Source organism: Henckelia pumila, chromosome 3, assembly GCF_033568475.1.
Source record: "Henckelia pumila isolate YLH828 chromosome 3, ASM3356847v2, whole genome shotgun sequence".
Classification (NCBI taxonomy): Eukaryota; Viridiplantae; Streptophyta; class Magnoliopsida; order Lamiales; family Gesneriaceae; genus Henckelia; species Henckelia pumila.
Genome location: NC_133122.1, coordinates 42319434 through 42390823, shown reverse-complemented (window position 1 = coordinate 42390823; position 71390 = coordinate 42319434). Strand labels below are relative to the sequence as shown.

At 35.1% G+C, this 71390-nt stretch overlaps 7 protein-coding genes and 1 long non-coding RNA gene across 19 annotated transcripts; 5 read left to right on the top strand and 3 right to left on the bottom strand.

Annotated features, from left to right (window-relative positions):
* Positions 1-14536: 14536 nt before the first annotated feature.
* LOC140893334 (pre-mRNA-splicing factor ATP-dependent RNA helicase DEAH1-like) lies at positions 14537-21934 on the top strand. 8 transcript variants are annotated; one of them, XR_012153113.1, is made up of 4 exons: positions 14538-17774; positions 18073-18638; positions 19271-19366; positions 21680-21934. XR_012153113.1 is itself a non-coding variant. In XM_073302390.1 (3 exons), exons 1-2 carry the CDS (start codon positions 14678-14680, stop codon positions 17771-17773), a joined length of 3021 nt encoding a protein of 1006 aa, XP_073158491.1. In that variant the 5' UTR covers positions 14537-14677; the 3' UTR covers position 17774; positions 18073-19089. The 8 variants fall into 8 exon arrangements, 2 of the variants coding, with proteins under 2 accessions (XP_073158491.1, XP_073158490.1); XR_012153109.1 differs by having other exon boundaries at positions 18073-19085; XR_012153110.1 differs by having other exon boundaries at positions 18073-19085; positions 21462-21934.
* Positions 21935-23314: 1380 nt separating this feature from the next.
* On the top strand, positions 23315-24299 carry LOC140888568 (agamous-like MADS-box protein AGL14). The gene has a single exon (XM_073296258.1). The coding sequence runs from the start codon at positions 23315-23317 to the stop codon at positions 24269-24271; it is 957 nt and encodes a 318-aa protein (XP_073152359.1). The 3' UTR covers positions 24272-24299.
* A 325-nt stretch (positions 24300-24624) lies between these two features.
* Positions 24625-32026, bottom strand: LOC140886406 (inositol-tetrakisphosphate 1-kinase 4-like). Of its 4 annotated transcripts, none has more exons than XM_073292974.1 (10): positions 31379-32026; positions 29728-29809; positions 28643-28675; positions 27304-27424; positions 27008-27100; positions 26465-26581; positions 26200-26376; positions 25757-25812; positions 25545-25629; positions 24625-25045 (listed from the first exon to the last, which is right to left on the bottom strand). In XM_073292974.1, exons 1-10 carry the CDS (start codon positions 31591-31593, stop codon positions 24951-24953), a joined length of 1074 nt encoding a protein of 357 aa, XP_073149075.1. In that variant the 5' UTR covers positions 31594-32026; the 3' UTR covers positions 24625-24950. The 4 variants fall into 4 exon arrangements, with proteins under 4 accessions (XP_073149075.1, XP_073149073.1, XP_073149077.1 ...); XM_073292972.1 differs by having other exon boundaries at positions 26465-26584; positions 31379-32024; XM_073292976.1 differs by lacking the exon at positions 31379-32026 and adding an exon at positions 30686-31352 and having other exon boundaries at positions 26465-26584.
* An 8842-nt stretch (positions 32027-40868) lies between these two features.
* LOC140893231 (uncharacterized) lies at positions 40869-42096 on the bottom strand. Its single transcript, XR_012153065.1, has 3 exons — positions 41648-42096; positions 41491-41514; positions 40869-41199 (listed from the first exon to the last, which is right to left on the bottom strand). It is a non-coding gene; the product is annotated as an uncharacterized lncRNA (long non-coding RNA).
* Positions 42097-51414: 9318 nt separating this feature from the next.
* On the top strand, positions 51415-56470 carry LOC140888151 (proline iminopeptidase). 2 transcript variants are annotated; one of them, XM_073295840.1, is made up of 12 exons: positions 51415-51702; positions 52276-52490; positions 52646-52744; positions 52855-52965; positions 53038-53100; positions 53214-53307; positions 53550-53647; positions 54175-54276; positions 54626-54739; positions 54959-55033; positions 55943-56070; positions 56200-56470. In XM_073295840.1, the coding sequence occupies exons 1-11, from the start codon at positions 51594-51596 to the stop codon at positions 56045-56047; spliced, it is 1185 nt and encodes a 394-aa protein (XP_073151941.1). In that variant the 5' UTR covers positions 51415-51593; the 3' UTR covers positions 56048-56070; positions 56200-56470. The 2 variants fall into 2 exon arrangements, with proteins under 2 accessions (XP_073151941.1, XP_073151940.1); XM_073295839.1 differs by having other exon boundaries at positions 55943-56470.
* A 2015-nt stretch (positions 56471-58485) lies between these two features.
* Positions 58486-59984, bottom strand: LOC140886138 (LIM domain-containing protein WLIM1-like). The gene is made up of 5 exons (XM_073292645.1): positions 59739-59984; positions 59331-59427; positions 59187-59230; positions 58999-59082; positions 58486-58906 (listed from the first exon to the last, which is right to left on the bottom strand). The coding sequence occupies exons 1-5, from the start codon at positions 59871-59873 to the stop codon at positions 58676-58678; spliced, it is 591 nt and encodes a 196-aa protein (XP_073148746.1). The 5' UTR covers positions 59874-59984; the 3' UTR covers positions 58486-58675.
* Positions 59985-60934: 950 nt separating this feature from the next.
* Positions 60935-63361, top strand: LOC140886137 (uncharacterized). Its single transcript, XM_073292644.1, has 7 exons — positions 60935-61227; positions 61416-61526; positions 61640-61774; positions 62135-62239; positions 62459-62628; positions 62722-62821; positions 62916-63361. The coding sequence occupies exons 1-7, from the start codon at positions 60973-60975 to the stop codon at positions 63156-63158; spliced, it is 1119 nt and encodes a 372-aa protein (XP_073148745.1). The 5' UTR covers positions 60935-60972; the 3' UTR covers positions 63159-63361.
* A 1647-nt stretch (positions 63362-65008) lies between these two features.
* LOC140886135 (serine carboxypeptidase-like 7) lies at positions 65009-70409 on the top strand. The gene is made up of 14 exons (XM_073292641.1): positions 65009-65141; positions 65234-65379; positions 66572-66648; positions 66828-66950; positions 67369-67471; positions 67602-67639; positions 67713-67814; positions 68381-68467; positions 68857-68991; positions 69388-69459; positions 69565-69686; positions 69832-69945; positions 70021-70075; positions 70186-70409. The coding sequence occupies exons 1-14, from the start codon at positions 65014-65016 to the stop codon at positions 70267-70269; spliced, it is 1386 nt and encodes a 461-aa protein (XP_073148742.1). The 5' UTR covers positions 65009-65013; the 3' UTR covers positions 70270-70409.
* The last annotated feature ends 981 nt before the right edge of the window (positions 70410-71390 follow it).

Below are 71390 nucleotides of genomic sequence, written 5' to 3'. Positions count from 1 at the left end.
GAACACCAAATCATCATCCACACCGATGAGCACAGCAATCAGACTCGACAAGGATGAAAATGGTAAAACTGTAGACCAATCTTCCTTTCGTAGTATGATTGGATCCTTACTTTATGCTACTGCTAGTAGACCGGACATTATGTTTAGTGTTTGCTTGTGTGCACGATTTCAATCATGTCCAAAGGAATCACATTTGTTCGCCTTAAAACGCATTTTTAAATATCTTTCAAATACTCCAAATCTCGGCTTGTGGTATTTGAAAAATTCTTTCTTTGATTTAAAAGCTTATTGCGATGCCGACTTTGGTGGATATAAGGTGGACCGAAAAAGCACTAGTGGAACTTATTTCTTTTTAGAAAACTGTTTAGTTTCTTGGTTTTCAAAGAAACAAAATTGTGTTGCGTTGTCAACGGCCGAAGCCGAATATATGGCTGCTGGTAGTTGTTGTGCGCAAATTCTTTGGATGAAGCATCAATTGCTCTACTATGGCGTCTCTTTTTCAAAAATTCCTATTTTCTGTGACAACACTAGCGTCATTTGTCTTACAAAGAATCCGATTCAACATTCGCGCACCAAACATATTGACATTCGTCATCATTTTATTCGTGACCACATCGAACGAAATGAAGTTGAACTTCAATATGTTGACACAACTAATCAAATTGCTGATATTTTTACAAAACCACTAGATGAAAATACTTTTATTCGTTTGCGTGGTGAACTTGGCATGATTGAGTTGTAATCACTTGTAGGCATAAATTAAATTTAATGTCATATTAAGGGGGAGCTTAATATTAAATTCGAGCAAATTAATTTTGGATAAAACAAATCAATTGTATTTATTCAAAATTAAGAAGCTCACATTTTTATGTGAATTATTTGCTTAAATGTTAAATAAAATAAATTTTAAAGATTCGAAATCATACATTCTTCCTAAGGCAGATCGGAACCACCGATCCAGACCGGAACCACCGATCCGGTTTGGAACTTCCGATCTGTATCCCGCCACTTTTCATCTTGCGCGGTAAATTTTCCCTCCAAGATGCGGATCGGAACCACCGATCACGATCGGAACGTCCGATCCCCATCTGATCCGACTTTTCAAATTACTTTTCACCGCCTTATCTTTAATTACCGCCTCAGGATCGGAACGTCCGAAGCCTGTTCGGAGCTTCCGATCGACACGTGGCCTTACCTCAGTGGACCGCACGATCGGAACGACCGATCTAGATCGGAGCTTCCGATCGTTCCAACCCCTATAAATATCAGATCGCTCAGTCCGATTTCTTGTACCTAAATTTCTTCTCTTTTCTCTATTTCATCCGATTCCAACCTATAAAAATGCCTGTCAAACGCCGTCGCGATCAGGCGAGTTCTAGTCGCCCTATTATTATCCGTGATCCTACCCAACCAGCTGTTTCTAGGCCCATTCCTGATGATTATTTGCATCGTCAGATTCATCCGGGTCGTATCTTAGATACTACCTACTTGGCCCAATCTCATCTCCTATTGTTGAACTTAATCAATGCTCAACATTGGGAATCCTTTTTTCAGCCATCTGTCCCCGACCGAATCTTTCCTCCACTGATTCACGAGTTCTATGCAAACCTTGAACTCGAATTAGGGCATGGTGATATCACCATTGCCACCATCGTTCAAGGTAGGCATATCATTTTTTCTTCTGCTGATCTGTCCTCCTGGTTTGATCTTCCCAGGAATGGACCCGGTGAATACTTTTCCCAAACTTGGCCACAAAATGATCCAAACTTTGATCGTGATCTCTTTCTTACTACTATTCTCGGTCGTCAAGCCACTGCTGCTGACGATCGAATCCATCTTAAGAGGCTTTGTCCCGATTTCCAAATCATTCAAAAACTCATCACCACATCCATAGTTCCCCGCAGTGGAGACCTCTCCACTTGCAAATATCTGGATTTGTATATTCTTTTTCATATCATTTCCTCTCGACCTTTTAACCTACCGCGCCTTGTTATGCAGACTATGCATCACACGGCAACGACGGCTAAAAAGGTTTCCTTTCCTTTTGCCCGGTTTATTAACCGGATTTTGAGTCGCTTTGATATTGATTTTGAGGGGATCCCTTCTCTTGAAATCCAGTCGAGTCATATCATCAACCATCAGTCTATTATCAGGATGGATTTATCTTGGAATCCTGTGTATTCTCGATGGGTTGATGATCCTAGTCGAGCTTTTTCTAGATTTTCTCCTATTTTTTATTTTCATCGAGACTTTTCCTCTCTTCCTCACTCTATCCAAACCAAAGGTTTTTCGACTGGTCCGCCCAACACTGATATTCCATCCTCTTCCAGTTTTGAGGCATTTGCGTTTACCATTGGTGATCTTCCTTTCCAGGCTCCTGAGGTTCCTCCTACACCAATAAACCAATTTCCTAGCGACCGACTCTTCGAGACTCTTCATCGCATTGAGACGAGTATGCACACTCATTTTACCGAGTTGACTGCTAGAGTTGCCTCTCTGGAGACTCGATTTGATGACTTTGCCGCTCGCTACCCTCCTCCGCAGCATGATGATGACTCTTAGATTTTTATTTTATTTTTTATTTGTATTTTTTTTTCTTGCGTTGTATTAAAAAAATTATTATTGTAAATGAAATTGTTGCTTATTTTTAATTCTATGTTTCATTACTTTTTGCTTATCACAAAGGGGGAGAATTAATGGTTAAAATATCAATTGGGATAAAATTTGTTTATCTGATAAAAATTTGTTTATCCGTTAAACTCTGTTTCTTATAAAAATTGTTTATGATTATCGTATATTTTATCTCCTGTTTTTAACCAAGTTTTGTGATCATCAAAAAGGGGGAGATTGTTACGCCTTAAACGCATATAAATCTCGAATTATGAGATTAATGTTTTTAATGCATTAACAAGTCTTATTTCTCTATCTTTTGATGATTAACAAAACTAAGTTAAAATGTTACTAATATTTACATTGAGCTTATTACAGAGTTAAAATTTTCAAGATGAATTAAGACTAAATTCATACTCAAGATCAGAAACAAAATTCGAAGAAGTTTACTGCTACGGGATCGGAAGCTCCGATTGGAGATCGGAACCTCCGATCATGATCAGAAGCATCTTCGGAAGATAAGGGTAGATCGGAAGCTCCGATCATGGTTCGGAAGCTCCGATCTATTTCAGGGAGTTTTTATATTGTTCGGAATGAAGAACGGAAGCTACGAAGAACAGGTTCGGAAGTTCCGATCTATGATCGGAAGGTCCGATCATTTTCTAAGGAATATTATATTGTTCGGAAGCAGATCGGAGGCAACGAAGTGAAGCAGATCGGAGGCACCGAACGTGATCGGACGTTTCGATCTTAAACGGCCGCCTGATAATCTTGTCCGGAAGACTTTTGCCCGACACCACATTTATTGCGCCGATCGGAAGCTCCGAAGTGGATCGGACGTTCCGATCAAGTACACCCGCGTGTCTCAGAATTCAAATTTTGGAAGCTCCGATGCAGGGATCGGAAGTTCCGATCGATGCCAAAATTTCAGCTATAAAAGGAGGCATTCCGAGGCCATTCAATCCATCCCAACATCTTCAAGTCTTTCAATCATCTCAAGCATTATTCAAGCCATTTGTTGAGCAATTTGTAGCCCCTTTTGAGTGTTCAAAATATATTCACATATCGAGTTGTATACGGGGTTGTAAAATCGAGGGTTGTTTGTTTGTGAGTTGGTTGCTCGGTTTTGTAAACACTTGTGTGTGAAGCCAAGTGTATTTTACAAGTGTTGAGGCTATCCTTGGAGCCCTTAAGGCCAAGAGTGTTGAGTTGTATCGTCGCGGTGATCGTGTCAAGTTGTAAGGCTATCCTTGGATCCATCAAGGCCAAGACGTTCGAAGTGCTAGTGGATCCTTGGTTAATCGACTTAACCAAGAAGGGGAGACGTAGACGATTTATCGTCGAACTTCCATAAATATCTCTTATCCCTTTTACTGCTTTATTTACATTACGCATTTATTTACCGCACTTATTATTTGATTGCTTAAGTCTTCCGCTTGCGTACTTGCATAATCGTTTTAAATTGCTAAAGTTGCCAATAGAACCTAAATCCCCCCCCCCCCCCCCCCCCCCCATTAGGTTCTAACAAGATGAATGCAACATATATCAACAAAATAGCATTCATTAAAATCAAGACTCATTCAACCATTCAAATACAACATATAAAAGCAAATAAGCAAATAAGTATGTGATTTAGGGAACTCGATACAAACCATCTCGAGTTATAATCCCAGTCGAATCCTAGTTCACTTTTACCTTTCAAATGTGAAGTTTAAGATGATTCCAAGGTGAGTTCAAGCTCTCCAAATCTGAACAACACAATCACAAGACTTGTATCAAAATCTGCACTTAGAACCATTCAAACTCCATTGGAGACTAACTTCAAACCTTACTTCAACACTCTATCGGTTCGAAGATGACGTTCTCGAGCTCAATGGTCTTTAACACAATCTGAAACAAACTTGAGAAAGCTTACAACCATCAGCTAGGACTCACTATCCTCACAACTCAATACAAGATAGCAAAACAGTCTTGAATCATAACGTCGGTGGCATAACGGTTAAAGTCAGCAACCGAAACTCAACTACAACAATGCCAACATTCATATCAGTTGTATATGATTCAAAACCAGCATAATTTCTCAACATAACAACAAGTATACTATCGAATAATCAGCTGGAAATTCATAAGAACATAATCGATAGCCATCCTTCAAACCGAACTCGATAGAACAAAGAATACAAGTTCAACAACAACAATTTATAACCACATCTGATCTCTGCCAATTTTGACTTTTCAAATCATGATGAACTAAAAGCAAACTTACATCAAATCGAAGGTCTCATCTCGAGGATTCCAAAACACTTTTCGGAATCGAAATCGGATAACCGAAACTCAAGATATTGCAATTACAAGTTGAAGAGAAAACTTAAAATTTCTTTGTTCTTTCCTCACGGTTCTTGCCTCTGAACAATCTGATGGAAAAGGTGGTATACACGTGAATAATCATAGGAATAACAAGTGTCCAACATATTTACCCATATTTGCACTTTGGCCCCTCAAGTTGTCAATAATTGCAATTTGATCCTCAACTTTTAATTTTATTCAATTTCAATCCTAAATAATTTAAGAATATTAGAATTTAAATCAAAACTCCAAATATTCCCAAATTAAATATTCTCGAATTAAAATTAAATAATTTCGGGCGTTACAATTCTCCCCCACTAAGACACGATTTCGTCCTTGAAATCTCAAGTACTATCAACACATAAGATATATCAGATAACAGAAAACTAAAGGAGAACTCACATCATTGAAACATCTCTGGAAATCGCTGTCGCATATCTGATTCCGTCTCCCAAGTAGCTTCTTCAATACCATGACGACTCCACTGGACTTTCACAAGCGGAATAGTCTTCGTTCGAAGTTGCTTGTCCTTACGATCAAGAACCTGAATTGGCTTCTCAAAATAACTCAAAGTTTCGTCGAGTTCAGCCTCATCAGGTTGAAGCACATGAGATTCATCAGCAAGGTATTTTCGAAGCATCGATACATGAAAGACATCATGTATTCCAGATAAGGATGGAGGCAAAGCTAATCGATAGGCAAGATTGTCTATTCTCTCCAGAATCTCATACGGACCGATATATCTTGGAGAAAACTTCCCTCGCTTGCCAAATCGTACAGTGCCTCTGAATGGAGAAATCTTCAGAAACACCCTATCCCCTTGTTCAAAAGACAAAGGTCGACGTCGGATATTGGCATACTTCGTTTGTCTATCCTGTGCTGTCTTCATTCTCTTCTAAATAAGCTTTACTTGTTCAGTCATATCTCGAATCATATCAGGTCCAATGTCAGGTACCTCTGAAATATCATCCCAGAAAAGAGGTGATCGACACTTTTTACCATACAGAGCTTCAAACGGAGTCATTTCAATACTCGATTGATAGCTGTTGTTGTACGAGAATTCACAAAGAGGTAATGAATCTTGCCAACTCGTGCCAAAATCAAGCACCACAGCTCTCAACATGTCCTCCAATGTCTGAATGGTACGCTCAGACTGTCCGTCTGTCTGTGGATGATAGGTTGTACTCAAGTGTAACTGAGTACCCAAAGCACTCTGTAAACTGTGCCAGAAGTATGACGTAAATCGAGGATCACGATCTGATACAATAGACTTCGGCACTCCATGCAATCTGACAAATTCTCGGACATAAAGCTCTGCCATCTGATCGTGTCTATATGTCATACGATAAGGTATAAAACACGCTGATTTCGTCAATCTGTCGATAATCACCCAGATAGCATCGCAACCTCTAGAAGATCGAGATAACTTCGTCACGAAGTCCATGGAAATATGATCCCATTTCCATTCTGGCACTGATAAACTCTGTAACAAACCAGGCGATTTCTTCCTTTCAGCCTTCACCTGTTGGCAATTAAGACATCGAAACACAAAATCAGTGATATCAGACTTCATTGGTTTCCACCAATATTGAGTCTTCAAATCGTTCTACATCTTTCTCCCATCAGGATGAATACTATAACGGCTACAATGCGCCTCCTTCAGTAGTTGTTGTCTCACATCAGAAATATCAGGCACTACAAGGCGATTGTTTACATACAAAAGATCATCTCAAACCTGGTATTCAGATATATGCCCTGATCGGACTTTCTCAATCGAATTCTGCACATTCTGATCAAGTTTCAGCGCCTTTTTAATTCACAACAATAGCGCTGGTTCAACTTGAATTTGATAAAGTCGAAGAGGCGGACAATTCGTGTCAAATACTAATCCAGAAAGACAACATTCTTCAATCAAATGGGATATACCAATCGTCGATAGCGATAAGGAACATATCTTTCAACTCAGTGCATCAGCAGCTGCATTCGATTTCCCGAATAGTATTTAATTTCACAATCAAAATCTTTAAGCAAGTCAAGCCATCTCCGCTGTCTCGTAATCAGTTCTGACTGTGAAAACAAATATTTCAGACTCTTGTGATCAAAATAAATCTCAAATTGTTCCCCGTATAAATAATGTCGCCAAATCTTCAAAGCAAATACGATGGCGACCAATTCAAGATCATGAATCAGATATCTGGTTTCGTGAGGCTTCAACTGTCTCGAGGCATAAGCAATCACATGCCCTCGCTGCATCAATACACATCCCAAACCTCGATGAGATGCATCACAATAAACAGTGAAACCACCAGTACCTGAAGGAATCGTCAAGACTGGTGCACTGGTCAATCACTTCTTCAACTCAATAAAACTGGATTCACAAGCTTCAGACCAGATAAAAGGAGCATTCTTCCGAGTCAACTGAGTAATTGGCTTCGCAATACTGGAAAAATATTTAATAAAATGACGATAATACCCAGCCAAACCCATAAAACTACGAATTTCAGGAACAGATGTAGGTCTAGACCAATTGATCACTGCCTCGACTTTACTTGGATCAACAGATATACCATCTCCGGATATGATATGTCCAAGAAAAACAACCTGTTTCAGCCAAAACTCACATTTCGACAGTTTAGCATACAGTTTCTCAGATCTCAGAGTCTTCAACACGGTTCTCAAATGCTCAGAATGATCAATCAAATTCTTCGAATATATCAGAATATCATCAATAAAAATTATTACAAAATCATCGAGATATTTCTGAAACACACGGTTCATCAAAGCCATAAACACAGCTTGAGCATTTGTCAGATCAAATGGCATAACTATAAACTCATAATGGCCATACCTGGTTCTGAAAGCAATTTTCGGAATATCAGAATCCCTAACTCTCAGCTGATGGTATCCAGATCTCAGATCGATCTTGGAATACACAGAAGAACCCTGCAATTGGTCAAATAAATCATCAATACGAGGCAAAGGGTATTTGTTCTTTACCGTTGCCTTGTTCAGTTGCCGGTATTCGATGCACAATCTCATTGAACCGTCTTTCTTCCTGACAAACAATACTGGAGCACCCCAAGGAGAAACAATGGGTCGAATGTATCCCTTGGTCAGTAAATCTTCCAACTGATCTTTCAACTCTTTCAATTCTACTAGTGTCATTCGATAAGGTGCTTTAAAAATTGGTGCAGTACCTGGCATCAGTTCTATGTTGGAATCAATTTCACGATACGGAGGTAATCCTGGAATTTCATCGAGGAAAATATCCGCAAATTCACTAACCACTGGCAAGTCAGCCAGGTTCGGGCTAGTTTTCAGAACATCAACTGTATAAACAATAAATCCCTCCACTCCTTTCTGCAAAAGTCGGGTCATTGATAATACAGCAATCAGAGGAATCTTAGCACGAGAACCCTTACCATAGAATTTCCATTCTCCAGCCATCTCAGGTCTGAATCTCACTATCTTCTGGAAACAATCTACGGTAGCTCTGTACTTGTTTAACATATCAATCCCGATAATGCAGTCAAAATCAGACAAACCAAGCACAAAACAATCTATCTCGATCTCATTACCATCATACCGTAGCACACAATTCTTAACTGTCTGAATAGATATAAGACCTCTCCCCAAAGGAGAAGAAACAGATACTACAACAGGTAATGTTTCAACAGGCAAAAAATGTAATGAAGCAAATCGTGCAGAGATAAACGTATGGGATGCACCTGTATCTATCAAAACATATGCAGGATAACCATAAAGAGAACAGTTACCTGCAATCACGTCATCTGGTGCTCCCTGTGCCTGTTCCTCCGTTAGTGCAAAGACATGAGTCTGTTGTCTCGATGACTGACTACCTGTCTGATTCCCTCCTGGCCTTGGCTGTTGCTGTGGATGTGATGGTTGGAAGGAATGAACAGAAGAGGCTTGCCTCGCAGGTTGAGCCACTGATCGTGATGACTCTGCACCTCGTGACTGTCCAGAACCTCTCTGAGGACACACCCTTGCAAAATGGCCAGTCTGATTGGCATATATGGCACCTCCCAGATACACCTCGGCACTGATCGGTTGGATGACCTCCACCGCAATTGTTACAAAACACTCTTGGCTTCTGTTTTGTGCCACTGGAACTCGAAGAACTGCTCCCTGACTTTTTGAACTGTTTTTCTCGAGCTTGCAAATATCCTTTCTTGCCACTGCTATTACCACCACTTTCAAATCGAGGAGGTTGTTGCGAGATTGGGGCTGAGGTTTGTGACTGTCTTGGAGGCTGAGCGGTATACAAAGTTCCTCGCTGTTGAATCAAACCAGCTTCCGCTCCTTTGGTACTGTTCAAATCATCAGCAAAATTATTCGGTCGCCTTGTGTTTACCAAAGTAAAGACCTCCGGAGTCAGTCCATTAATAAACTGATCAGCCATAGCCTCGTCACTATCAGCAACATGTGGAGCAAAACGTAGCAATGTAGTGAATTTTGCAACATAATCTTCAATATTTAAGTTGCCCTGCTTCAGGTTCGCAAATTCTGCACCTTTATCTTTGTGATAAGACACTGGAAAGAAGCGTTGGTAAAACTCAATTTTGAAGACATTCCATGTCAGTACAGTTCCTCTACGCTCCAAAGCTTTCTTGGTCGTGGACCACCAGCTCTTCGCAACCTCATGCAACTGATGTCAAATTAATCTGACTCTCCGCTCATCACCATAATCAAGTGAATCAAACAACATCTCCATGTCATCGAGCCATCCTTCACATTCAACTGCATTCTCAGTACCTTTCAGTGTAGGCGGATGGTATGATTGAAAACGTTTAAGCAAAGTTTCCATCGGAGTGGCAGTCATATCTGTCATATCTCGAGAGGTACTTCCCTGTTCATTGCTTGGGACTGCAGCTTGAGGTACTATCGGTGTTACCACTGTTTGTTTCGGCAGAGGAGTAGGAACCTGAGGTCTAAGAGGAGGTCGTCCTGGTCTTCGAGACATATTTGATTATCAAAAGGGTTAGGATACCACAATCATCAAATCTATCTCAGTCCTCCTCCGATCATCTTACCTCTGATCAAGACTCGGTTCTGATTCAATCTTTAAAAAAAAATCGAAGTATTTAACAAGACATGCTTCCAATCCATTCAGATAATCAGGTAGCATATCATAATTCATCAGAACACATGCCTCTAATCATTTCAGATATTCCAGTAAGCATGCGTCTTCATACTTTCAAATAAAATAAATACAACATCATGTAATAAAATACTTGAAAGTAAATCATGCTAGCATTTACCACATGTAATTCAATCATGTAATTAAATCATAGCATAATAAAATAAATAAGCAAGGAAGATGACTCGATCTACCCCACTCGCTATCTAATTCAGTCCAGAATTTTCTCGCTCTGATACCACCTATTGTGACGACCCGAATTCTAATATCTCATTACTCAAATCATCTTAAATAATAGTCAAAGAATCAAAGACTAAATAAAATAAATAATTTTTTTTTTTTAGAATTAGAGCACCTCGCTCGATCGGGGAAAAACACCCGATCGAGCGAGCCATAAAGCCCAACTCTCGGGTGAGTTCAAATTGTGGCCTCGCTCGATCGGTCAATATTCACCGATCGAGCGAGCCAAGTTTACTCAGCTTTCTGTCCAGGAAATGAAAGCCTCGCTCGATCGGTAGGAATCGCCCGATCGAGCGAGCACACGTCCAGAAGAAAAAGAACAGAAACTTTTGCTGTCAACAACTAGCCAATCTTTCTAACATGCTCAAGAAAATTCATAGTATACTTGTACACCAACAATTCAATCTTGTAACCACAACTACCATACATCCTAAACGAGATATAGCTGAAGAGGAACAAGATCACCATAAACTATAATCAAATCTCATGCTAGAATCAAATATCATATAAGAGTCATTATGCTACATCATATTGTCTTAAGGATTAACAACATCAACTCAAATCCTATATACATCAACAAGACAACAACTTAATAACCAACAAGTCTTGGTACAAGTAGCTATAACATGATCTTGTTTTGGAACTCAACACAAACAATGACAGCTCGAACTATCTAAACTCGGATCATCACGCTATTCTCTCATCCCTTGTTCTTCAAGATCGCTTTTGCCCTGTTCCACTCCCGCCTATTGCCATGACACATACAACACAACAATAGCCGGATAACTCCGGTGAGAAATATATTTCCCAGTAAAAGCAACTAAACATGCATAGCAAAGCATATATCAAAACTCATGATATAAACATAACTTCAATGCATGTTTTAAAACAGGGTTCTCTAAAAATTCTCTCATTTCATCGGTTGGGATCCCGAGAAGAAGATATCATAACTAACCACCAACTCTCCCGATCGAGGTGGGGCTACTTATCTTGCTTCTCTAGACTTTGAAGACATTATATATGTAAATCAGATGCTAGGCTAATTCAACCACCCAGGCCATACATATATAATCCCTCAAATCGTCTAATCAAACGTTTCCGTTCATTTCAAAATCAAAGAACAAGTCTTACAAGATGAATGCAACATATATCAACAAAATAGCATTCATTAAAATCAAGACTCATTCAACCATTCAAATACAACATATAAAAGCAAATAAGCAAATAAGTATATGATTTAGGGAACTCGATACAAACCATCTCGAGTTATAATCCCAGTCGAATCCTAGTTCACTTTTACCTTTCAAATGTGAAGTTTAAGATGATTCCAAGGTGAGTTCAAGCTCTCCAAATCTGAACAAAACAATCACAAGACTTGTATCAAAATCTGCACTTAGAACCATTCAAAATCCATTGGAGACTTACTTCAAACCTTACTTAACACTCTATCGGTTCGAAGATGACGTTCTCGAGCTCAATGGTCTTTAGCACAATCTGAAACAAAGTTGAGAAAGCTTACAACCATCAGCTAGGACTCACTATCCTCACAACTCAATACAAGATAGCAAAACAGTCTTGAATCATAACGTCGGCGGCAAAACGGTTAAAGTCGGCAACCGAAACTCAACTACAACAATGCCAACATTCATATCAGTTGTATATGATTCAAAACCAGCATAATTTCTCAACATAACAACAAGTATACTATCGAATAATCAGCTGGAAATTCATAAGAACATAATCGATAGCCATCCTTCAACCCGAACTCGATAAAACAAAGAATACAAGCTCAACAACAACAATTCATAACCATATCTGATCTCTGCCAATTTTGACTTTTCAAATCATGATGAACTAAAATAAAACTTACATCAAATCGAAGGTCTCGTCTTGAGGATTTCAAAACACTTTTCGAAATCGAAATTGGATAACCGGAACTCAAGATATTGCAATTACAAGTTGAAGAGAAAACTTAAAATTTCTTTGTTCTTTCCTCACGGTTCTTGCCTCTGAACAATCTGATGGAAAAGGTAGTATACACGTGAATAATCATAGGAATAACAAGTGTCCAACATATTTACCCATATTTGCACTTTGGCCCCTCAAGTTGTCAATAATTGCAATTTGATCCTCAACTTTTAATTTTATTCAATTTCAATCCTAAATAATTTAAGAATATTAGAATTTAAATCAAAACTCCAAATATTTCCAAATTAAATATTTTCGAATTAAAATTAAATAATTGCGGGCGTTACAGGGATTCTCCTGCTAAGATTGATTCTTTCGTATCTGGCATAGTCATCTCCCATGCGATCTTGACAGATCCCATTAGACTCATTTCTAGAAGTTTAATGAATCCTTCTTTATTGAGATCTAATGTCCCTGTTGCAATTCTCATAGCTGACGTCCAATCTTCTATAAGATCTTCTCTGTTTTTGAAGTCCAAAACATCAAGGTTTAACATAACCCCATAAGGATGTATCGGGTCTAAAACAGTTTTTCCATAAGGAGTTTGATGTAGTGGTATTTTACTCCTTCTTGATCTGGTTCCTGCTGGATGTGAATTTTCTCCCACGTGGAACTCACTATGTGGTTCTTCTGTTTTTACCACATATCTTGGGGGATTTCCCATGGGTTGTTCACCCTTAGGGAAATTCATTTTTAGATCTACAACTTTGAGATTTGCAAAAGAATCCGCAAGATCTTGTAGATCCTCGAGATTTAATCTTTCTAAAGTAGTAATCAGATAGTGTTTTTCTCTGATACTGCTTTTATAAGATTAATCATCATTTAATCATTAGTTAAAGGTTTTTGAACCATTTTGGTTTTACCTTTCTGATGTAACAAAGGTTCGGTACCAAACGAGAGTGGTAACCTTCCTCCTGTATTTCCTTTTCTAGAACCAGAAGTATGTTCTAGGTTTAGGATTTTATTTTGAAGATCCTTTAGAATTCCAAGAATTTCTTCTTGTTTCTTAAGGATTTCTTCAATTTACTGAGGTATTTCATACAACTGATTGCTGTAATATTGTACCGTCTTTTGAATTTCTCTAAGATCTCCGAAAAGTTTAGAGGAATCTGGGGTAATCTCTAAAAATTTAGAGTTAGAAATCATTTTTCTTTATCTCTTCAAATTTGAGAGCATTAGTCGCAACCTGCTGTAAGTAATCTATTGTGAATAGATTAACTTGTTTATAGGATTTCGTATGAATAAAATCCTCTTGATTCAAACCTTCGTTTGAAGTCATCTTTTTGTAAAATCTTCTCCTCAACAAAGAAAAACATTAATTAACGAATAATATTATGTCTGAATAATTAACCTAAGGCTTTGATACCATTTTTTCGCATAATTCTTTATACTGCAAATGAGCACAAAATCTTCAGATTCAAGCATAAAACCTTTACAAGTTAAGCATAGAACCTATAGATTTCAAGCATAGATTAGCATAAATCCAGCACAAGAATTAAATATTAAAATATTCAAGTTTGGTGGTCCTAAAGAGCTATAGTAAAAAATCTTTTGCCTAGGGAGTTCTAATAAATTTAGGAAGGATATTAGGGATTTTAGGACAATTCACTCTTAAAAAAAAGGTAATGTTGGTATATTAAAATTTAAAGATTGATAAATAAGAAATTGTAAGAAAATTATTAGGGTTTTGTTTGGACATGTATTTTAAAATATTTTTAGTGTTTTATAAATGAAAAAAAACATAAAGTATTTGTTTGGATAAATTTTTTGTAAAATATTTTTGCAAAAATATATTTTAGATATTTTTAGAATGAAACCATGAATGCAAAAATGAAAATTAATTTTGAAATGTTACAATGCATGTTTTTATAAAATAGTTGTTCAAACACATATTTATTTTTAAAATAATTTTTAAAAAGTATTTAAAATATACTTTATAAGAATATTTTATTAATATATGTCAAAATTTACCAACTAATGAAGGTATTATTAATAAATAAATAAATAAGAAATTGCCGGGTTTGTGCTTGGATTGGACTTTTCCATTAATTAAATAAAAAACGAATTATAATATAATATAGTATTTTTTTAATATGAATATTTAACAAAAGTGGGTAACAAAATCAAAGATTTACTAGGAAATCTATTTGACTATTTTGTCTGCAGTGATGCGCACGTAAAACATACCCTCTTTGTTTTGTTGCGAACTTTATTTATTTATTTTTTTTCGAAGGTGTTTTGTTGCGAACTTGAACCCGAAGAAAGTCTTAAACACACCAAATTCGTCCGTCCCCACCTTCCTCCGACGTGATTTGATTTCACCGCCGCCTGTGGGTCATCGTCGATCGTGGAATGGGTGATTTTACGAGTTGGGTTTCAGGAAAATTGATGTCTCTGTTGGGTTATTCTCAACCCACGGTTGTGCAGTACGTGATCATGTTGTCCAAGAAAGCTTCATCGCCCGCTCAGATTGTAAACCAGCTGACAGATTTGGGCGTGTCGTCGTCGACTCAGATATCGTTGTTTGCTGAAGAAATTTTTGCCAGAGTTGAGCGTAAGGAATCAGGGCCAAATCTGTATGAAGAAAGAGAGGAGGAGGGTGTGACGCTGGCACGAAAGCAGCAGACTTACAGAATTTTGGAATCAGATGAGGTAGAGGAGGAGGATACAGATACCCGGAGAACAAAGTTGAGGAAAAGGAGCGAGCTTTGTGTTGATGCAGATGATGGGGTTGTCGTAAAAGGAAGCCAAGATAGAATTTTCCGAAGGCGGGATTTGTGTCGTGAAGGTGATAGTTCTGGGTCAGAGGATGAAAGGCTGCGTGATCAAAGAGAAAGGGAGAAGCTGGAGCAGCGTATCAAAGAACGCGATGCTTCGAGGACCAGGAAGCTGGCTGATCGGAAGCTAACGAAGAAAGGGGGAGAAGAGGCTATTCGAAGATCTAAGGCGACGAAGGTTGATGACATTCGGACATTGAGAAAAGTATCCAGACAAGAGTACTTAAAGAAACGAGAGCGGAAGAAATTAGAGGAACTCAGAGATGATATTGATGATGAACAGTATTTATTCGACCAAGTCAAGTTGACTGAGGCCGAAAAGCGTGAGTCGAGGTATAAGAAAGAGATATATGAGATCGTTGGAAAGCGGACAGAAGAATCTGATTACACGAACGAGTATAGAATCCCTGAAGCATATGACATGGAAGGTTGTGTAAATCAAGAGAAGAGGTTTGCCGTGGCAATGCAGAGATATAGGGATCCTACCTCAGAGGAGAAGATGAACCCCTTTTCTGAGCAAGAAACGTGGGAGGAGCATCAGATTAGAAAAGGTACTCTTAAATTTGGATCTAAGAATAGAGAGGAAAAGCAGAATGATTTTGATTTTGTCTTTGAAAACCAAATAGAGTTCGTACAAGAATCAGTTATGGAGGGCGTGGCTGTTGAGGAAGGCTCTCGTGAGTTGGTGGAGGCATCTGATGCAAAATCAGCTTTTGAAAAACTTCAGAATGACAGAAAAGCTCTACCAATTTATCCCTATAGGGAGGAGTTGCTCCAAGCTGTTCGTGATCACCAGGTTCTTATCATTGTTGGGGAGACCGGTTCCGGAAAAACTACGCAGATTCCCCAATACCTCCATGAGGCCGGATACACCAAGTGTGGAAAGATTGGATGTACGCAGCCACGCCGTGTTGCTGCAATGAATGTTGCGTCTCGAGTTTCTCGTGAAATGGGAGTAAAGCTTGGGCATGAGGTTGGCTACTCCATCCGTTTTGAGGATTGTACTTCTGAAAACACAATCTTAAAATACATGACGGATGGAATGTTGTTGCGTGAATTTCTTGGTGATCCTGAACTTGCAAGTTACAGTGTGGTGATGGTGGATGAAGCCCACGAAAGGACAGTCTCGACAGACGTACTCTTTGGCTTAGTTAAAGATATCGCACGGTCTCGCCCTGACTTCAAGTTGCTTATTTCTAGTGCTACTCTGGATGCAGAGAAGTTCAGCAAGTATTTTGACTCTGCTTCAATTTTTAGAATACCTGGAAGGAGATTTCCTGTTGAAATACACTATACTAAGGCACCTGAAGTTGATTATTTGGATGCTGCGGTGGTTACTGCTCTGCAAATCCATGTGACACAGCCGGCAGGAGATGGTGATATATTGATTTTCTTAACCGGGCAAGAGGAGATCGAAACAGTTGAAGAGATTCTCACGCATCGGACAAGAAAGTTGGGGACAAAAATAGCCGAGCTCGTCATTTGTCCAATTTATGCTAACTTGCCAACGGAACTGCAAGCTAAGATATTTGAACCCACACCTGAAGGGGCAAGAAAAATTGTTCTAGCAACGAATATTGCCGAAACGTCGTTGACAATAGATGGAATCAAATATGTAATTGATCCTGGATTTTGCAAGATGGAGTCATATAGCCCCCGGACTAGAGTGGAATCACTGTTGGTGACTCCTATATCAAAAGCATCAGCTAGTCAGCGAGCTGGTCGATCGGGAAGGACAGGTCCAGGAAAATGCTTTCGGTTGTATACTGCTCACGACTACCACAACAATTTGGATGATAGTACCACCCCTGAAATACAAAGGACCAATTTAGCGAACGTGGTCCTTAGTCTAAAGAGCCTTGGCATCATTAATGTGCTGGAGTTTGACTTCATGGACCCTCCTCCATTGGAAGCTTTGCTGCAGGCAGTGGAAATGCTTTTTGCGCTAGGTGCACTTAACAAGCTCGGTGAGTTGACGAGTGTTGGTAGAAGGATGGCAGAGTTCCCCCTAGATCCTATGCTGTCAAAGATGGTTGTTGCTTCTGATAAATATCATTGTTCTGATGAGATAATCTCTATTGCTGCGATGCTATCGAATGGAAATTCCATCTTTTATCGTCCCAAGGATAAACAAGTTCATGCGGACAAATGTCGCATGAATTTTCACGTGGGAAATGTCGGAGATCATATGGCCTTGCTTAAGGTGTACAACTCATGGAAGGAAACCAATTATTCAACTCAATGGTGCTATGAAAATTATATTCAGGTTAGGAGCATGAAGAGAGCTAGAGATATACGAGATCAGCTGGAGGGGCTGCTCGAAAGGGTTGGAATTGAGTTGACCTCAAATCCCAGCGATTTAGATTCTATTAAGAAAGCAATAACTTCAGGATTCTTCCCCAACTCAGCGAGGCTGCAGAAGAATGGATCCTACACAACTGTGAAACACGCGCAGTCTGTTTATATTCACCCAGGCTCAGGTTTAGCACAGGTGCAACCAAGATGGGTTATATACCATGAACTGGTGTTGACAACCAAGGAGTATATGCGACAGATTACCGAGCTAAAACCAGAATGGCTGGTAGAAATAGCTCCGCATTATTATCAGTTGAAGGATGTGGGGTCAAAGGAAATGGCTCGTGGAAAGGGTCTAGCATCTAGAAAGCGTTGATGTGAGAAACTTTATTTGTTGTTTTCTATATTTTATGGTTTGCAGTAGATACTTGCTTTTTCTGTTTTGTTTCATTGAAATATTTACACTCTGAAAGTAATCACGTTGATTTCTGTTCTTCATGTCAGGTTTATTACTATTATTATTTTATAATATGTATTACAATATTACATTATGCAACTTTAGTTTTATCTTATTCTTTTAAACTCGGCTACCTGTTTATAAGTCTGAAGTTCATTTGATTATTTATATTCTTGTACGTTGGTTTAATCCCTTTAGTGTTTTTTTTGTGGTATTAGTGTTTAATACCTTCAGGCTCAAGGCGAAGCATCACCACCATGTAATAACTAATAAAGCATGTGTTTTAGGCTGTGAAGGCTCACCTCATAGACTCGAGAAGCCGAAGATCACGCCTTAATTGCTGGGATTGTGAATCCGTCTTTAAAAAGATAAGTTATTCATATTGTTGATGGCTGATTGCATGCTTTATTGTTATTTTGTTTTTAAAGTACACACTGGATGTTATCTGACATAATTTCCATACATTTAGAGTCTAGAATACTGTATATTTGTGCGTTGTCTTGCTTTGCACCCAGGCATATTAGTGTGCTTCATGCCACTAGGAACCATTGGAATTTTTCTGTGCATATATTTTCTTATAATGATTTGACTTTTAAACTTATTATAGGGTTCGAAGAAGTTCCCTCTTTTGTAGTTTTAGAAAAGCAAGAATCCCACAGATGTTTCAGAGCAAGCTCTGCTTGATGGATTGGAGGCTTTGAATGAACACCTGAAAAATAAGGTGTTGAATGTGTTATGAATGTCAGTACTTTGATCTGGAGATGAAGTCAAATGTAAAGAATTGGTAATAAGATTGTGCATTTGTTGTTACCAATCACAATAAGATCTTTTTCGCGTGATCAGGGGTCTTTTAATGGAGAAACAATTTGTGCTGCTGATTTCAGTATGGCTCCATAGCTTTAATATCTTGATTTGGCTCATTACAAAGGCTGGGCTGCGTACATATATTCTATATTTTCTATATAAAAGTGTGAATTGTGTATTTTCTAAACTATCCAATGATTGCAAAAACCATGGGGTTGTTTTTGAAATCTTATGCTTCTGTGTAGGACAATAATGTGATTGTAGGTGGTTAGTATGTTGGATTGGATTCAAAGCAAAACCATGTATGGTGGAATGCTTGCATGTGCACATGTTGGCATTTATGGTTGTGGATTCTCATGAACGTTACATTAATTGTGGATGTGTGGATGCATTTGTTTGTGAGGAATTGAAAATTGTATTCGTTCCGGTTAGTGAATTTTGCTGATTCCGATTTCCCTGGGTTTTTATGCTTTTCTACTCCTTCATGTTTTTTGTTCCCACCTTACATATTATGAGGGGTCGAAACCTTCTGTGTTCTTGGGTTCAAACAAAGATCCATTTCATGTTTTTTATTATGTGTTTTTTCAAATCTTATTGTTTGTTTGCTGTCAGTTTGATGATGCCTGGTAATTATGGACAAGGGGGTATTGCATGTTGCTTCTGGATCCGTCATGCCTGGTTCCTGGTGTCAAAATGATTTTCCTCAAGGTAGGTATTAGTTAGTTAGTATGCTAATTAGTAATAGAAGTGTCATTCACAGAAACATGTTTTTATTCCTTAGCTTATTTTATTTTGTATTTTTGTATATAAGCTAGCTTGCCCTTGTACAGTGTTGCGTATTTGCACGATGTCAAGTTTTAATATATGATAAGTAAAATATCGTTCTCACGAGGAGTACGTATTCAAAATTATATTAATGCTTGTAATTAAAATAGACCAAACTTTATTTAGAAAATTCAGAAAATTAGATTTGTTCAAACTTAAATAAATTAACTGAAATAACTAGCAAACAAACACACACAATTGAGAGATATCAATGAGAAAATTATCTAGGGGTTTGATTTCACTTAGTTTCAACGTTAACTACTTCTATCGAATTTATGTTCATGAATTCCACTTATTTAATAGTCATGAACACTTATTTATATTTCTCTTTCCGAAGTAACAAATAGAATGTATCAAATAAGTTTTGATTCTAATATCCCTATTAAAAATCTAGACTTAATGATATTGTGAAAATGATGTTCTTACTTAAGCTCTACTGACGTTATATGTCTCACGAACTATATAAACATTCAACAGTGTGTTTTTCTATGATCTTATTCAAAATCTCATCTTTCGAGTGTCAGATTCCAAATAAATTTAGCATTCAATTTATGTCCAGTAAATTGAAAGACAATCAAACATAGAAAACACAAGTAAACTTGAGGAATTCAATTACATAAATCAAAAAGTCATAGAAATTGTCTCAACTAAGCTATGTCATTCATCTATAATAAAAAATTTAGTTCATAATGCAAAAGAAACAAAAACAAGGCATGTTTATGAATCTATACATCAAATTTCAATAATAGGAGAGAAAAGAGAATGAATAGCGAAACCAAATCCGCGTCTCTGTCCCCAGATTCAGCGTTCTTCGTTTTCGCCATCGATCTTTCTTCAAATCCTTGCTTGTGTCGTTCTCTCTCTCTTAAAGAATCTCGTGCCGTTCTGCTCTATTGTGTGCGTGTGTTATACGTTCTTCTCATGTGGGTTAGAGTCTTTTTTTATTAGTCTCGAAGCCCGACAAGTAAAACCCAACTAGTCCGGTCTTTTGAATTGCGAAAACTCTTTTTCCTCATGTTTCCACGCAGGATCAGCGCCTAGGCTCCGAAATCAGAGCCTTGGCTCTTCTTTTCTCGCAGGCATCAGCGCTTGAAGGTGGCGCCCACGCCCCAAAATGTTATATAGATAATAGACGCCTAGGCGCCACTGCTTTGAGTCATTTTCATTTTTCTGGCGCTTAGGCACCTCTTTTGGTGTTTAGGCTCTTTCTTTGTGCTCCCAAAATCATGTATTAATTCTTCTTCAACCTCTTTTGTATCCTCAACTCCTCTCTTTTCATGCAATTCATATATCTTGTCCACTTCCTGCATTTCACATACAACAGCGAAACACGCGGAATACCACTCAATTCATAACAAAAACCAAGCATATAACGATTAAGTGCATAAATTGCACTTATCATACAGACATATCTTCCTTTTCTCTGATGAATATGAGAACACTTTTTCCTCTACACTATTCTAGTTAACAGTAGCAAACCATACTTTTCTTTGCTTGACAGTGTTTTGGTCTCTCTGGTGGCTTGAAGAAAATTTTGTGTTCTTTGATTGAATTTTGTATGTTGTTTTTCAGAAATGTACTTGAGGATTAAAGAGTACATTTTTTCCCCTTCTTTGAATGTGTGTGTGTGCTGTTTTCTGGCGAAGAAATCAAGGATTTAAAATCAATCACGAATGTGGTCCTTTGTTTTGTTAAAAGTGATTGTGACTGATATGTTTCTTGTGTTTTTGAAGAAGATAGCTACTATCCATACTTCTCTTTACCGTTTTGTTGTTTGTGCTGCCTTCATCAAGATGATTTGTTTCTGGTTGCACAGACATGGAATTGAAGTTATCTGTTTTGCTTGCCGCGATGTGGAATTTAAGTTGCATGTATGTTCTCTTGTGATGCTGGAAAATAATTGACAGTGATTTGTTTGCCTCCTGATTCTTGGCTTCCAATCCGCCTCATCTTTTTGTTCGTGAATTTCCTTTTCCAGGGGTAGTATCATTTAATCAAATCAAACTTATTAAAAAGGACAGCATGATTCTGACGTATAGATGCAATTCCATTCCATTCCATGGTATAGATGGTATCTATATGTCGAATCCAAGTACACATCAGTCGATCATATGTTGCAGTTCCTCTTTTATCATATTTCTTCTTCAAGCCCTATCCCTTTTGCTACTGATTGTTGTTCTATGTTTGCATTTGTAGATGGATTTGCAGATCATAGGCCGGTTCTTAGTGTGGAACAACGTTGCATCGATATGTTGTGGAATGTAAATGACAGGAAAAGAAAGATCGAGCTGAGTATAGCTCATCTGCTGATGCACAAAAACCAAAAATTGTTTGTACTGCCTAAAATTTTTTAAATGTTTTTTTTAGAAGAATTTTTTTTTAAAAAATGTTCTGAGTCAATGTATGGAACTTTGTTGAAGGAGCTACAAACACATTTTATTTTATTGCAAGATGAAAACAAGAATTGTTTTTTGTACTGTTTTTATACTTCAGTTTGAAGCTTATATCTGAGTGATCTGTTTATATTTGAATTAGTAATTAGGTTCCACGGAGATAATTACAATACAAAAATTGGGGAAAAAAAACCAACAAATGAGATCCTTTTAAGTTTTTTTTTTTTTTTTGGTTTTTAACTTGATCCTTTTTTAGTTTTAACAATATTACCTCTGTTTCAATTACATAGGACACAAACATGTACTATATTTAGCAATATATTCTACTGTTTTACTAATTTATTCTTATTAACTACCTCTAGAAAAATGTATAACTATTATTTGAATGAACAACGTATGGATAAAATAGTAAGTTTGTATATAATTTGTTTTTTCAATGATTTTTCTTAATATGCGTAAAAACCTATATAAATCGAACACAGAGAGTACTAAATAACATAAAATGTTCTTAAATCCAACTTACATTGATGATTTCTAAATCCCAATAGCAAATCCAAATGAATGCCTGCTTAAAGAGGGAACATTTACCTCCAAAAAAACTCAACTTGAAACATGTACCTCCGGTATCAAAAGAAAACAAATTAGATCTTTTAAATAATTTGGTATTATTGTCGGAATAAGTTATGACCTATTCCTGTTGACCACACGTGCTTCTTTCGTTTTAGTTTTGAAATACTAGACATGTATGCAACTCGATATTCTCACGTCATTATTTTTATATTATGATAATATATTTCAACATAGTTTATCATAATGTTGGATTGAGATAAATAAATTGTCATTTGCGAGACTAATTAAATGAAATGCATCATTTAAAATCTCGATTTCGTTGTACAATCAAACCAATAAAATATAATGCTACATTATTTCTACTCTGGGAGATACTTATACTTATGATTCTTGTATGAATATGAATAGAAATCAAAGGGAGAATCATACTATTTATATAATCGTACTCCTTTATTAATTTTCTTTGCTTATTTGCTTTCACATTTTGAATTTGTGCACGTATACACACGTCTTGGATGTCACAAATTCAAAATTTGGGATTGCCAGTCGGTTGTTTCATTTATGTGGATGAATTAATTAATGCATCATATCATTTACTAATGTAGATTCTTGTTCTAGGAATAAGACACTTAACTATTAATGTAATATGAAGATTTTATTGTGAAGAAAACTTAAATATCTATGTTTCAAATGTTATTGGACTCAATCCATTGAATCAATTGCACCAACGTACCAATGCCAAGAAAGGACACAAGATCCTTGAAACATAAATACACACTTCCTATAAAAACCCTTTTCTTTTAAAGACAAAAAACCCAACTTCATACATCGTTTTTCCTCAATTCTCACAAACAACCATATACTCATGATGAGTTCATCAGGCCGAGCATCATCAAGAAAAAGCAAAGGCCGTAGGAAGGTGACAATGGCGAAGATGGAGAACCAGAGTAGTTTACAGGTCACTTTCTCGAAACGTCGCGTTGGCCTGTTGAAGAAAGCCAGTGAACTCTGCGTCCTATGCGGCGTGGAAGTCGCCATAATCATCTTCTCACCCGCCAACAAGGTTTATTCTTTCGGCCACCCTGATGCAGAACAAATCATCAGCAAGTTTCTCAATGGGACATCTCCTAGACGGAACAACAACATTGCTGCAGACCACGAGCTTATCGTCGGGTCTCACCGCAGCTCGGCTATTCGTGGACTTAACTTGGAGCTGGTTCAAGTGGAAAGCATGCTGACAGCAGAGAAAAAGCGTCGGGAAGAGCTTGACAAGATCACCAAAACAGGCCACATGTGGCGCAGGTTTCCTCCTTCCCTCGATGGGCTCGATTACGCCCGACTTTCGGCCTCGAAAGAAGCCATATTGGAACTCAAGAAAAATTTTGAAGGCATGGCGCACAAGGGAATCTACACAGTTTCGAGTTCCCAGCACCCGCTTGATTGCTACGATTCCTTGATGCAGAAAAACGAAAATCTCAATGGTTATGATCCTGTTATGGTTGGATCAAGTATTCATGGTGGAACGTCGTTTGCTGTCAATTCATGGTCAAGTGGACTTGGTCATGTTTCCCCTTATCTCAACCCGCTCATCGGGATCAGTGATTCTATGCAGATAGCCGGTGGTACTGGTACAAGCTCGAGGACTCGAGGTCCCAACGCGCACGACAATTTTAGAGATATACTAGACCCTATGGCTATATCGAGTGGACCAAGTTCCTCTGCTGCTAATTCGATCCTTCCATATGGCACTGCTAGCGTTATTGAGAGTAGAGGTTCGGGGCTCGGTGAACTTAACAATGGGTACGGTAGTTGGCCGACTAATTAGATGAATTGAGTAATATTATGTTTTCATGCAAAAGCTCAAAATTTGAATGTTCAAGTGTTTTAATAATGCATTCAACCAAGAAAATGTGAAAAAATTTATGTTTGTTTCGATAATTTCAATGGCTAAATCACTATAATTTATACGTAAGAAGCGACAAAGGATCGCAGTGACAAGCTTCATGCAATATTTCTTGAATTCTTTGTGCGTTCGAACGGCTCAAAACCTCAGGAATAAAATATTGTGGAGACTAATTTATTTATTTATCTTATTTATAAGTAATAGTATTATACGCTACATAGAGATTCTTTTGAAGCCAAAGCAAAAATATGCTACAAAACAGAAGATGTTAAAAGTGCTGAAACTTGCTGCAACATCAACCATTTAACCAAAAGATGTGCTAATACACGAAAAACTAGAGAGGAAAACAACAAAAAATCAGAAACTGGAAGATTCCTGACCGCGCTTCATTCAAGCAATGACTACAGAGGACTGATTTCATGACTAGCTAAAGTCCAGTTAGCGTAAACTAGAAAATTATTGCCTATACAGGGCGTTGCGTAACGAGTACCTCAGATTTAACCTCGTCGTCACATTATACTTGCACACCCGGTGTAAGCAAAAGTCTCAAGTAAAACTTGCTAACAAAAAGGATGTACAAAGATTTACATGCAACACGATGCTACGCTGCAGGAGTTCTCTGTTTGTGTTTGTTTTGCACCAGACCAAGAACAAAATCAGTAAATATATGTTCATACTCCGGCATTTTCCCATATCCTGCTAACATGTGAAGAAGTTAGCAATCCACGTGTTCATACTTTCATGATCCAAAAAAGGAGTAGAGAAAGAAACAGTTTTGTACTTGAATCGGTAAGAGTCCTAAAACAAGAAAGTCAATAATCTAGAATAGGAAATGGCTGCTCAAGTTATCTAATTTAGAGACTCGGGATCAGAGGATAGATACATTCAAAGAGGATAGATACATTCAAAGATTAAAGGTACACTACACGGGTGTCCATTCCCTCACTCTTGATAAACTACCAAAACCACCCCCACGTCTGAAGAAAATTAGAATATCAAAACATTTGTTGTGACAGGTTATTGGTTATCATGTAATTTGGAAAACCAATGTAGATGTGAGTGTAATTTTTCGCAAAAGAAAATCGCGTACAAGTTCAGATGATACACTTCATATAGCAAACATGCTACAAGGGTTGGAATAACCGTTTATGATTTTGCACTTAAAAATCAAATGAACTCGAATATCATTACTTACCAGGGAAGTAGTTGATGTCAATGACGTAATATAGATCTTTGGTCCCCTTTTGCCGAATCATATCAACATTAAAAAGCCGGAGGCCCTAAACATCAACATGACACGGATCACACATAAATGATAATGACACTTTGTATTTCGTAGCATCAAAAGTAGCAGAGCACGCCATATAAATTGGCACAAAATTAAAATTTTCTTGGAAAGATATTCACCAGTCGATTACGAAGTTCTCTTGCAAGTCCCTCAAGCAAAGGTCTCGGAGGAAGTTCTACATCAATCAATGAATTACTATGAAATAAAACTTCACGTTTTGAATCAACATGAATAAGAGAGCAAAACAGTAGCTGACATTGATCTTATGGTTCGTACAACTCTGTTGACAAAAGGAGTGAATTTAAAAAAAGATAAGAATGATCTAAAAGAAGGCCAAAGATGGAAGTTTTTGAGCATCCATACTTGAATGGTCCATATCGTGTTTAAATCATTTCAAATAGTGATGGTAAAATTTTCCCGGTGAACCAATGTATCCTCACTTCTTTGGTTGGTGACTGAGCACCCAACGCACATACCACCTGGCTTAAGATATTTTGAAGTACCAAAGAAGTCCTATTTGCACCAGGGTATATATCACTGCTGCAAGGGAACTCAAACTCACCAGCAACAGCAGGATCCAGATCAGCCTCATCTGCACTAGCTGCAGCGCAGGAAACTCTTGGGAAACGGAAAACACCAGAAATTTTAGGTAAGTCGCATTTGGTTATATCAGGCAGAGAGAAACGCCGGACAACTTTTACGGATTCGCCAACGACATAAACTTTGAAGAGAACGCCACCTATCATTTAGCAATTAAACGCTCATAAATCACACAGACAACACCAGAAAATAATGGCGACGAACTAAGGAGTAAGGAACACACATACCATGATTAATGAACTCTTGTAAAACCATGGGAGGCTCCAGTTCTGAGGGGGACAACTGATCATATGCAAGGAATAATTCATGCGACTTAGCGCTTCCATCCACAAACAGAGGTTTCACTACTGAAAAAATAGTGTTTGAAAAGTTTACGTCAAAAAATAAAATTTCGGTTGAGAATACAAAATTTACTTATGAAGTGACACTATAAGAAAAATCTAATCTATTGGACTGCATATTATCGGACTGTAGTATTTCAAACTAGGCCACCATCACATTCTATGGGAAGAAATCTTTAACCACTTTAATTGAAAAATCTAATTTCAAAACAGAATGCCTCTGCCAGTAATACACAGCCACTACAAGTATCCATTTTGTATAATCAATACAAGGTCCTTTTACTAATCATAACCAAACCCGCTTCCATACAAGTATCCATTTTATAATCAATACAAGGTCCTTTTACTAATCATAAGCAAACCCCCTTCCAGAATTAGAGGGAACTGGGTAAGAACTTCATCTGGTAGAACGGAAGAATGCTAACATACCTAGAGGTAATCTTAATCCAGCTTTAGTAACTTCATCTGGTATTGCAGCTGTATCTTTTATAACAACCAATTGCTTTGGAATGCAAACTTTTCCTATTGCAGTTCACAGGAAAAAGTAGCAAGTGACAAGGTAATAAATTACATCAAAAGTCATCTCAGAGAAAATACCAACACTAACAGCACACATGATAAGAACAAAGGCAACATTTTTAAAGTTTTTCCCTTTTTTTTTTGGGTGTGGGACTGCCAACATGATGAGAAATATATGTCACACAGCCCCAAAGAAATGAAAGTACCATAGCAATCAGGCAATTTCAGTTCAGCGACCTCTTCAAGCATTGATTGGCGGTTGTGAACATTTTTTATGGCTTGAGGAGGATCCAGAATAATAACCTCAGGATATTCCGTCTGATAATCCTTTATTAAAAATAAAACTAAACATCAGTGCCATTGAAAGGAGGCTGTCTCAGTAGGATAAAAATCACTTTTAGTCACTGGGATGAGATAGCATTCAACATTGGAACTTGGCACAATGTTTCTCATGCAAGAATCCAGCATTGCTAATTTAGTATTCAGGGGTGTTTCGCACTTTTAAACCAATAGAAAAATTTGCATTCTACTCGTAAATTTCTGGTCAATCAGTTACCACAAAGACGATTTCAACAAACATGGAGAAAAATATCCTAGCAGAATCCATTCATGGAGTCTTACCTCAAAGCACGTTAATATTAGAGATGGAAAATGACGACTCCTTGAAACTCTAAGCATAAAGATGGTTGGGAATTCTAGTAATTCAGCCAACACACACAACAGACTCCTTTAGTTGTTTTACGTTTTAACACATTGAAAAATATTTTCTTACCTTCCATGATAATTTTATTTATGGAACCCACATCCACAACGGTGAATTACTGAATAGTAGCATTATATGTGAATTCTTTCCATTCCATTAATTCTCTAAAATAACAAGTTTTAGAACTCTAATTTTTACAGAAATCACCTTTCAAGAAGTCAAAATTATTATATTAATCCAACTGTAAAAACAAATTTACAACTAAGGAAGTAGCTGCATTACTACTTAATAAATAATAGACCAAATATATCAAGTTGTGGCTAGCTAAAAACACACTCGACAATCTATAATAGAGTAGTCCATAAAAAAACTCAACAAAAATAATTTATCAATGCAAATGCTGAACAAAATTGACCCATCAACCAAGCAACTATAACAAAGCAAGAACCTACAGAAACAACAAAAATACATCAGACTTTTGGCATGGTTACTAGCAACAGAAGGACAGGTTATAAAGATCTCACAAATTAAAATTCTCACTTATATGATTATCAGGGAACTATTCACAAATCACAACTATCTGATTATGATTTGTGAACCATAATAAAGAGAGGAAAAAGACTGCCACTCATGTTAGACACAAATGAGTTTTAGGCCCCATATCACAGCTTTCAAACCTACCACCTTCAGACCACAAACCCTTGCATATCTAGCAAGAGAACACCTAGATTTTGACATGCATTAGAAATATTGGAAACAAAATCCCACAGCATCGTCGGAAAGAATTAATTGTCATTTCGTACAATTTTTGTAAAAGCACTATGAAGATTGAGAGCACGAACCTTAATAGACTGAGACCACTCTTTTCCAGCTAACTAAAAGAGAAGGGAAAAATCAATCAAGAAAATGTTAAACTTGAAACTTTTAGAAACGGCAACAGGAAAATAATGAGGCTGAAAACAACATGATTTTCATTAGCTAGACCTTTTACTGGCAGTCTGACAGGAATTCCTGCTGAAGGCATGATGAATTGACAATTAATATGATAATAAACATTTTTACTTCCTTGTCGGTCTTATCATGATAAAATTCAAATAGAGGTTTTAACCAATTAACAGATGGTGACTTATTCTCCAATTCATACACATAGATAGTGTTCCCGTTGGATTTTAGGGTCAAGATTTTATTAGGCAGATAAAAAAACTTACAATTTCCAGTCATCACACAGTTGTATTTTCATCTTCCAGAGGAAAATCAGAATCTAATTCTTATATGGTAAGGAAAAGGAAACGAATAGAGTTGTGACGGCTGAAAGTTTGACAAAATTGAGATTTTGTGCTCTCCTATTGTAAACAGTGAGCTGCCAAATAACATGGAGTTGGACTCAGATAATAGCTGTAAACTCCCGTACATTTTGGTAATATTGCTAAAAACCAGCGCAGGTAGGGTGATGCCTGTGGCAAGCAGTGCGTGAATAAGAAGAGATGTCAAATCAACAATCTGAGTCTTCGGAGTTCGCTGAGCTAGATAGTCGAGGAGGTAAACAGATGAAAAGAAAAGAACTCTTGGTGATAAGATATGAAACTATAAATTCGTATTGAGAGATTTTGATTTTTGTTGACTAAGATTAGTACAACAATGGACATTTGAAACCATATGTTTGTTTAATGGGTCAAGCAGCTTTTAACCATCATTCATTTTTTAACTTCTAACTCTGCATATCACCTTTTTGGCACAACCGCACAAACAAACTAACTGTTTTGATTCATAGAGATTACAAGTGCATTGATAAGACTTAATCCACGGGATTGGCAGTGGAAGATCTGCCGTTGTTTGTTACAGCAATCAAAATACGCTGCAGATCCCTTGTAATCATAATGGGATTACAAAACATCTACAAGCACTTTACAGAGAGTTCAACTCTTACCTTTTGTAAAATGATGTCGAATGGTCCTTGCTCCAATAAAGGCCTGTTCAAGTCGATGGAAACATATTGTATCCCCTTACTTCTGCATGAAGTATTATATTTACAAACAAAGCGATAAAGAAAGCTTAGGCCACAAAAACCTCAAAATAAATTTTGCAAACAGACAGACAATGTAAAAGAATAGAGTTATAGAACTTAGATGAAAACAGCTAAAAACACATGACTAGTATAACAAAAGGTTGCAAAATTAGATAGCTTTGTTTCTTTCACCAGTATGAGAGATTTAAAAGTAGTGACAAATCCAAAACAAGGCAATTCCCAGGTATCAAGGAGAGAAACAAAGTGCTAAGAACATCGTTCCTAATGTATCATATATCCTGCCAATGATATGGTTTCCTTCACATGGGCATTCCCCAAGGATTTATGTGTAAAGTGGAGTCAGAGTCGCATGAATTGAAGATTGAGAAATACAAAAAATACTTTTTTTTATATAAGAAACAATATTATATTAATTACGGGAAAACTATTGAGTACAATAGGCGGACAAGTGATCCGCAATCAACAAAAATCTTGTCATCACCCTATTCATTTCAACAATAGACAAAAGCCCAATGCCTTAATAAATCTGAGATTGAGACATTCTCAAACTCTACATGAGACCCAATCCAAATAGAAATTCGAATTTTGATCTTTTCCTAGCACTCGTCAATCGACTCTTCAATGTTTTCGAAAATCTTCTATTCCTCTCCAACCACACGGACCAACATATGCCATGAACGACCACCATCCAAAAAATTCTGCCCTTCTTCCCTTCCCGTCTCAAAATAATAGTAATAATGATTCCCTTCCGGGCTACTCCGAAGAAACAAGAAAGTGGATGTAAAGCAGAAAAACAAGAAACATGAAATTTTTACTCCTCTGAAACATTGAATTCAGAAGATCTTACGTAACGACTTACGAAGAAAATAAAATTTTTTCCAAAGAAAATACTCATCAATGGCAACAAAGTTGGTAGGGACAAGCATTCCACTTGCACAAGGAAAGTAACAGGATTGACATCGGCAAGATCACCATGTAGTCATAAAATACTAAAGACTGCGGGTTAAGGCATATATTGTGGAATATATCATGCAATAATACAGGCTGTAGCCTAAAGAGAATATATTATGGAATATACCCAATAATAAGTTTCAACTTCCTCCAAATACCATTGAGGTAAATGCACAAGTCAAACAAATATTGACCAAGAATCGTACTTGATTTAATTCTTTTTAATTTTTTCAGAAAAATAAAAAAACTTCGACTTGATCAAGTATCGTAGAACGCTAAATCATGAAAAAAAAAAAAGTTAAAAAAATTTGTCATCCCTATGCATCCGTGTACAATAGAATGGAATGAGAAAATAATTAAACTCGAATGAGAATGAGTGTAATTCCCAGAAACAAAAACACCAAAGTCTGTAGGCGCAGGGATCTTTAATGCATTAGAGCATGAACCATCTCAGCGACACAAAATAATAATTTACGCGGCGGACATCTACAGGTGCAAATTAATTTGAAACATTACATCAAAGAGCATAAAACACGCATTTCACAAAAAACTACGGTATGAAAACCACAATTGCACTCTAGATTTAGCTTGAAATGGTTACCGGGAAAAACGGATAAGTTTCGGCTGCAAGAAACTCTTCTTCTTCTTCGAAGTAAGAGCACAGCCGACCACAACGCTCGGCGAGGGCGATAATGATGGAGAAGTAGGCGGGGAATAGGAAATGTCGGGCCCGGCTGAATTCACGTGTGTTTCGCCAATCTCCTCTTCTTCCTCATCACGGATGCATGAATCTGAAATCTCTCCGTCCAACTGCATACCCACTAATGCTTCACCAGATTAAAAACCCTAATTCCCGGATTCAATCCCCAGATTCCCACTCGATTTCGTCACGAAATCTTGGAAAACTGTCGCAAATCCTTGGCCTTCTTTCTTGGATTGTCAGATACACCAAAATTTCTATGCGAATGACCGTTAACAATTTGTTGAACGGAAAGCTGTAATCTTGATCGTTTTCCCAACTATTTGTGTTTGTTTTTGAGCATAATACATCATATATGTATTCATACAACGGAATATATATTATATATACGATCGAGTGCTTCGCAGATATGCAAGTATATATATATATACTCCGCAAGTGGCATCCTTTTTTCGATATTGGGGGAGGGGATCTGCGCAATGGGCCAAATTGGAGGCATATGATGCATAGCCATGCGCCCGACAGAAAATATATTCTAAAAACAGCATATCGAAGCTTGTTAATCACAATAAGAATATAGATGGTAAGTCGTTCGAGTATATGGACTTGTTGCAAAAAATTTGTCTGCTCCGATTTATGTGGCCAGCGTAATTTGCATGTTATTGTATTAGTTCGAAAGTTTATCTCATACGTACCGATAGCAACTATGGGTTCCAACACATTTAAAAAAAAGAATATATATTGTTAATAGTGTGTAGCTCTTTTGATAGGTCGTGGACTTGATTTGAAAAAAGTAGGAAAAATCCAGTTGATTGTTCGTAGGGATTTACAACAAAAGATAATTTCGAAATTGTTTCGAAATAGTTGGAGCCACCATCAATCTATTTAGATTGATAGGTAAAATTTTTGAAACATCCTACGTACATTTATTTAAATCATACGAGTGTTCAAGAAAATTTTGAACGTCAAAATTAAATTTAAACTTTCGTTGCGTTTTTGGCACGATATAGAGAACTTGGCTCTGATACCACTGTTGGATCTCGAATCTCAAACGTGCCCAAGGCGCAGCAAAAGTTTAAAAATAAATTTTAACTTTCAAAATATGCTTGGACACTCATATGTTTAAATAAATCATTCATACAATCTTCTATTCAATTTAAAAAAATAAAAATATACATATATTCAATTTTTAACATTAATTGAATATTTTTAACATTAATTGAATATCATCGATTTTGAGATTTAATGTTGTCTTTATGACAATACAAACAATACTACCTACAAAAATTATTTGTATCTATTACATGTAGAAATTGCTAATTTTTTATTTAAAAATGTTTTGCATTTGACATATTGTTTGTATTTGAAATGCTCGTTTACATAGAACATGACCGTTGTTCTCATCTAAAGTCAATAAAATGAGTCGGTATGCTCCAACCTGCCAAATTTAACTAATAATTGGTGGATTGACCTACCCGACTCAACCAAATAGACATGTTCCCGTTGAAATGACGGACCGTCACTCCTCATCAAACGATGGTTTTTTTTTACGAGTTATGAGATGACCTGTTTTTTAGATTAAAATTTAATATATATATATATATATATATATTTAAAGTCCTGAAATTAATTGCATGCTAAAATCTATCGCCTCATTTACTTTGATTGATATTTGATCCTTCATTCTTCCAAGTTAATTTAATTTTTTAGTACTTCGTTTAGTAGTTGTTTTTCTGTTCGCCAAATAAAAATTTCTCCCCTCAGAAAAATAGATCATATACATGCATATTCACTCCCCATATTTATTTTCCCAAAAACATTCACCAAAACCAATCGGCTAATTGTCCTTGGGAATTAAATATAAAATAAAACTTTATCGATAAATTTTTTTATTTTATTTTTAGAATAAAATGAAATGTCTGTTCTTTTCCCCCAAAAGCACGTAACTGCAAGATTTAAATATATCGAACATTGTTATTTTTTCCTTTTGGAGGTATATATTCATGGGCATATGGATGAATCATGAATATAAAATCGAATCCAATATAAAAAACAAATAAATTCTTTCCTCAATGAAGCAGAACATTAATTTTAAAATGGGGTTAATTTGTTATATATAAAATTCGATTTTTTTCACTTCACTCATTGAAAAGTATATTTCGACTGTCAAAATATATAATATATATGTATATATATTTAGCTTTGACATAATCACATTAAATATCATTTTTTAACCAAAAATAATAATAATAATAATAAAAATAAAAAAATATTAGAAGAGGGAACACAAATTAACAAGCTTTAGTACAATCGTGCGTAACAACGTTTATGCACAAATTTTTCTAAGAGTAACATTGATGAACAAGAAGAAGATAAAAATGAATTATATATTTTACAAGCGTGTAATATTAGCAATTTATAATTTTCAATAGTCAGGTTTAATGATGATGAATATGATATATATTGATATTTTTGTGTACCTACAATAGATATTGATTTAATGTTTCTTAGTGGTCCAATATGATCGGATTTGATTTGATGACATGAAAAATGAAATGAATAATATAATATATTGAATTAGATTCGACAAAAAAAAAAAAAAAAAATTCTTTGTAGTGAGTTGGTGAATTTTTCTATTTTTATTCTTAATTTCTTCTTTCAACCCTTTACTCTCTTTAATTTTTCGATCAACCGACCAAATGATACAAATTATGTAATACTTAACATATTTTTTATAAATATTTTTATATTTATATTTATTATTTTATCAAAGAAAAATAATTATATATGACTAAAAAATTTTAAATGCAAATAATTACTTTTTAAGAGAATAAAAATAATAGTTTTATATATAAATACATGCTCTACATATGCGTTGGAAGCTTAGTATATATATATATATATATATATATATATATATATATATATATATAATATTATCTTTGTTTCGCCCTCACGGTGTGTTCAAGTTGGTGGAGTAGATGAACTTTTGGCCAACTATTGCGTTAGTCCGGGGTTTTTGCAGACTATTGCGTTAATTCGTGGGTTTACCCAGAGCGCACCGAAATATATCGGCTGCGGGTTCCCACGTCACAAAAAAAATATTATCTTTGTTTCCAAGTATTTGTTTAGCTTGCTAATTCCAAATCGTTCGTATAATATACAATTGTTATATCAAAATTTTAAAAAAAATATTTTTTTTATTTTTTAATAGTAAATTTATATGGGTTAATTGTCAATCACTCCCTAAAACACTATATAACTTATTTATAAATCCCTACATAAATAAAACTTACTTTCAACTCCCTGGAGAGAGAAACTTTTGTTTCTAAATACCAATTTTACCTTTATCTCTTAAAAAAAAAAAGAATGGATAATAAAAACAAAACTAATCCAAATAGTATATATATAAAAATTCAAATTAAAATCAAAAAACATAAACCATATCATATACATGCTTATGTTGATACAGGAGCAAGTATGTGTTTAGGAAGCAAGCATATACTTCCAAATCATTATTGGAAGAAATATGATAAAGGATTAAAAGTTCGAATAGGAGATGGATCAATAATCATGCTTAATACAGTAGCAGAAAAATTAAAAATAGAAATAGAATAAACAAAATTTGTAATACCCATTATATATCAAATAGAATCAGGAATGGACATTATAATAGGAAATAACTTTTTAAGAGAATATCTTTCCTTTACACAATTTGAAGAACACATAACTTTAAACAAATGACCATCAATGATTTACATTCCCAAAATACGAACAGCATTTCGCGTAGAAAATGAAGGATTTACAAAGAATTTTCATAAACAAAATACAAATCCAATAGAACTAAAAATAGAAAATATTTTAACGATTAATCCTGAAAAAGAAATCATGAGGAAATTTCATGATATATGTTCTGAAAATCCTCAGGACAAATTAAGAAAAGAAAACAATTCATTGCTTCAATAAAACTCAAAGATCCTAATATCACAATCCGTGAAGCACCAAGAAGATGTAACATGGATGATGCAAAAATATTTGAAAAATAAGTTCAAGAATTATTAAAACTTAAGATAATCATCCCTAGTAAAAGTCCACACTCTTCACCAGTCTTTTATGTCAGTAAGAAAGATACTGATAAGAAAAGAATGGTAATTGATTATCGAAAGATGAATAAAGCAACAATTATGGATGGATATTATATCCCAAATAAGAATGATTTACTATCTTATATAGGAGAAATGAAATATTTTTTCAGTTTAGATTGTAAATCAGGATTCTGGCAAATTCAACTAGAACCACAAACGCAATTACTTACAGCATTCAGTTGTCCAAAAGGACAGTATCAATGGACTGTATTACCTTTTGGACTTAAACAAGCACCAGGTATCTTTCAAATATATATGGATGAATCTTTTAAATCATATATAGATTTTTGTTGCGTTTATATAGATGACATATTAATTTATTCAAAAACACTAGATCAACATTATAAAAATCTCATTACAGTTTTAGATATTTGTCATAAAGATGGAATTATACTTTCTGAAAAGAAAGCACAATTATTCAAAACAAAAATAAATTATTTAGGATTACAAATAGAAGATGGAAAACATTGTTTACAACCGCATATACTTAAGAAAATTCATGATTTTTCTAGTGAAATCAAGGATAAAGATCAATTAAGAAGATTTTTAGGATTATTAACTTATGCAACTATACATCAGGAACTTTTCAAAGTGCACAATTAAATTATCATTCGAATGAAAAAGAATTATTAGCTTTAATATTCACAATTAGAACTTATGAAATTTATCTTATTTCTAAACCGTTTTTAGTAAGAACAGATAATATGAATTTAACATATTTCAAAACAAGGAAAATATCAAGAAATGCAGGGAGAAATGCAGCAAGGCTAATTAGATGGCAATTGGAATTGAACCATTATCAGTTCGAAATCCAACATGTCAAAGGAACGGATAATTCATTACCCGACGCATTAACCAGAGAACTTCATCCAAACTATACTATCCGTAGTAACGGAATAATAAAGGAGATCCTAGGTGATCCAGAAAATGACTGTGAGTCATCCGAACATGCCTCGGAAAGCATGGGGAATATAAATTGATGAAATGAGATTTATATTCAGAAACATGAATTATTTTATGACTTTCAGTCATCCGAACATGCCTCAGAAAGCATGGGGAATATAAATTGATGAAATGAGATTTATATTCAGAAACATAAATTACTCTTTGAGTAAAATAATCAATTTAAGATTGATTCAATTCTTGCAAAAAAAATTATAAATGCAATGATACACATAATAAAACTATCCGAATCACTCACGAAAAGAGTTATTTTACTAACCATTATATATATAAATATGTTTTCTTGTGCAGAGTATAATTAAGATGGAGCAACTAAGTCAATTAAAGAAACAATTGATTGAATTGCAGGAAAAAATTCAAATTCTTCAACTAAAAGAAAGGAATTTGAGTAGAAAAATTCAAAGGACAGAAAAAAAGATGATAACTTCATCATCATCATCCTCACCAAGAACACCAATCAAAATGGCAACTCCATTTGAAAAAATAATGGAGATAAAAGAGAAACAGTCAGTGGTCACAGCCAACACTGACAAATAAAAAGAAAAGAAAAAAGAACCGGTGGACACAGCCAGCACCGAGAAAAATAAAAAAGAAGAAAGGACGTTTAAAAGTGCCCTTGAAAAGAAAGAAAGAAAGATGGTCAATCTGCGACCACAAAAACCAATTTTTGAGAAAACAAATTTTTCAGAAAAACTCAAGACTGAATTCTTTGAAACACTAAACTATTTGAGAATATCCAAACCATCTGCAGAATCTTGGCTACAAACTTGTGACACACAGAGCATATCAAGAGCAAGAACACTGCAAGGTGCTCCAGCGCATGAATTCGCAAGATTCTTTTCAAATGGATTATTAAGTGGATTGGAAGTCAGTCCCAACAATCAAAAAATAGAACTATTTCCATATCAGTTGAGAAATAATATCATCCAGTTCAAGAAAGCAGTCTTTAAGGACGATCCAGTATTAACATTGAGTATTTACTCAACCCTTCCAGATTGGGATGATAACAAATTCTATCAATCAATGGTATATATTCAATGTCGAAAATAAAAAGAAAAGTTCTTATTCGAAGGATCAAATGAAGAGAAACCAGTAATGGATATCTCAACACTTCCTGAGATAAGAATAAATACATTGATTGATATGATCTCAAAGACAGAAAAGATTGATAAAAACTCAAAAGTTAAAATAAATTTTGCAACCAGTAAAATTTTATTAACCACTGGACACAAAGAGACAATCCAAAAGAAAGAACAAGCCATGTTAGCTCAATTCGAAGCTCCAATCTATGAAGCAAGAGTTGACATGACCCGAGAAATCCAACAAATGTTATGTCAAAGACTAAGAACAAAGATATCCACTCACAAATGTGGACATTGTCAACCCATTCAGACAGAAGAAGCAGATGTCAAAGAGGACAAACCAGCTGTCAAAGAAGACAAACCAATAAAGAAATGTTCCGAATGCACCAGTGATTCAGAAAGTGACACAATGTAAAAACAAATGAAATCGTGGACTACACCACATGTTAAAGGCATCCACTCAGATGTAAAATGAGCTGTTTCCATTATGTAGTGTCGGGTGGTCCCCCTCTTTTCTTTTATTTTTAATTATGTATGCGTTTCTCCACGCCTATAAAAGGAGATGTTTTGTGCTGTAAAGAAGTAAGTGAAGTTTGAGTATCTCTCTCTTCTTAAAGTTTCTTAAAATCTGGTTCATACAAGACGTATGAAAACTATCAGAAACTAAGAAACATAAAATCAGAAACAAAATAAGCCTTATGGCTAATAATTAAACAAGCAGGGCGTAAGGAGGATAAGGTTGGAAACCAATCATTGAATATTCATGGTTAAGAGTAAACCTGGAGATCCATAGAGCAAGTACCAGTTGATCAAGTGATCGTTAAGGGAAAGCAAGGATTTGGCCTCTGCTCAAAACCAAGATTCATTCAAACAAGGTAACCTTCCTAAACCTCCTGCAGCCCATAATTCAAAGAAATAGTCAAAATACATTAATCATGTCATCATCCTTTATAAGAAATGGAAGATTAATAATAAAAAACTGGTTCGAAATAGAAGATGATCATGAATATGATACATTTCGTGAATATCGTTTAAATACTTCTGATTTAACCATATTTGAATCAATTTATCAACTAAAATTTGTATTAATAATCCATGAATGGAACCAAACTAATATGAAAACATTTATCTGTTATAAATGAATCAGATCTGAAAATTCATGAATAAGAAAATTCATAAGAATTTGAAGAATTCCGCAACCTGGTATCAGAGCTTAAATAAAGCAAATTATTAATGCCTGGGTTAACTTTAAATATTGAGATTAAAAATTTATTTGATAAAATAATCTTACTAAAAGATTTACGTCAAATAGATCAATTATGGAATAAAATAAAAGATCTCCAAACCTTTTATTTCAAAAATCATAAAAAAGAACATTTTTCAAGCAACTGGTAAATGATAATTCAAATTTCTGAAAACGATGAAATTGAAGACATAAAAATATGTTATGAATAAGAACAAACTTTTTTATCGAAATCCGATCAACAAAAACAAAATAATAAAAGTAACAATTTTTACTAAATGAAAAATGTATGAAAATACAAAAATGAATATCTTTAATTTATATTCTCAAAATATAAATTTTGATATAGAAAATTGTGAAAACAATTTGAAACATCTTAAAAATTGTCAATCTTCAATTGATAGTTTCGAAGATTTTCAGAATTTATTAGAACAGATAGATTCGACAAAAAGACTTTTAATAGCCTTAAGAAAATTAAGAAGTTCTATCATCTGTTAAAATGACAGAAGTAACAATTCCAAATCAAAACAACCTGATCGATGAATCTGAAGAATCTGAAGAAAACCAAGAGTATAATTTGAATATTATATTCAATCAAAGCAAGTTTGCTGAAATACAGAAAACATGGTTTTCTAATTCAAAAAAAAATCTAATAGACCAACCAGGAATACTAAGTAAGATTTCAAATTTTATTAATCCCAGGAAAAATTTAATTTATTATTCGATTCGTACAAAAGAACGATCTTGTAAAATAAATAACGAATCAAGGTCTAATACTCTGAAGTTATTAACAACTCAAGATATTAATACCATCATGGCAAAAGCCAGTGAAAAAGAACGATCTGAACTGAAATATGTTTATATCGGAGGAATTGAAATAATAATATCAGCTCACTACCGAGAAGGAATAGATACACCAATTGAAATAACAGTTCGTGACAAAAGAATACGTAATTTCGAGGATTCTATCCTTGGAAAAATTGAAGGAAATTTATGTTACAAAAAGATGAAATTTTGTATTTATCCACAATACAATATATCTCTTTTTGATAAAAACATAAATGACGTTTTAACATTAGATTATTACTTTTATAGAAATAATATTATGTTAACAGAAAATCATCCGATCAATATAAACTATGTTGTCGGTTTAGCAATAAGTAATTGAAAGGGCCCGTGTCCTGATTTAATATTTAATAATCAAACAACCAGGATTAATTAATGTAAACAGCGAAAACGAGTTAAAAATTTGCGTTTGGGCCTACAGAAATTTCGGCATGACCTATTCGTAAATAGGACATCCCAAAAACCTGTACAACACAACCAGCAATATATACTCGAAAATAGAGTCACAACTTCAATTTACAAACCTATAGCCGCACTGGCCAGGACTAAACACATGCAGAGCCGGCAAGGCTCGATCACACAAATAACAATTCAAAACAAGGTCCAAAACTATTTATACAGATACACAGGGCATCACCCCGGCAAATATAAAACTCGCTAAACTGATATATATACATATATCTGGGAACTCGACTCCACGCTCGCCTCACTGGGTACCACTAGATGACGCTCCACCAGATGCGTCAAATCCCCCTGGATAACCTGCTATAGAATCACAAACAACCACAGCATAAAAAGAAAACAGGGGTCGGACCCCAGTACGACGAACTATAAAAATTACGACAAATATAACTGACATGAATAAAATCAAGTACAATGCAATGAAATGCAATGTAATGCGTGACAGGTATCAATGAAATAAGGAATACCAAAAGGAGTCCAAATAATCGTATCACAATAAACTCAGTGGCCACCCGTGCCAGGAACGCAGCAGACCTCGAATCATCACTGCTAATCCATACACGTAGCATCGGAGGGTGACAGGAGCGACCCGTCCAGCCTCATGCTGTCATCAGGAGTGTCGTACGTAGCATCGGGGGGCAACAGGAGCTACCTGTCCGTGCCTCATGCTATCTCAGGAGTGCACTAAAACAATGTCACTCGCTCCATGATGACTCAATACATCTCAAGAGATCAATATCAATAGCAATCAAAGGAGTCAAGGCTCAACGTGCTATGTAAACTTGTAAATGAGTGAATGAAATCATATAATCCACGTAAGCACATAAAACACATTATCACTCATTACAAAATACTTAATATCATTACATGCCATTATAGGCGTCGTAATATAAACAGCTCATACGTACCTCAACCGACACTTAATTACCACAGAAATATCTCAAGTATTTCTCGGATATTCCAATCCCAAATTTTCAGAATCTGTAATTCCAGAAAAATTGCTCATAAATCCTAAAATTCATATTTCATATTAAAACATCCTATCAATGACCAAATATCGAATATACGACTCTAAAAGTCAAAATACCCCAAGTAGAACAATCTGAATTTTCCGAAAATTCCTACAAATTTCGAAAATTCGCATTTATATGTTCTAGAGCATCTAAACACTCAATTAATGAATAATCAACACTTAAATTCGAAAATCCCCAATATAAAAAAATCTGGAAATTCGAAATAAATCCCAAATAAATTCTGAAAAATATCGAATACCTTCAATCGACTTCGATATAATACCTACAACCAATAATAAATCAAATATCAATTATCGGATGTCAATTGAATCGAAATACCCAAAATTCGAAACCCTAAATTCAAAATTATACCTCAAATCTTGGAATTAAAGGGTTAAACAACTAACACAACCTACCCCTAAACTCCGGCGACGATCGGCGGCGGCGAACGACGGCGGCTGGTGCGACGGGTTTTCGGAAATTTCAATAAAAATATGAAATATGGGTACCGAAAGATAGCTCTCGTCGCGAGGATTCCGGAACTATATTTACTTTCGAAAATCGATAACCGACGGAAAAGTTACGGCGATTTGAAGCGATAGGAAAATTTTGGAAAAGAAAAGAACAAGGAAGACGATGATGAATACCGAGGAGAGAGAAATAGAATATATATCCGTATATAGTAATTAGATATGTATTGGTTTAATGTGTGTCTTATTTTATTCATTCGGGGTTAAAACTTGACCCGGTTTGAGTTATTTCAACTCCTGTGTGATTTATAAATCAAATATGCAATTTAATATCGTCTATAAACCGATATTTATAAATACATATTTTTAACACACAAATTAATTAATAGAGTAAAATCGGGTCCTTACATTTCTCCCCCTCTAAAAAGAAGATTTCGTCCTCGAAATTAAACACACATCAAACTTATATACAAAGTGGTTAAACATCTACCACTGATAGTGCATAGGAAAATTAGAGTACATGGAATAATTCATGACATTGTCAAACAAATGAGGCCATTCTTGACGCATTCGAGACTCCAATTCCCATGTAGCTTCTTCTCTCCCATGTCTACTCCATTCCACCATAACCAAAGGAATCGTCTTGTTCCTCAGTTGCTTTTCTTTACGATCAAGAATCTGCACTGGATATTCAACAAAGCTAAGGGAACTATCCAACTCCACATCAACAGCCCTCAAGATATGAGAAGAATCTGGTTCATAATTCCGCAGCATAGATACGTGAAATACATCATGTATCGCAGACAAACTCTGCGGCAAGTTCAAACGATACGCTAAAATACCAATCTTCTCAACAATCTCGTATGGACCGATATAACGAGGAGCTAATTTCCCTTTATGCCCAAATCTCATAGTACCACGAAATGGTGATACTTTCAAGAAAACAAAATCGCCAACCTGAAATTCTAAAGGTCTACGTCTATTATTAGTATAGCTGGCTTGACGATCCTGGGCTGCTTTCATTCTTTTCCTGATCAGGTCAACTTTTTCTTTCATCTCTTGAATAAAGTCTGGTCCTGACAATTGTCGTTCTCCTACTTCTTCCCAACATATCGGAAATCTACATTTTCTGCCATACAAGGCTTCAAATGGTGTCATCCCGATAGATACTTGGTAACTGTTATTGTAAGAGAATTCCACCAAAGCTAAAGATTCTTGCCAACCACCACTAAAATCCATCACAACAGCTCGTAATAAATCTTCAAGTGTCTGAATAGTCCTTTCATATTGACCATCTGTCTGTGGATGATAGGCAGTACTAATGGCCAATTTAGAACCCAAAGCTGATTGCAAACTAGACCAAAACTTAGAAGTAAATCTGGGATCACGGTCTGATACTATAGTAACTGGCACACCATGCAATCGCACTATCTGATCAATGTACATTTTCGCCATTTTCGTATATGTCCAAGTACGATCATATGGAATAAAATGGGCAGATTTAGACAATCTATCCACAATAACCCAAATGGCATCACAACCACGATTAGATCGAGGTAGGTGTGTCACGAAATCCATAGTAATATGTTCCCAATTCCACTGTGGTACTTCAAGACTAAGTAACATACCACCTGGTCTCATTCTTTCAGCTTTAACTTGTTGACACGTCAAACACTTAGCCACAAAATCAGAAATATCATTCTTCATACCTTCCCACCAGTAATGGGCTTTCAAGATATGATACATCTTTCTAATTCCAGGATGTACACTATGTCGACTACAATGAGCTTCTCGTAGTATATCGTCTTTCAAATCTATCAAATTCGGAACCACAAGTCTACCATTATAACGCAAACATCCATCAGAAGCAACAAGAAATTTCCCTGACTGACCAGCTGGAGTTAATCTTTCAAGTGATGAATATATGGATCAGTCTTTTGTGCTGCTTTGATTTTTGAAATTATTCGTGGTTCAACTTGAATAGATGAAACTATGAAATGATTACCTTTAGCTCGATAAGTCCATCCTGAAGTTCTCAAATGCTCATGAACTTTAGAAATAGTTAAAGATGCCAACATCTTAGTATGAACTTTTCTGCTCAAAGCATCTGCAACTTGATTCACGTTTCCTGGCTGGTATTGAATATCACAGTCAAAATCCTTAAGCAGTTCCAACCATCGACGTTGTCTCATATTCAAATCAGACTGTGTGAATAAATATTTCAGACTCTTATGATCGGAATAAATCACAAACTGCTCACCGTACAGATAATGACGCCATATTTTCAATGCATGCACAATGGCAGCCAATTCTAAATCATGAACTGGATAACGAGTCTCATGTGGTTTCAATTGACGAGATGCATACGCAATCACGCGTCCATTTTGCATCAAAACACAACCCAGTCCATTCAAAGAAGCATCTGTACAGACAACAAATCCACCTGAGCCTGAAGGTAATGCTAGTATTGGAGCCGTAGTCAATTTCTCTTTCAAAGTCTGAAAACTAGCTTCACATTCCTCAGTCCACACAAAACGTCGATCTTTTTGCGTTAATATAGTCATATGCCTAGCTATTTCAGAAAATCCCTTGATGAAACGCCTATAATATCCAGCCAAACCCAAAAAACTACGAATCTCAGAGACATTGGTTGGTCTGGACCAATTAAGAACAGCTTCAATTTTACTAGGATCGACAGATACCCCTTGTACTGATATCACATGTCCTAGAAATAATACTCTGTCCAGCCAAAATTCACACTTAGAAAACTTAGCATATAATTGTGATGTTCTGAGTGTCTGAAGAACTAATGTTAAATGTTCTTTATGCTCCTTCCTTGACTTAGAATAAATCAAAATGTCATCAATGAAAACGATAACAAATCGATCTATAAACTCCCGAAACACACGATTCATTAAATCCATAAAAACCGCTGGAGCATTAGTCAACCCGAAAGGCACAACTAAGAATTCATAATGTCCGTAACGCGTTCGAAATGCTGTCTTGGAAACATCTTCCTCTCGAACTCGAAGTTGATGATATCCGGAATGAAGATCAATTTTATAATATACAGATGTACCCTGCAAGTGATCAAACAAGTCATCAATTCGTGGCAAAGGATACTTATTCTTCACAGTAGCCTGATTCAATTGCCGATAATTGATGCACATTCTCATCGTTCCGTCTTTCTTCTTCACAAACAAGACTGGAGCACCCCAAGGTGATACACTTGGTATAATATAACCTTTTTCCAGCAAATCTTGCAATTGCGTCTTGAGTTCTTTCAATTCTGCTGGAGCTAATCGATATGGGGCTCGAAAAATAGGACTTGTCCCTGGCATTAATTCAATGCTAAGATCTATTTCCCTTTGAGGCGGAAAACCTGGAATCTCACCAGGAAATACATCAGGAAAATCCTTAACGACAGGAATATCTGAAACTTTCAATTTCTCTTCCTTCGTCGCATCTAGAGCATAAATCATAAATCCTTCATTTCCTATCGACAATAATCTAAACATTTCCATTGCCGATACTAATGGAATGCGAGATTGTGAATCACTACCATAAAAATTCCACTTATTGTCATAATACGGTCTAAATCTCACAATGCCATGAAAACAATCAACAGTAGCTCTATAATTCATCAGTGTATCCATACCCAAGATACAGTCAAAATCAGACATAGCTAGTTTGATTAGATTGGTTATCATTATCTTATCCTCAAATCTAATCACACAATTCAAAACTATCTCATTAGACATCAAGAAAACACCAGCAGGAGTAGCAACAGACACAGTATCCAATAACGGGGTAAAAGCAATCTCATGCTCATCAGCAAATGTAACAGATAAAAATGAATGAGATGCTCTTGTGTCTATCAAGATACGTGCAGGATACTCAAAAATATAACAAATACCTGCAATAACTGCCCCAGGTACATCTTGTGCCTGATCCTGAGTCATAGCATGGACTTGAGCCTGCTGTGGACCTGGGAAACGCTGCTGACTCTGAGGAGATGGATACCTAGGCTGCTGAGTGGACTGTACTGGAATATAAGACTGTGTAGAAGCAAACTGTGGTACAGGAGCATATGGTCTGAATGATGGTCGTCCAGGAAACTGGCCAAACTGTTGTGGCTGAAATTGCTGTCTTCCAGCATTTGGACATACTCGAGACGAATGTCCAGCCTGCCCACAAGTATAACAAGTTCCTGGAAATCCTGTACAATGTGCACTCAAATGCTTACCACCACATCTGTCACAGTATACCCTACCAGACGATCCAACTGAACTTTCTGCACGACTACCACTGGAACTCGATGAACTAGACTGCTGTTTCTTTTTAAATGGTTTCCCCTTAGCTTTAAACCAAGGCCTTTTCGCTTGCTGAGAAAATTGAATAGGCTGATATGAAGGTAAACCCATTGGTGTCTGTGAACTGCTTCCAGCTCCTTGAGGAACAGATGCTGGGATTGATTGTGGTTCACCCCTGAGTAGACTCGCTTCAATCTTCTTTGCCTTTTCTACTGCTTTCATATAAGTCGATGGAGTTCCAGTAGTCACCAGCGTGTGGATAGTTCGTGTAAGCCCCTTCAGAAAATGTGAAAGCTTTGACCGATCATTCTTTGCAACATGTGGGACATAAGGCAAAAGAGCAGAAAATTGAGAAGCATATTCAGCAACAGATTTATTTCCTTGCACCAACAGATTAAATTCATCTTCTTTAGCAGAATAATAAGATGGTGGTGCATATTCTTGTGCAAACTGCTTATAAAATACTTCCCATGTGATCTTTTCACCAGAATCAGAAAGTGTTTCTGCTGTCGTTTCCCACCACAGTTGCGCTCGGTCTTTCAGCTGAAAAGGAACTAACTTCAGTCGAATGTCATCAGGATATTCTAGTCCATTAAACATATTGTTGAGACTTTTCAACCAACTAGCAGCTTTCTCACTTCCTTCATTGCCAAAGAACTTTTGCGGACGCAACTCCTGAAATTGAGAAATTATTAATCTTATTCCTCCCATTTTCTCAGTCAATTGGGCTACTGGATCAGCCTCAGCCTGAATCGCTTTTCCTTTGTCAGGATTTACCCGTGGTTGTTGTTCCATCTCTAATTCCACATCTTTCGGAGGCTGAACAGCTGGTCGACCACGTCTTCCCCTGACAATATCATCAAAATTTCTAACATTTTCCGCTGCAGACTCTTCTACAACTTCCTTCCCTTTTCTACCTCTTCCTCCTGGTGCCATTCTACAAGACACAAGGATTTAAATACAGGCAAAAATAACTTAACAAACAGAAAACTATGATAGGAACTCAGAGTTCTAATATGAATTCATAAACTAATTTTAAAGCCAAGGACTACTGGTTCTAACAAATACGTTCAAAAATAAACACCACAAGTAAGTCACGTAAGAACAAGTAGTCACACACATACGCAACCATTTTGTTAGTGTCTAAACTCGAGTGTCCTAGACTCTAGTTCGAGCATATCCCAGTATACGCTCTGCTACCAAATGAAAGGGCCCGTGTCCTGATTTAATATTTAATGATCAAACAACCAGGATTAATTAATGTAAACAACTAAAACGAGTTAAAAATTTGCGTTTGGGCCTACAGAAATTTCGGCATGACCTATTCGTAAATAGGACATCCAAAAAACCTGTACAACACAACCAGCAATATATACTCAAAAATAGAGTCACAACTCCAATTTACAAACCTATAGCCGCACTGGCCAGGACTAAACACATGCAGAGCCGGCAAGGCTCGATCACACAAATAACAATTCAAAACAAGGTCCAAAACTATTTATACAGATACACAGGACATCACCCCGGCAAATATAAAACTCGCTAAACTGATATATATACATATATCTGGGAACTCGACTCCACGCTCGCCTCACTGGGTACCACTAGATGACGCTCCACCAGATGCGTCAAATCCCCCTGGATAACCTGCTATAGAATCACAAACAACCACAGCATAAAAAGAAAACAGGGGTCGGACCCCAGTACGACGAACTATAAAAATTACGACAAATATAACTGACATGAATAAAATCAAGTACAATGCAATGAAATGCAATGTAATGCGTGACAGGTATCAATGAAATAAGGAATACCAAAAGGAGTCCAAATAATCGTATCACAATAAACTCAGTGGCCACCCGTGCCAGGAACGCAGCAGACCTCGAATCATCACTGCTAATCCATACACGTAGCATCGGAGGGTGACAGGAGCGACCCGTCCAGCCTCATGCTGTCATCAGGAGTGTCGTACGTAGCATCGGGGGGCAACAGGAGCTACCTGTCCGTGCCTCATGCTATCTCAGGAGTGCACTAAAACAATGTCACTCGCTCCATGATGACTCAATACATCTCAAGAGATCAATATCAATAGCAATCAAAGGAGTCAAGGCTCAACGTGCTATGTAAACTTGTAAATGAGTGAATGAAATCATATAATCCACGTAAGCACATAAAACACATTATCACTCATTACAAAATACTTAATATCATTACATGCCATTATAGGCGTCGTAATATAAACAGCTCATACGTACCTCAACCGACACTTAATTACCACAGAAATATCTCAAGTATTTCTCGGATATTCCAATCCCAAATTTTCAGAATCTGTAATTCCAGAAAAATTGCTCATAAATCCTAAAATTCATATTTCATATTAAAACATCCTATCAATGACCAAATATCGAATATACGACTCTAAAAGTCAAAATACCCCAAGTAGAACAATCTGAATTTTCCGAAAATTCCTACAAATTTCAAAAATTCGCATTTATATGTTCTAGAGCATCTAAACACTCAATTAATGAATAATCAACACTTAAATTCGAAAATCCCCAATATAAAAAAATCTGAAAATTCGAAATAAATCCCAAATAAATTCTGAAAAATATCGAATACCTTCAATCGACTTCGATATAATACCTACAACCAATAATAAATCAAATATCAATTATCGGATGTCAATTGAATCGAAATACCCAAAATTCGAAACCCTAAATTCAAAATTATACCTCAAAGCTTGGAATTAAAGGGTTAAACAACTAACACAACCTACCCCTAAACTCCGGCGACGATCGGCGGCGGCGACGGCGGCTGGTGCGACGGGTTTTCGGAAATTTCAATAAAAATATGAAATATGGGTACCGAAAGATAGCTCTCATCGCGAGGATTCCGAAACTATATTTACTTTCGAAAATCGATAACCGACGGAAAAGTTACGGCGATTTGAAGCGATAGGAAAATTTTGGAAAAGAAAAGAACAAGGAAGACGATGATGAATACCGAGGAGAGAGAAATAGAATATATATCCGTATATAGTAACTAGATATGTATTGGTTTAATGTGTGTCTTATTTTATTCATTCGGGGTTAAAACTTGACCCGGTTTGAGTTATTTCAACTCCTGTGTGATTTATAAATCAAATATGCAATTTAATATCGTCTATAAACCGATATTTATAAATACATATTTTTAACACACAAATTAATTAATAGAGTAAAATCGGGTCCTTACAGTAATAATTCTCAAACAGAAATAATTTCAACAAAACCAACTATTTCTGTTGAAAGAATGTTTGAAAATATTACAATAATTGAACACCCTCGAAAAGAATTTATTGAAGAAATAAATCCCTATAAAAGATGGAGTTCAGATGACCTCCAAATCACAAAACAGTCTGTACCAAGAAGATCATTATCATTTGCTAGAAATGATGAAGATATTCTTGATAAGATTGGAACCATGAATCAAAATATTCTTAAAATTAAACAAGCTATTGTTAATGAGTCAACCTCATCGCAATGACGTCCTTAATAAAATTAAAAAAAGATATAGGAGATTTAGAAAATAATATTAATAAGATCAATCTATCAATACAAGAATTAGAGAAGAATTTCAAAGAATATATTGATTTAGCAACGACTAGATTAATAATTGAACAAGAACGACATAGTAATGAAATATTAAACTATCTTAAGGAAGTTCTTCCAATAGATAAAGGAAAAAGAAAAATGGAAGAAGAACCACCATTCAAAATTGAATCATGGTATAGAAATCCCCTTAGTTATGGCAAACATAAGTATGAAGATGTTTAGTGAAACCGACTCATCTGATTTTTAACAAATAGGAGTAAATACAGAAGAATTATATCATTCAGAATTATATCATTTACATCAGGACTCAGAACAATACAGAGATATGGATATTTCAGAATCAGAATCTGAAGATGATTCTAGACCACGATTAAATCTACGAACGAATGTAGAAGGTAGTGGTGGAAGAGATGATGAAGAATTTAAATATAACAGAGACCAATACTCTGGATCTTATAAAGATGTTAGAGATATTCTTAGAGAATAAAAAACATCAGGATTTGTGAAACAAAATATCTTAGATTTAGGATGTTCAACAGTCAAAGAAAGAAAATCAAAGATAGATCATTGGGCAAATGAACTATCAGTACAAATTCAATTAACACCATTATTAGACAAAAGTGAGAATATTCAAGTTTTAACTCATGGAATGATAAAAATGACACTGGTAGGAGCAGTAAGAACTTGGGCTGAAAACCTAGTAATTACTAATCTACCACAAGGAATGACAGGACATCGATATTTCGAACTATTTGTTGATGCCTTGTACCAAGAATTTTTAGGAGTTTCTAATAATGATGCTAATTTGGTAGCTAAGAATATAGAACAAAATAGAGCAATTTTTATATTAGATAATATTAAATTATGCAATTTATGTTACTTAGAAGAATTTATTTGTGATTATGAAACAAACTATTATCAATTAATAGATGCTGATAAAAAGGAACATTATAAACTAAGCATCTTTAATAAGATACCTAATATACCTATACACAGTAAAGATGAATTTTTAACTAGTCCTTATGCTAAAACTTTAGGAGGAGCTATTAAATTTATCAAAGACATAATAACAAAGAAATGTCATGAAGTAACACTAAATAAAAGAATCTCTAAATCCTACAAACAAAACAATAAACTTTGTTGTGACAAAATAGAATTCACAGTAAAAGAATACGGTTGCAAAACAAACATGTCACACAAATATTTAAAACGACAGAAACAGAATAAATTTAATAAACCTTATAAATCTTTTAATAAGAAATTTATTCTCTATAAGAAAAAGAAATTTAAAAAGAATTTCTTCAGAAAATCTTATAAAAGAAAATTTTATAAAAAGTTTGATAACAAAAAACCACCTTGCCCAAAGGGTAAAAGAAAGAATTGCACATGTTGGTTGTGCAACGAAGAAGGACATTATGCGAATGAATGTCCAAAACGAAACGAAAAGAAAAATAAAATAAAACTTTTTGAAGAAATATATACTATTGGATTCTATCCCGTAGAAACAATTGAATTTTCATCCGATGATGAAAATATTTATTATCTTGATGAATCAAGTGAATGAGATTTTGAATCCGATTCCACATTTGACAATTCAAGAAATAATAATGATTAAAATAACGACAAGAGCATTTTCGAAAAAACAAATATAGGGAGTAAATTGAAAGTTATGTTTGATTTAGGGAGTTATCTACAAGTTGCTCAATTTATATTTCTCATAAAAATTTAATATAATTAATAGTAAATTTATATTAAGATAATATGTATATATAAGGTATACACACATCAAGAAGATTTAAGAGAGAGACTAATGCATATCTAAGATAGAGATGGAGCAAACCGATTAAAAAATTTGTCACGAAAGTTCATATTTGATTGGAGATATTGATCACTAAAGATGATTGGCATTCCAATTTAAAAGAGAAAAATCCGGAGATTTATTGCCATCCTAGGTGGGTGAAGTCAACTAGTCAAGTTGATTTTCCAATGATTATTGGGTTTGCGTCTATATCAGCAAAGACTCCATTTTTACCTCAATTCGTCAATCATGCCCCGGTCCATTCCTTGTTCCCAAAGAGAAATCCCCAAAACCCAGGTTCTTTCTCGCTTTCTTTCAATCTTAATCGGATTCTAATGTATTTTGTTGGCGTTTATTAGTAGTTCGATGGGGAACGAGGATTTTGTTGTGTTTCAAACCTCGTGCATGTTGACCTCGAGATTCTTGAGGAAAGGAAATCAAGAATCTCGTGTCCTGAAAGAAACAAAAATACGAGGCTGCGTCTCACATTGTGACTTTACGCATGTGTTGCGTGGATGTATTTTGCCAGGCTGCGTGATTTCATATGAATGTGTAATTGGTTTACTGGAAAAGTAGTTTCTTGGTTCAGTTGATTTGGAAAAATAATTACATTTTAAGGAAACAAAATCAAGAATCTTATACCGCCAATTTTTTTGATGGCGTGAATGTGTGATTTTACAGTTCTACGGCAGAAATAAGCAAAAAATGCGTTATGCTTAAATATATTTCGTTTTATTGTATATAAAAAAATTATTTAGCCCTTCTCTTTTTGTTGCCGGCGTTATGTTCGTAGTTTTATACTTTGCCATTTAATCTTTGGTTGAAATCTTGCCCGTATCAGTTAATTGACAACGTGATTGGTGTGTTCAGGGAGGACGATTTTAGTTCTCGGGAGCCAAGTTCATAATCTTGAGTATCACGGCAGTGAGAAAAAATTAAGCCGGAAGTTAATGGATTCAAAGGCTCTGTTTCCGGGAGTGGATCGGAATCTTTACCCTGATATAGAGCCATATAGCACGGGGTTTTTAAAGGTTTCTGAAATTCATTCAATATATTATGAGCAGTCTGGAAATCCAGATGGGCATGTGAGTTTTCTTACCTCTCTGATGGCAATTGCAGCTCTGAGTTTGTTCTTGTGTGAACTGATTGTGCTCAAGAAGAAAGATTTTGAAAAAAGACCATAACTGATCTTTTTAATTATATGAAGCTTATTTGACCTTTTGATCATATTTCATTGCAGCCAGTAGTTTTTTTCCATGGAGGCCCTGGAGGAGGGACTTCACCAAGTAACAGGAAATTCTTTGATCCTAATTTTTACAGGATAATTTTGTTTGATCAGGTTTATTATCTGAACTATTTGGTTTATTTGATTTATTATCTGAACTATTTGGTTTTGGAGGATACGAAGTTCTGGTCGTATGACATTTCTGTGAAAAATTCTTCTGTCAGCGAGGTGCTGGTAAAAGCACACCTCATGCTTGCCTGGAGGAGAATACAACATGGGACCTTATTGAGGACACCGAAAAGTTAAGAGAACACTTGAAAGTCCCAGAATGGCTGGTACGTATTTTCTTCCTTACAAACTTTGGTAAATGCTCCAATATACGTGCATCACAGTAGCGGACTTTGCAGGTTTTTGGTGGTTCATGGGGGAGCACTCTCGCCCTAGCATATAGTCAGTCACACCCAGATAAGGTTTCTCAATACGTCTTTCCTATGTTTGGAAGTGATGCTTTACCTTTTGGAAATCTAGATGCAAAAGTTCAGATAAATTCATCACCAATAATCTTTTAGCGCTTGTTATGAAGGTCACTGGCATGGTCTTGAGAGGTATCTTTCTATTGCGCAAGAAAGAGATTGATTGGTTTTATGAGGGTGGTGCTGCTGCGATATTTCCAGATGGTATACATTGTTTTTTCCCTTCTTTTTAGGATATTGCAGCTGACTTTGCAGTTGCTTCATTGTTCCACATGCGAATAAATAATAAATAATTATTAAAAATCTCTTCACTTAACTTTTTAATTTTTTGATTTGAATTGCTGAAATTTCAGATGAAGTTAGTGGTTTTTATCCTTTTGGTTTCACATGTGCTTAAATCTACCCTGGAAGGGGAGACTTATCCTATATGTTAAATATTTTTATAGCTTGGGAGCTGTTTAGAGATCTCATTCCAGCTAGTGAAAGAGGTTGTTTCGTTGATGCTTACCATAAGAGGCTAAACTCCGACGACAAGGAGACACAAGTAAGATAAGTACTCTAGTGATACTATTTCGCTATCCTTTTTGAGGACTTCTTGTTGCTTCTGCTTGCTGAAGAATGCCTTCAATAATAATGAACAGAGTCCATCTTTTTTATGGTTTTCTCTCTCTTGGTAGCAGTTTCCTTTTAGCTTTAAATATCATTCATCAAAATCCACCATACAATATACATGTTTCCCTAGATAAAAGGGGGTTTGGAAATTTAAAATTCACCTTACCCTTTTTTTCTAGGCGTTTGAAATTTTTACAAAAATAGTTATTTGAAGTCCATTCATTTTCAATCCCTTCAGTCAAAACTTCTTGTCTGATCCAAATCCATGATTCCAAAGTGATCCTATAGTATCTTAAATATTAGCCATGAATACGTATCATCAGCGGTATTATCACGTTGTTGCATCTATAAATTTGATACACTGTCAAAATGTGGGGTATCATGTTTGCTTTAGTTTTTAAATTCATACTCAGCTTCTTCCCATCCCTTTCTTTATATGATTTTTTAAAAAATATATAGTATAAAGCTGCTAGGGCATGGACCAAATGGGAAATGATGACTGCTCATCTTCTGCCAAATGAAACGAATATAAAACGAGGAGATGACGACGAGTTCTCTTTGGTGAGTGTTTACACGAAACCTGTATGCATGCACAGAACATGTATTTATAGGCTTTGTCTATGCTAGCACATGAGCAGTGCCCATGTAATGCATCCAACGGCCAATGTTTTTTTGGATTTGATATGATCTCATTTGAAATGAGATCATATCAAATCCAAAAAAAACATGGACCTTTGATCCCCATTCGGGCACTACCCGAATGGGGTAGCATAGACAAAACCGTATTTATATATCGTTTGTATGTATGTATGTATGTATCTGCATCTAGCTCTTTCTGCTTTCAATTAGTGTGACGGGCAGCACAGAATTTATACTGAATTTCCGCATGGCTGAATTATGCTTCTTTTAGGCATTTGCAAGGATTGAGAACCACTACTTTGTGAACAAAGGCTTTTTTCCCTCTGATTCGTTCCTGTTGGATAACATTGAGAAAATAAAGCATATCGACACTGTAATTGTTCAGGTTTGTACGAGGCCTCCTTTTTAATTTACTATGTATTAGAGCACCTGTCCTTTCAGATTCTGGTTGCATACATTTCGTGCTCTAGATTTCTCCTTGCAGCAACTACAATGTTGCCTGAAAAATGAAAAATAAAAGAGGACTTTGGAGTCTGTTTAGATTCATATGAAGCCATTTTGGTCAACCCTTATTTCAAAACTCATCATCTCCTCTATTGTGCAGGGAAGATATGATGTCTGCTGCCCTCTGATGTCTGCATGGGATCTTCACAAGGCTTGGCCAGAGGCTGATCTCAAGGTAAGAGATCTTACCAGGGCACACCACACAATCATAAATATATATATAGCTTTTTGGATAAAATAGTTAGCATATACCTCGACTGGGAGGTGCAAAGAGTGGAGGCACCAGGGTTACCTTCCGGTGCTATATAAATTTATCATTGTTCTTGATTTCTCATTTTGATAGACACAACAATATATTACCTCATTTGACGTAGCAAAAAAGTTTCATCACTGCATCTTATGTTATCTACTTGCATATTAAACATTAATCGCTCGTAGCAAACTATTTGATCTCTTTGGCATGTCACCAAGTGGAGTTCCTCACTTCGTTTAATCTATGTATGTGTGATATGCCCGTTGTATTATTTTTTCTTTCCCTCTTTGGAGTGCGTTGCCAATTGAGTTTACCATTATAGCCTAACCTTTTTGATTACCTGAAAATGGAACTGGATTTAAATGTCTTTGATGCATCAATAACCAAATTCCCTTAAACGTCAGAATTTTCATGGAAAAATATTTGCGGCCTTTGATTAATCTACATAGCCTAATAACAAAAACGGCAACAATTCAGATCTAATAATAACAAATGAACACGTTTCATGTGCCACGTGGCTAGTTGTAATTAAGCAAGAGCACAATAGATGAATGACTTTCTGTCGCATTGGTGTTTCTGTTTGTTTCTTAAAATACTCTTCCTAAAATTATTCTAGTACATATTTTGGGTTGTCTAGTTTTTTTGCTACTTTGATGTATCTCTTTTATTCACTTTATTTCCTTAAAACATATTTTCAAGTTCAAATATATACTAGTTGATGATGTATATTTCGGAAAAGAATACTAGTTGATGATGTATGTTTCGGAAAAGAATCGTGAAACAATACCAGTGTATTTATCGGAAAATGAAAACCGTATCTTCCTTTGGCAGATTGTTCCAGATGCAGGACATTCTGCTAATGAACTGGGAATATCCGAAGAACTTGTAGCTGCAACCAACAAGTTCAAATATATCGTCAAGGAAGGTGCACATTGAAATCATCTGATGTGCTGCACAATGTGAGATTGTTTCGAACTTCTGGTTCTTTTTCTTTGCAATTTTTCGGGTTCCATATGATCTAGTTTCCAGGAATTGACTATGGTTTAACGGATATAAGACATCGATGCCAACGATTTCATGTGATGCAGTCTTGAATTAGTTTTGCAAGAATTCCATCTTCAAAATCCATCTGAATTAGCTTGAAAAATTTTCTGAATGGATCAAAGAAGAGAAATAATCAAGAAGATTGGCAAACAATGCATGGTGTTGCAGGGGCTGCTTCTTTTGGTCTCCCATTTACGTGAAATTGCAGAACTTTATAATCTGAAACCCAAACTTTGGGTCGAGATTTCTAATTTGCGGTGTAATCCATATTAACATATTATAATTACTAAAAATAATCACTACTCATAATAACAATCTTGTGTTTTTTCGGTGTAATTTTGAATTTTGATGTACCTAAAATGCCCCCCTAGATTATCCGAATTTCATGCAAAACCCTAATCCTTGGCCTCCGATTCAATGTTTCTTATACACAAATATAACCTTTTTTTTTCAAAATTAAAACATCTTTTTCAAAGTAGAACAGAGTTTTAATCTTTTTTAATAAATTCTAAACCAATCTTGGATTTCAATTCAGTTACAAAACTTCAACATCTGAAAAAATCTTTTAAACCCATCTTTGTCACCTATTTCTCCGCCATTGTCACCGTCTCCGGGTATTGTGACGAGTTGTGCTCTTCCTTCAAAGAAGAAAAACACTTTTCTAGGGGTTGAAATTTATTGGCTCATCCCGAAAATCCTTTCAAATAACTATAACCATTTGAAAGGGTTACTAGGATGAACCAAACAAGTTTCGACCTTAAGAAACCGATTTTCTTTCTTTGTAGAAAAAGAACACAACCTACCACAACACTAGGAGAGGGCGACAATGACGGAGAAGTAGGGGACAGAAATGAGATTATAAGATGTTTTGAGATCTTGAAATTTTGATAAATTGAAAGCGAGGACGGATTTAGATTTTAAAAGAGAAGCAAAAATTAATAATAACTTGTGGACCCGCATTGGCGGGGCCGGTCGGGGTGGGTTTGATGCTGGTCGGGTTTAGATATGATCCATTGCCACCACTATGTGATGTAGATATTTCAATTTTGTTTTCTTTTGTATTTTTTTAATTTCGATATTTCAAATTGTAGTTTAATCTAGAGGTGTTCATTGGTCGGTTCGGTTTTAATTTGTCTAATTTCGGTTCGGTTTTTCGGTTTTCGGTTTATAAAAAATATAATCCAAAGTCAAATTGTTCTACTTCGGTTCGGTTTGGTTTTTGTACTATAATGGATCGGTTTATACGGTTCGGTTTGATCAGTTTGATCATTAATAATACATAACACAATAAAAAAAACATAAATTTCATCCAACATATAATTTAAATATTCCAAATTACAACTTAAAGTTATAGTCATATAGAGAAGAAACAAAAAAATAACAAACAATACAATGACAAACATCCAACCACAGTCTTATAATATTTTCAAAAAAATAAAAAAAATTTTGATACTACAATTATTAAAATTAATAATAAAAATACATTATAAAATATAATATGTTTTTTTACATGATTTCTTAGTAAAAACTTTAAAAATAAAGTCTAAATTAGTTACATAAACAATAATCAACTAAAAATTACATAAAAAACAATCAATTAATCAACAATAAATTACATAAACAACAACAATGAATTAAGTAAACAACAATCAACAAAAAAATATTCAAAATGATTATTCATTCACTAAATATCATCTCCTAACATATAATATAAATAAAATTATTAATTTAATTCAATTTCGGTTTTTCGGTCGGTTCGGTTTTGAAATATATAATCCAAAATCGAACCAAATAAACTTCGATTTTAATATTTATATCCGAATTACAAAATACGATTTTCGGTTCGGTTTGGTCTTTGATTTTTCCGGTTTGGATTTCCGGTTTTTTCAATTTTATCCGAAATATGAACACCCCTACTTTAATCCCTCGATAATTTTTACAACTATGATATTACTCTTATTTGAATATAAATCAAATTAATTACAAAAATATTATACAAGCACACAACGCATACACGAATACACTAGTTATTATTATTAATTTTTTTGGGATGCTGCAGTGCTTATTTTTAACAATATTAACTTTTTTTAAAGACTTCATAAAAAAAACATTTTTTAAAGACGTTTTCATGGATTTTGATTTGGTTTTCATATTTACAATAAAAAGTAATAAGTTTTTTTATAGGTGACCTAAATATGAGATCCGTCTCACAAAATTGTATAGTAATTTGTTTTAATAATATAGTAAGAGGAATTTTCAGCTGCCCAACAATGTTTTCCCACTTCGTTCGCGACCACTAAAACCCGGTGATTACGCAACACATTACTTAATAAAGAAACTGTAAAATGCTGTCGGATATTGCATCTAAAAATCAAAATATAACACGTACATCACAAATGTGCAAAATTGCCACAATACATATAATTCATCCACGAACAGTTTCCCAGTTCCTGAAGGCGAAAAATGCTTAAAATGAACCAAAAAAATGAGGCCAAGAGTTGGGGAAATGGGAAAAATATCTCATGATTCATCGGCGACTTCAAGCGTCGGCGGCGGCGTAGGAAGCGAGGAATCTTTCTCTAATTCGGTCTCGAGCTGGCTGTAATTTCCTTTAGCCTTGAAAAGTTGGACATGGTGGTGCTTGCAGTAGAGCTTCCCCTCGTGTGCTATGTAGTTGGATGGGCTAATGGTGCATCCTCCATGACTGCACTTGAAGCAGCTCTTGTGGTACGATTTTCCGTTCACCGTCACCTTTTGCATGATAATATATACGTGATATGGTACGTGTTTAGTCATATTTTCTGACGTGACGCTTAGATATGATAACAGAATCGAACATATACCTTCTCAATGGGGTAAACTGTGCTGCTACATCCCACACATTTGTCTCTCGTACCTCCGAACATACTTGAAACTTTGCTTGCATTCTATTCAACAAAAGTGTAGATGTCCAAAAAAGTAGAGTAACTCGATTATTTACTAAGAAAAGAAAGTTTTGTGCATGAAAATAACATTTGAGGATGAAACTTACCTCATTTTCCAATGCCTTCTCTGGTTTCAAGACTTTAGGAGTACCTGGGAAAGAAAAGGAAAGAAAATGAAGCCAAATAAGAAATCAAATTCAGAAATTTTAAAGTTAGTGCTAATAATATTATGATATATATATATAGAGTACCTTCAAAACTTTTCTCTAGGCTACCAGTTCTTTTGAAGATCTGGTCATAGTGAGGTCTACAGTACAGCACACCATCTATGGAGTTGAAGTTTCCGAGCTGAAATAAGATGCAAGATAAACAAAGGTAACCAATAGCTTCGTGATAAGTATGTCCTTTTCGGCTTTCGCATGGATCAAGATCCAAAAAAACGTGTTTCCAAAAGTAAGTATTAAAACACGCGTCGCGTAATGAATACACATTATATCATCTATGAGTTTACGCTACAGATGGAGTAGAACAGTTGTAATATATGTAAATCAAACCAGGTTTCATCATGTACATGCATGAATCCCACCTGATTACCAAATGATTTTCCTTATCCACGCAAATCAATACAAAGGGCAGAGCACATGATAAATTATATATACCTTAAGGGTGCCATTGCAATGGTGACACCTGAAACAAGCCTTGTGATAAATCCGGTTATCGGCCGCCAGCCGATCTACCAGATACACAGTCAGGCTACAAGCTCTGCATTTCTGTGTCGTGCCCGCAAACGCCATCTCCCGTTGTTTTTATTTTGAGTAATCCGAATCTGAGAAAGAGAGAGCAATCTTTCAACTTAGATTGCCTCTTTTTCTCAACTCTTTTTTTATTTAGTTATGACAAAATCTTATAGAAATGCACAAAAGAAAGGTATAAATGTGTAGGAAGATTGAAGAAAATGAAACAGTGGGCAGCAGCGAAATGCGGGTTGGGATTTCGGAAATGAGAATGCATAATATTGTTTCAAGGAAATTCTCTGATTGCTAGCTCCTCATTTTGTGCGAAGTATAAGCCATCTTGTTGTGTGACTGCCACTATATTTGGAATATTTTATGGGCAATTGTCGTGAAAAATTATAATTCACCGTAACACTTGTAGCTTTTTTTTTTTTTTTTTTTTTTTTTACGTGAAAACCCGCCGTCGCTATTTTCGGTGTGCTCTGGGTAAACCCCGGACTAACGCAATAGCCTGCAAACTATGCCAGTCAGGAAAACCACACTAGCAAGCCCTGTGTGACACTAGCAAGCTCTGCGTGACAGACTAGTTCAAGAAGATATTGACAGGGAAAATCGAACTCCTAACTTATGACCAAGAGTTCACATGCTCCACCAACTTAAACATCTCCTTAAAGGCCGTAATACTTGTAGCTTCATCGGAGGTAAAGTGGCTCATTTCATTATACTATTTAATAACTACTTTATTAAATCATTTCACCGTCTCATGCCGCTAGCTAATACAATGAGCATTTCATTATACTATTTAATAACTACTTTATTAAATCATTTCACCGTCTCGCGCATGGTCCATGTGATCCAAAAACTATGACTGTATCATAGAATAAAGTCATAAACTATCGTTACAACCTACGATAATGAATTTAATCAATGATAATTTTCTTGTTAAAATTTTTGAAACTATATTTAATTATCTTTTTTTATTTGTTTGTAATATGATTTCCGAAATCCGAATTGAATTATGGGTGATCATATAAGAAAATTAATTTTTGAAAAGAATTTTAAGGTAGAAATAAAATAAAAATAAAATAAACTTTAAATACCATATTTCTCATAGCGCCAAACACATAAAAGTAGAGTGGCCGGAGATTTGGTTTCCGGGATGGCGTACAAATCAGTTTTCGATGCTTCCGCCGTCAAATCCGAGTTCGAGGTGGCTGGGATTAACCCAAATTTCATCCCCATCATCTGGAAGCACGTTCTGCAAAACCCTAATTGCAGGTGGGATGAAATCCCGTCTCTGCCTCTTGCAGCGTACTCTCTCCTCTGTTCCAAATTCAAGCCCTCAACCTCCACTGTCCATTCCGCCGTAGATTCCATTGACCAGGTCACCACTAAGCTCTTGATCAAATTGAAGGTAATTTTTGTGTGAACTGAAGCATTGAGTAGAAATTTCTTTGTTAGCATTCCAATTGCTGCGGGTGTATTAGTTCTAACTATAATCACATTCCGGCATTTCATTTATCTGTGTACTTTATTTGGTTTTATCTATACTAGCTTTATAGTTTGCTATTTCATGTTTTGCACGCATCTTTTGTTTGTTAGAATGGAGAGTTTGTGGAGGCTGTGATAATGAGATATGATACCCGATTGGGGAAGTATAATGGAAAGCCTCGTCCTGGCGGTCTTAGGTCGACCTTGTGCATATCTTCACAGGTCGGAGATTCTCGTGTCTATGCTCACCTATATTAAAAAAAATTTTATTAAAAGGACTTGCTTTCCGTACTTCAAGCCTTTCTGTCTTTGATTGTAATTTGTTCTGATATCAGGTTGGATGCAAAATGGGTTGCAACTTTTGTGCTACGGGAAGCATGGGATTTAAGAGCAATCTTTCATCTGGAGAAATCTTGGAACAACTAGTGCATGCATCTCGCATAGCGGCTATACGCAATGTTGTTTTTATGGTATCATACTTTTTTTTCCCTATCATATTGGATGCTCAGGTTTCAGTATTTAATCGGATAATTTGGACATCATGTTTTGCTAATCGTTACTAGATGATATGCATGGTTTTACCCCAATGCAATTGGGAGTTAGATATAGTTATTTGTAGTTTATACACTATCGTGGTGGTTGAGCACCATTGTATCAGTCCCTTCGAAATTACGGTTTTGCATTGTTCTATCACTTCGCTTTCAAGGAACCTCGAAAAATTACTGGCTGATTGTAATGCTCTAAAGTTTGCTTATTTGTGGTTGTTGCTGTTGTTAAGCGAACATCAACTTGAGTGAAGTCTTATTCTTCTGATTATTTGTTCTGAGCAGGGAATGGGAGAGCCACTTAATAACTACTCCGCAGTGGTTGAAGCTATCAGAGTTATGACAGCACCTCCATTTCAGTTGTCACCAAGGAAAATTACCGTCTCAACGGTGCATGACATACTTCTCTCATGCCATCAATTTTTTCTTGTTTATTTTACGGTTAATCAGATTTGTTTAATTTAGACCTTCTGTAATTTCTATTCAAACTTCTGCACGCACTTGTTCTAATGAAGATATTTTCTTCTGTTTCTGTTTATATGCAATGTTGTGTCTGCTGTATGGCAGGAAGTATGTAGTATATGTTCTCATTACATTAAACTTGTTCAGGTAGGCGTCATCCACGGTATCAGCAAGCTTCACAGAGATATACCAAACTTAAACCTAGCTGTGTCCCTTCATGCACCAGTGCAAGAAATTCGCTGTCAGATAATGCCTGCGGCAAGGGCTTTTCCGTTAGAGAAACTAATGAATGCATTGCGGGACTATCAAGCTAGCAGGTTTATTTCCCCCCTGCTATCATATGTATATCCTGATCAATCACGTGTCTAAGATGAAGAGATCATATATTTCCCTTGCTTATTTTGTTGTAGCCAGCAGAAAATATTTATTGAGTACATAATGCTCGATGGGGTGAATGATGAAGAGCAGCACGCGCACCAGCTTGGCAAATTGCTTGAGACGTTCGAAGTGGTAAGCTTTACTGTGAAGAGATCCTAGCTTTGCATTCTATGTACAAGTAATCCATGCATTCATTGTTGTCATCGATCTTTGTTGTATACAACAGGTTGTGAACCTAATTCCTTTCAATCCAATCGGTTCTCTGAGTCGTTATAAAACCAGCAACGATCAGAAAGTCGCGAGGTTCCAGATAATACTAAGAGGCACTTACAACATCAGAACGATCGTTCGTAAGCAAATGGGTCAAGATATTAGCGGTGCTTGTGGCCAATTAGTAGTGAACCTACCGGGAAAAAGGTCCTCTCAAAGCGCGGGTGTTATAACAGACATCGAAGATCTTCGTATTTGATGCGAGATGCATGTGCCTGTGGGAAGATGTATTAGTTAAAAATTAAAATACCCCTTTTGTTGTTTATATTTTACCAAAATTTTGTTTTAAAATTTTCAATTTCAATTTTTTTTTAAACAAGTTTACTTATACAAAAAATCGACTGAACATGTACACAATGGGATGATATGTATATATTTATCATTGTGTGGATTAGATAAAACAAATTTTTAATTATGCTTGAATATCTTTATTTATACTAAAATGTCATGCTGTTTATTTTTACATGTTTGAACTCTAGGTTTGATAATTGTAATAGAAAGCTCGCTAAACTGTGGATTAACGTGAAAAAAAAGCTTCAATTCTGGTAAAAGAGTGAAAAAAGTGTATAATTTTAGGATGATAATATTACACGTAAAAAAGTGCTACGCGATTTTTTAGACAAAAAAAATTAGGTTAATTATATTTTTTCGAATTTCAAATTACATTTTAATTTTATTGATAAAAATTAAATACTAAGTTTCTATGATTTAAAATTTAAATTTTTTTAAAAAAACTAGAAAGACAACAACACATTCTTTAATGATTTCTCGTGAAAGTAAAAAAAAAAAATTATAAAAATTTCACATTTATTCTTAATTTTTTAACAAAAAAAAAACCTTGAAAGACAACGACATATTGATATTCTTGACTCTATTCCACAAATGGCCAAATAATCTATATAATATTGATGGTTGATTTAATGGAAAAAGTTATAAATATTTTTTTAAAAATAAATTATGCATGCATTTAAGAATTATTATATGTTTTATATCTTAAAAAAACGTAAGAAGGACTATTAAAATTATAAGTTTTGGTCTAAATACAAATTATTACTAATTTCATTTTCTACTAATAAATATTAAAACAAATCTTAGGGAAAAAATTATTTTATATTAATAAAATTGAATAAACATGCATGCATTGCGTGTCAAAAATCGTATACTGTTAATTTGCTAAAATTAGCTAATTAATCCAATTAATATTCATAAATAATAAATAAAAAAAAAGAAAGAAAATAAGAAGTTGGGATTGTTTGACGGTTGACCACCGACAGGCTTGTCCAAATTAATTCTACATATAATATATAACTAGTTACGGAGCACATGCGTTGCGTGTGTAATATAATATATGATATTAAAATTTTGTGCTTCGAAAATACATATGGGTGAGCAGTTAGATTTTCAATTGAAGAGAAAATGAGAAAAACTGTTCTGAAAATTTGGCTGCAATCAAGGGACAAAACTGGAAGGAAATTTGGTGTCCGAAACGAAATCTTCTGCTACACTTGGTGCTACAAACCGTGCTACACTTTGCTAAAAAAAAATCCGTTTGCACAAATTATTAAAAATTAAATTCATTAAACAACATGAATGAACAAAATATAATTAATCATTGATAAAATTTTCGATTCACCTATTTTTTTAATTAAAAAAATCATCAATAAATTGTTTTACTCATTTATCGTGGTTGGGACACAATTTATTGCCTATTTTAATTAAAAAAAATAGGTGAATCGAAAATTTTATCAATGATTAATTATATTTTGTTCATTTATGTTGTTTAGTGAATTTAATTTTTAATAATTTGTGCAAACAGGTTTTTTTTTAGCAAAGTATAGCATAGTTTGTAGCACCAAGTGTATCAGAAGATTTTGTCCCGTGTCATCACACCATACCAAAAACAATTTTTATAAGAATCTCAAATATTATAATATAGTATATATAGTATAGATAATAATAATAATATAATAATAATCGCCAGGTAAACATCATCTCCGTTCTCTTTGTTATTTATTTCCAATCTCATAATATATTCTCACCACAAGAAAATAGAAATGGTACCATATAAATATTTTACTGCTATTTTTCTTCTTCTTCTTTTTCTTTTCACCGCTGCAGCTGCCAATTTCATCAACACTCTTCCGGGTTACCCGGATACCCTGCCATTCCACCTCGAAACCGGGTGGGTGGGTCAATCGGTTTATATATTTCTTTATTATTTAATTTATTTGGATTGATTGATAATGTGTGAGTGAGTTTGACTTCACTTCACAGATATATCGGTGTTGGAGAAGATGAACAAGTGCAGCTATTCTATTACTTTGTTGAGTCCGAAAGAGACCCAGATAAGGATCCGATTGTGCTCTGGTTGACGGGCGGACCCGGTTGCTCTGGTTTCTCCGGTCTCGTTTATGAAATAGGTACCATATTGCCTAGCTCCTCTTCTTCTAATCATTTTATTTGAAAAATATAGAAAAAAAATATATATATATATATATCTTTATTTAATTTAAGTAATCGATATAAACATGCCATGCCAGACTTTATAATATTTTATGAATTGAATCGATCGGTCTATGGTACCAAATCTCATGAGATATATAGGTGCTGTCTGACCTGAGTCATACGATTGATGATACTAGTGAAGGTATCTCAATGAAATATTCAAGTTGATTGAACAGCCGAACACTAAAAATGATCAAAAGATCGATCCACCTTTATTAATACTTTTTTGGACTAATATCTTACAAAATTTGGTTTCGTCGTCAAAATAAACAAAAAACAAGTTAAAGTGAGATCGGCCTATGCTCCATCAGGTGAAGAACACCCGATGGGATGTTGGCCCTTCATTAACTCGGAACCCACACAAATTAGTGTTTACTTGTCAGTCCGTCCGTGCAACACGTTTTATTATTATTATTAAATGCGTTAGTTGTCATGTTGTGACATGTATGATTTTTCAATCAAAATGAATATATGGGACATATTTAATAATAATAATAATAATATTAATATCCCATGATTTTAGTACTAAGCTAGCTAGAGCCATTGCCAGCTTACATTTGACAATAATGAAGATTAAAGAAACAAAATTAATACGTTACTAATAATACGGATTTAAAATAAATAAAAAACAAAACTCAAGTTATATATATCGTAAATTATTTATTTATTATTGGCTCATTGTGTGTATATATTAAAAAACTTTTACAATTTTCTCTCACCACACAAGTCTTTTATCTGACCATCTCTAAATCCAGAATAAAATCCAAAGTACGCGTGTGGCCTCTTGCTAAAAAAAAAGTAAAAAAAAATTAAAAGAAGAGAGAATATAATATACGGCTCTTCAAATCATGTTGACCCTAAAACAGTAGAAATTTTTAACAGATAAATTTTTTTGGGTACAAATTAAACTAACTAATCAAATATCCACCAATGACAACTGAGGATCATAATAAATATTATTTCTCATCTTTCAAAATCCTTAATTCGAAAAACGTAATATATGCATTGATATAAACCATATTCAAAATAGTAGAAATTACCTTACTTAAAAGATTAGTGGTCTCGTGTGAGGATTAAATTATTTTATCTGCAATATGCACAGCACAGGTCCATTGAGGTTTGATATTCAAAGTTTTGATGGAAGTTTACCTCCTCTAATTCTCAACCCATATTCATGGACAAAGGTTAGTTTGGAACATACTTTTTTTTTTTTAACGATGTGGATACCAGTCGCTATCCTTCAGTGCATGTAAATCCGAAATAACGCAACAGGCTGCAAACAACATTGATACATGTATACTTGCATGCACGCTTGATTAATGTAACTGACAAAACAAGTATATATGGTTCATATGTTTTGTAGGTTGCCAATATCATATTTATAGACTCGCCGGTTGGGACTGGATTCTCCTATGCAACAACCTCAGAAGGTTTCAATTCCTCCGATACTAAAGCGACTCTGGATAACTACACATTCTTGAAGAAGGTATGTTTTCCTTTTGATCCCGGAATTAAAAACCTTTTTGGCACGTCACAAACTAGAATGATCAGACCGTTTTTGGCTAAAACAATAGAGACAAGAAAATATAACTAGGACCATCGACTAAAACTCGAAAATTTTGTTCCATCTATCCGGAGATATAACCACGCTTTGGTCATATTTATTACTTTTTGGTGTATAGATTATATATGGGGATACGAGGGTGACAACTTTTCAAGTTTTTGAGAACTGGGAGGTCCTTAGGTGACTTGGGAAGATATCATATATGTTAATGAAGTTTGATTATTTAATTAATAGGGTTCTCAAATTGAAAATAAATAAAATACTAGCTGGATAAATTTGAGAAATGAAGTTTCATTTCAATTTTTAAAGTAATATACATCATGCTTTGCTTATGATGCAGTGGTTATCAAACCATCCAAGATTCGTCAAGAATCGACTGTACATTGGAGGTGATTCCTATGGAGGCAAGACTGTGACTTTGCTTGCTTTAGAAATTGCAAATGGTAATTTTTACTATCAACTAATAGTTATATTTCTCAATTTAAGATTTTTGACAGAATTAAGTATGTGTTGTTATAGTATATCCTGTTATTCATCCAGCCATTTGACCATGTCGCAATGTAAACTAATTAGGAAATGATGGAGGGCTGGAGCAACGAATGAACCTCAAAGTATGCATTCAAACTTAAATTTATGATTTCGAGCATGCTTAGTTATTTTAACTGTGGCGAAAAATTGAATCAGGGATATTTCATTGGAAATCCTAGAGCAGATAAAGAGTGGGATAATAATGAAAGGATCCCTTATGCTAATCGAATGGGACTCATATCGGATGAATATTTTGAGGTAAGGCTTCCTGGGATCGTTTATTGAGCCCGAGTTGAGTTTTCATTTGATTATGCTCATCTGATTAATTTGACTCGTGGGAGCTCATGAACTTGAGCATTAAACTAGATAGAGTAGCATGTTTAAGGCGGAGTTTCTCTGGTTAGAGATTGAAAATTTTCAAATATTAACCGAATTATGGGGATGGACTCCATCGAGGAATGAAAGTAAAATACACACTTTCAGCAAACGTTCTAATACAAGGAAGAAACCATTGAGGTATACATGTACTATTGTACAAACAGTTGTAAGTTTCCCAGTGGGAGAAATATATGATCACTTGCATTTAATTGTGGAACTTTTTCAGAAACAAGTAAATATAAATTATTCAAGTTCATGTTGCTTAACAAATGCTTGATCTTGAATATACGCATGTTATTGTTCGATTCAACCAGAAACTAAATACCTCTAGTTCGAGTCGAACATTGATTTAGCCACTTATACACATGTTATTGTAAAAAGACACAATGTTGCATGCAAGGATATCAAATATGTATATGAGGGGTGAATTCTTTTCCTATTTTCAGCTAGCAAAGAGCAGCTGTAATGGGAACTACATCGATGAAGACCCAAGTAATGCACAATGCCGCTATGCTCTTGAACTATGTGATGAGGTAAAATAAGAAACTACAAAAACTATAAAAGTATGTTTTATTTTATCTTGGAAGAATGATTTTTCGGTTTAAGTGTTGAATAATGTCAGCATGGTTGGATAAAATTTCTAAAAATGTAATTTTTGGCTAGAACATATGATATAATAATAACAGAGTATTTTTGGAAACGGTGAAAACCTTAGCTAAAATTACTGACCATTTTCGAGAATATGAAAATGATTTGAAACTTGGTTTGGAGAAAGTGAATGAAAATAAAATGATGTTTTTAATATATGTTTTAGGGGATGAGAAACTATTTCAAGAAAATGGAAACCAAACACTCCTTGCATGTTCTTCATTTTCTTTTCTCTATGATTTATGGCAGTGGTTACTGTTATTCATATATGCAGTGCACAAAGAACATCAACCACGCCTACATTTTGGATCCAAACTGTAATCTGTTTTCACCAAAACACGATCGTATCCTAGAAGATGATCCAGACGATTTCCTCTTCATGTTCAAAGAAGAGGAACAATGGTGCCGTGTAATTTCTTCAACTTTTCCTATGGCATGTCTTCTTAGTATATGAAAAATGACTAACTCTTTAACATAAATTTTGGAAACTCCAGCACGCGTTTAATGTGTTATAAAATCTCCAATGTTTTGACAAATAAATTATTGGTTATTGTTTGATGATTTATACAAAATACATGAACCTATTCCCAAGTAAGTTGTATTATTTGTTACTTTTGAAGATTTTACCATTCCAATAGAAGTATCTTAAAAAACTTTTGATCCTAAACGGGTTATATGGATATAATTATTTGCTGAAGTTTTCTGAATACGAATACTGTTTTAAGAGTTGTTTTATTTATAATCCTTAAAAGATGTGATTGTGAATTTCTATGGAGTTTTAAGGATGAAATGTTGTTGGTTGTAGAATAATAATTACGTGGAATCTGTTGTCTGGGCAAATGATCAAACTGTGCAAGAGGCTCTTTACATCAGAAATGTATGCACTACCTCAAAAGGAAAAACTTTTTTAATTTTATTTTTTTGATAAAACTACAAACTTTTTTTTATCTAATGAATGTATGACTTTATTTCAACTACTAAGGGAACCATAAGAGAATGGAAAAGATGTAACAGGAGCTTACCTGGATACGAGCATGACGTGGCTAGCGTCATCCGGTATCATCAGATTCTGAATCAGAAAGGCTTTGGAAGTTTGGTGTACAGGTGTCTCATTTGCTTTTTTCCTTCTTGTATGAGTTTTCTACTTGGACGAAATTGAGCTCAGGAGTTAGCATAAAGATAATTTTCGTTGGTCAAAAAACAATATAAGTTGCAGTCTCAGCTAAAATTTTGTATTTGTTCTCTCCAGTGGGGATCATGATATGCTTGTTCCATACATAGCCACTTTAAAATGGATTCACTCTCTCAATCTCACCGTTAAAGATAAATGGAGGCCATGGACCGTCGATGGCCAAGTCGCAGGGTTCGCTTTAAATTCTTGATCCTGTTTTTCAAAATTATTTTTGAAATATGTTAATTTGCTATGTTCCTGTTATAGATACACGGAGAAACACAAAGGAGAAGAAGCCTATATCACCTTCGTTACTGTGAAGGCAAGAAAAATCAGCTCTATTATATATTTATAGGGCCGGGATGGCGCGACGTAGATGGTAAGAGGGTGATTATATATATATAGATGTAACTGAATGCTCTTGTTTTGCAGGGTGCAGGTCACACAGCTCCAGAATACATGCCCAAACAGTGTCTTGCCATGATAAAAAGATGGCTCTCTTTGTTTCCACTGTAGAGGAAAATGTTGGTATGGACATGGTGATCTATGCCTGATTGGTACTAAATTAGAAGAGTATTGCCAATGGTATGTATCAGCATAATTTGCTCATGAATCACTCTATGAATAATTACATTTTTTATATATAAAATATAAGTTGTATAATTTGCATTTATAAGTTTAAGTATATTAGGTTCCGTTTGGTAGCCTATATTATTAATATGTGTATAACTCATCTCATTCAATCTCGCGTTCTTCTCGTCATATTATTTATCTATCTATTAATTACTTATTTTGCATCAATCAAATCATTAATTATTTATCTTACATCAATCAAATCACTGAATTTAAATTACTATATTAACCCTTATAAATAATATTATTCATATTTTATTTATTGTTAAAAGGATAAAATGTTAATTTATCATTTTTATATAAAATTTAATCAATCAAATCAAATAAATTATAATCCATCAATCAAATCAAATACCATATTCACTATCATTTTTTATTTATTTTATATTACATCATATTACTTATCTATGTATTGTTTATCTCATCGTATCTATCAAACGGTACCATAATATTTTAAGAGTATATTTGTAATTTGATTTGACGACAACCAGATAATTCCCAGAATATGCGGTTAGATAATATATAGAAGCAAATATATATATACATGAACATATGGTTCCATCCACACTAATCAACCCAAATACCCAACACCCTTCAACAGTGGTTATCCTAATTTTATCTGAATCGTTTAGATTTTTGTTTTGGTTATCCTGATTTCTTTCTATATACATCTATTACAATAGTGGTTGCAAAAAAATAAAAAAAAAAAAACTTTAATTCATGATACCGAGATGAATTATACGATAGTGGAGTTTTGGAAGGAGAGCCCCTGTTTCTACCATTGTTTCGCTCATTTCAGTTTATTCTTTTTTTCTTTTCGGTGCTTGATTGATGATGGTTCATGCATGAGTGCTTTTTATTTTCTAAAATAATGTTTGTTTTTTTGTTTCTCATTTTGTTCGATCACGTGAATTTTAATATTTCGTTAATTCTACAGTATATTCAATTATAGCTTTCTTTATCAATTTGTTACACATAAATATATATATAATTTAAAATATGTT

Excerpts from the sequence above, each read along its gene's own strand:
- LOC140886138 (XM_073292645.1), bottom strand. The coding sequence starts at position 59,873 with ATGGCGTTTGCGGGCACGACACAGAAATGCAGAGCTTGTAGCCTGACT. Across the intron at positions 59,428-59,738 it reads ATTGCAATGGCACCCTTAAG|CTCGGAAACTTCAACTCCAT; the intron begins GTATATATAATT and ends ATCTTATTTCAG. Across the intron at positions 59,083-59,186 it reads AGAAGGCATTGGAAAATGAG|AATGCAAGCAAAGTTTCAAG; the intron begins GTAAGTTTCATC and ends TTTGTTGAATAG.
- LOC140888151 (XM_073295840.1), top strand. The coding sequence starts at position 51,594 with ATGATTATTGGGTTTGCGTCTATATCAGCAAAGACTCCATTTTTACCT. Across the intron at positions 54,277-54,625 it reads ATGACGACGAGTTCTCTTTG|GCATTTGCAAGGATTGAGAA; the intron begins GTGAGTGTTTAC and ends TGCTTCTTTTAG. Across the intron at positions 54,740-54,958 it reads TCGACACTGTAATTGTTCAG|GGAAGATATGATGTCTGCTG; the intron begins GTTTGTACGAGG and ends TCTATTGTGCAG.
- LOC140886137 (XM_073292644.1), top strand. The coding sequence starts at position 60,973 with ATGGCGTACAAATCAGTTTTCGATGCTTCCGCCGTCAAATCCGAGTTC. Across the intron at positions 61,228-61,415 it reads AGCTCTTGATCAAATTGAAG|AATGGAGAGTTTGTGGAGGC; the intron begins GTAATTTTTGTG and ends TTTGTTTGTTAG. Across the intron at positions 61,775-62,134 it reads TACGCAATGTTGTTTTTATG|GGAATGGGAGAGCCACTTAA; the intron begins GTATCATACTTT and ends TGTTCTGAGCAG.
- LOC140886406 (XM_073292972.1), bottom strand. The coding sequence starts at position 31,593 with ATGCAGTTGGACGGAGAGATTTCAGATTCATGCATCCGTGATGAGGAA. Across the intron at positions 26,377-26,464 it reads ACAAGAGTTCATTAATCATG|GTGGCGTTCTCTTCAAAGTT; the intron begins GTATGTGTGTTC and ends GCTAAATGATAG. Across the intron at positions 25,046-25,544 it reads TGACATCAACTACTTCCCTG|GATATGGGAAAATGCCGGAG; the intron begins GTAAGTAATGAT and ends ACATGTTAGCAG.
- LOC140893334 (XM_073302389.1), top strand. The coding sequence starts at position 14,678 with ATGGGTGATTTTACGAGTTGGGTTTCAGGAAAATTGATGTCTCTGTTG.
- LOC140888568 (XM_073296258.1), top strand. The coding sequence starts at position 23,315 with ATGAGTTCATCAGGCCGAGCATCATCAAGAAAAAGCAAAGGCCGTAGG.
- LOC140886135 (XM_073292641.1), top strand. The coding sequence starts at position 65,014 with ATGGTACCATATAAATATTTTACTGCTATTTTTCTTCTTCTTCTTTTT. Across the intron at positions 65,142-65,233 it reads CCATTCCACCTCGAAACCGG|ATATATCGGTGTTGGAGAAG; the intron begins GTGGGTGGGTCA and ends TTCACTTCACAG. Across the intron at positions 70,076-70,185 it reads TCACCTTCGTTACTGTGAAG|GGTGCAGGTCACACAGCTCC; the intron begins GCAAGAAAAATC and ends CTTGTTTTGCAG.